The 56947-nt window shown below is 38.8% G+C and overlaps 1 protein-coding gene across 1 annotated transcript; it reads left to right on the top strand.

Annotated features, from left to right (window-relative positions):
• The first annotated feature begins 18546 nt into the window (after positions 1-18546).
• Positions 18547-56714, top strand: LOC140235516 (uncharacterized). Its single transcript, XM_072315540.1, has 4 exons — positions 18547-18723; positions 34814-35852; positions 50910-50985; positions 56531-56714. The coding sequence occupies exons 1-4, from the start codon at positions 18547-18549 to the stop codon at positions 56712-56714; spliced, it is 1476 nt and encodes a 491-aa protein (XP_072171641.1).
• The last annotated feature ends 233 nt before the right edge of the window (positions 56715-56947 follow it).

Raw genomic sequence — 56947 nt, 5'->3', positions numbered from 1 at the left:
CGTTTTCACGAGAGTTTCACTCTATGTTCACTTTGACACCTGCTAAGTAGGCTTAAACGAGGGAGGCTCTTCCACCTCCCTCCCCGTTTACCTTTGGAAGAAGTGATTTAAAAAAAGTTCAAGATATCACATTTGATGCCTATATGTAGGTCTGTTGTATCACAAAACATCCTACCATACAAAATTTTTGCAATAAAACCTAACATGTAAGGGGATATCAGTATGTTTCTTTATAAACCATAACTGTAGACGGTTTAGTCTGGAAACACTTTTTATTATAACTACTGTATTGTTCACATTTTTTGTATTTAACAATACTTAACATTGATTATAGGGATTCAAATTTTACAGTGGTTGTGGCTATCCCTAACTCACATTTTAGAACTATTTAAAAGCACTAATGCTGGGCTTTTGTTTCATCCGCAAATGGTAAATTTAGGGGAAAATAAAGTTTCACTTCTTCACATCTAGAAAAGAATGATATCATGACACCAAAATACACACTATGGAAGCTCTCAAATCACCATGTTACAGAGCCCACGTTGATTCAGATCTTGGTTTCAATTTTGAGTCCAGCTTTTTAATGCCATTGCTAACTCTGCTTGACTATTTTCGACGAATCAATACTCATTTTAAAGAGTATGATTTGTATTCCACATTATTTCATAAGTCTCGAATTCATTGTTAAATGAGGCATAATATCAATTCGTGCCAATACAAAAGGCTTTCAAAGAATGACTCATACAGACAAATATGACCGACGAGGAAAAACCACTCTGCTTGAACGTCAGCAGGATTATAAATAAATACAAGGCCTGATTTAAGGTTGTCATGTGCCATCGCAGTCGTTGCTGTAAATCTTTTTTCACTTCTACATTGCCATGACAACAAAACTTTTGCAAGGAATGATGATGATGATGATGATGGTGGTGGCGGAGATAATAATCATAATGATATGAATATCAATAATAATCATAAAAACAATAACTACACATTGTTACATTGGTCAAAACCAATATGACTCAAAACGAGCACAGTTTCGAAGTCATATTAGATACGCTTTGGTCTGTACCTAATCCATTCAACATACTCCTCCATACATCCTGTGCGCAATTTGTTTTGACGCAGTGAAAACCTAACAACAGCATGTTGTCATCCCATCATAGTTACAAACTTCATATGCAAATTCATGGAAACGAACAAACTGTTTTCAGTAATCATGTTTAGATGGAGACAAATTGTCATACTCTCTTCCGATAATTTGCACAAGCTTTTGACTATCACGGCAGGAGTATCCCTGTCTGGCTATGTATATTATCATCGATTCGCATGTCAAATTTATCATATTGTTTCTTGTACATTCTGTTGAAAAAAGTGAAAATATAGTTTGACTTGAATTGAATTGAATTGTGTAGGAACGCAAACAACAACAACAACAAGAACATCATCATCAACAACAACAACAACAACAACAACAACAACAACAACAACAACAACAACAACAACAACAACAACAACAACAACAACAACCAAACCCTGCAGTTCCATTTACATTTTGTATAATTCAGTTCAGTTTAATTCATTTATTTTCATTCTTCCTTTTTCAACAAAACATATCACAGAATAAATCAGGAATTATATCAAACATAAACATCCAACTTCTAACAACGCATCACTACATGTAAATGCTAGGTTGAAAGCAATGTTCCGTGTTTTGAGTTGCTGCATGATCCTACTTGCTATCAATGTTTATGACATTTTGTAAATACGAAGCTATGATAAGAAAATGCACTGAGAATGACTGTCAAATCCTTCAAAACGTTACGAACAATTAATTTTGGTAGATGATTGGATATATAATACTTCATACTTTTTCCATAATGCGCATTAGTATTATAATAAGCCATTTCCAGAAGCTGTTCACTTGTTTCGTGGAAGATGTGCCAAGATATTTTGAAAGTGACAATTTCTAATTTCTTGTTTGTATGAGTTTTATCATGATTATACATCAGTGAACAAAATTCGAGGACTTTTTTCCTCTTACTTCTTTTTTCAAAATAAACTACTACAAGTTTAAACAATGTCTTAAAGGCACTGGCAAAGTGGACAAGGAATGGATGTAAGACACAACCTTTGACAATATCACTGGCATGACAACTCTTTATTTGACCTTTAAAATACGATCAGTCTCAAAAACACAGAGTTTAAAGCCGACGAAGCCCCTCTCTACGCAGTTTATGGCGTTGAACAACAACAACAACAAAAATGGGAAAAAATATTCCCAAAGTACATTACCTCTCTGGCAGTTACAGCAGAAAATGAAGGAGGAAATATCTCATTCGTATTTTGTACAGGCAGACACAACACAAACAAATCGCTTGAATTGCTTATAATTCATATTGTTAGAAATCACGGGGCGGACGTAGCCTGCTGGAATGACAGCTATTGTAGTGCGACACAGAAATAATATTTTTACATCGAACATTTTGTCCTTGCTATTTATTTTTTCAATAGAGGAACTTGTCACCGGGCTTGAGCCGTGTTGTGCATCTATACGTCAAGCAGTTTGCAAGCTCCTTTGCAGGTTTCACGTTCTGCAGCAGAATAGATAGAATAACAAACTGAGCTCATAAATTGACTTGCTGTGCCTTAGACGAGCGTCAAACAATAAAAATTCCTGCCGAGGTAAAAAGGAATAAAAAGCAGTGGCAAGATGAACTTGTATGTTGGGTAGCAGTTGTCGGTAAACAGCAGAAAGAAGTGATTGATATTCATCGGTCTTCTGTCAGTTTCACTGAGTGCCATCATCTTCATAGTCGACTTCTTCATGGTATGGCAACATAACGAAAGAATAGACATGGTTTTACCAAACGTTACAGCATCAGATTTCCTTTCCTCGCTTGTCCCTTGGCATTTACCTGGCAATTTATTGAATTTCATATTGATTCTTAGTTTTTCTTACAAAAATTCAGCGCATGAATCAAAATCTTACTTGGTCAAAGTCATAATCTTTACAGTATGTTAGGACGACCCTCATTCACCCAGGGTTTTTTTTTCAACAATCAAGACATGGCAATAGACGAGAATCAGAATGATCAACAACATTCTTACATCATTACCAATGATTACAATTATTGTCTTCTTTCATCTTTTTACTAGTAACCTGCACAGCAGACTACATTATATATTTGTACATATATGCATATAAATATACATTTCTAGTTCTCACGAAGAAGTTTGTTTGTGCTGTTTGTGTGTGTAACTGGCCGTCAAAATATCTCTGAATCATTTCAGTGCAATGGCAACCTCGCACCTGTTGGGATTCTCAAATTGGCAACTTGATAAACACCTCATGACATGTAGACAGGGCTGAAGACAAGAATCAGTTTCTTTTGTCTCTGAATTACATCACTCATTACTCTACGAAACACTCAAACACACTTTACTTATTTCCTTTTCGTTAAGCATCGCCGGAAACTCTTTTCAATGTGAGACAAGAATAAGTCTTTGTTCTACTTCGTGCTATACGCGAAATTCTGTTCCTTGTCCACTTTCCGTTTTTGCTCTATTCATAGACAAATCATCTCATTTAAAAGAAGTAGCCAAGTATAAAACTCTGCTTTCTCCACCACTTAAAATGGATGCTGCAGATGACATATGCATGACCAGTTCACGGTGTACACTGAGGAAGCCGCGTCTCGCGAAAAAAGAAGAAGGAAAAAATGTGTTCGTAATCCGAATTTCTGGTAACACATCTGCGTCTCCGTTTCTGATATCCGGACTTCACCCCCGAAGACGGGGTAGAGGCCGGGGAAGGTCGTAGCACTCCTCGAGGGCCACGTGTGACATTCTCCTGCTTCAACCGATGCACCTTTCTCTTGATTATCAGGATTAATGCGTGTGAATTTGAAACATTTTATGAAGTTTGATATTTATATATTTCTTTTGTTTTATCTCAGCTTGTATTCAATTTGCCATTTTGCATATATTCCACTGGAAACGTGAAAAGTTGTAGAAGTCATCTATCAGGGATTACCTTTAAACCTTCCAGAATTTCTGCAGAATTTAGTGTGCTGATGAAAATTATGCCTGAACACGACCAAAAGTGTCAGAATGCCATGACATCTAAACGTTACTTTAAATCATGAATGGGTTAAGTTTGGAGAGCTGATGTCGAAACACTTCAGATCAGATGACAAACGTAATCTTTCTCTAAAGCATGACACACTAACCCATAACGCCTGTTTGTTAGATATTCTCAATGTTTACCGTTAATGTTGGCTATCTTCAGCCACTAAAATGATCTGGGACAATGTGGAAGTATATTTTCGCGTGTTTGCCCTTTGAGAATTTCTACATCATCTAACCGTATAACCGCGTTAACATTTATGGAAGTGTTTATTGGAATTAAGTGGGGATTTTTGGCGAGCGATGTTGAGCAGATGTTTTGGGCCTCGCGGCTGCAATTATTTTCAATAAAAGAAAAAATGGTTAAAGAATCAGAGGGATTTAATCTAAAAGTTGTGTTTCGGATGCTCCTTAGAGCACGTCGTCATGGTCGATGTGATAGAATCAAGCCAACATCCTTGCTACTGAAAAGTGGAGATGAAATGACAGGTTAGTCACCTTCCAGACGACTGCTGAATTCTTCGATCTACAATCGAAACTAATCCACATGGTTCGGTCCAGGTCTCAAACACACTGTTAAAGTATGGACTGTTCCGAGTCTCATCACCTTGTCTTTTCGAAGATATTAAGATTAAATAGTTCAGAAATGCAAGAAAATAATTGTGATTGATGAGGGTGAGTTTCTTTACAAAGCATAATTTTGTAAATTTGGAGGACCGTTTCATTATTATCATATCTTTTTAAGGCAAGGACATGTAATCTTGTTGAGAGCTGAAATCTCAGTCTTACTTTTAGGACCTCAGAGCGGAGTTTGAAAGAAACATCCCTTTGCAAATTCAAGTGTGAATATAATCTTAAAAGCAATTCCTTTATCGAAGACTGTGTGCAGGTGAGATACTTTTAAGAGGTGTGCAATCTTTTCCGTATACTTGATGATGCAAGCTGGTATAGACTTTTCGACATTTTCTATATACATCTGTCTGCTTGTTACAAGTACACCATGACGACTACCGCTAAAGATATTGCTACTTCTTCTACTTATATTTTACTGCTGCTATACTACAACTATTACTGCAACTATAACAATTTTTTTTTTTCTTCTGCTTCTATTGCTACGACTACTCCATGCGACTTCTACAACGATTACTTTATGCTTCTGCTACAGCTATTAGTAGACTAGTACTCTGTTACCATTGATTTTTATACTGCCGGTGTGTCAGCAACTGTAACTACCATTCCCACACATATTGATTTTTATCTTTCTACAACTGCTAACATTGACTTAAGGTCAGGGCACCACCATTACGTATAATGATTAATACATCTACCATGTCTACGATATGTATGTTAAGGTTTATGGGATAGTAAACCATGGAGCTAATGTAGCTCCATGGTTTCTAGGCTCTGTACTCCCTCCTCTGACGTTGTACATTGTATTTACCTGTGTGCTCTGAAAAGGTCACGCGTCTGTTGTCAGAGAAGCGTGGGGGCGCCCTCCCGGCTCGTCCTCACTTGTATCCCGAGATTTCCTTGTTTCTTCCGCTCGGTCGTCCCGCGTTGAAAGAAGAATCTTCTTCGGGGGTTGTCTTGTAAATATTTCTTCTTCTTCTCCTTCGACATTAGACGACACTCCCCATGGCCTCTCGTTATAAGAAGACAGTTTGCATCAAATACATGATTACACTCGATCGGCGATATAATTATGACGTACACCTTTGTCAAACAAACAAACAAACAAACAAACAAACAAACAAACAAACAAACAAGCACAAACACAGACCTATGTGGTATGAAAACCAAAGCAACAAATAGGTCATATACACACAGAACTAGGAAATCAAAGCGAAAGAAAGGAAACATTGCCTTACATGATGTTCTGTGAAATGTGGATAGTAGACTACTTGATAATTTGATTTGGTTTAAAGTTTCATTTCTGAATTTTTCAAGCGCAAACAATATTTCCCTTTCTCCGACTCTTCCTTCCTGTCAGATAGATGTCACTTTGGTTTGATGACAATCCTATAGCAATTTCCCCAATATTCATATTTTTTAGTCTTTTGTGCAATCTTTATGTCCACTTTATAGACCACATATATCAGTATCACGAACTTACAGCAGAAATGTTTAAAAGGTATATAGTTTTGAGTGAGTCCAAAAAGTCAAAATATTCACCATTGACATTTTTTATTTCGATTACAATTTCAGAACCGGACCACTCCTTGCGTTTACTATGTACTTTGCACAAAATGAATTCTTACATGATAAATAAAATTCGATGATAGAGCCTGAAGCAATCCTGATAGTTGACTGCATCATTGTCAGTGTCATGTCATTTCAACACTGCGATTCTGACGATTGGGTGCCTTCAAACTTGAATTAATATTTACTAATTCTTCGGTTCTCAGGAGCAGTTTAAAGATAATAATGATACTACTACTACTACTACTATAACTAATGATGATGATGATAATAATAATGATAATAATAATAATGATAATAATGATAATAATAATAACAATAATAATATTAATAATAATAATAATAATAATGATAATAATAATAATAATAATAATAATAATAATAATAATAATAATAATAATAATAATAATAATAATAATAATAATAATAATGATTGCTTTTATATGGCACTTTATACTGGTGTTTCTACTGGTGCTATTCATACAAAAAGACTAGAAAACACAAGAACATCAGGACAACGAAAAACCAAAATTACACTAACAAAAGAAGAAGAAGAAAAAAAATAATACATGTGATACAATAACTGACTGTGTGCGCCTCCAGAAAAAAAAAAATTAAAAAATACAACTGATTAAACAGATGAGCTTTGAGAAGGATTTTATATGATTCAATAGATGATAGATGATATTAAGTGTAAAATTAGAAAGTGATATCACCTGGCCACTGATACTGAAAAAAAAAATACATATACATGCCTACACCTACATGTATTTATATGCTGATGCTGAAACATTACTCGCGCTATATGTAAAGTGGTTGCGTTTTGCTATACAAGCGATATGTGATGCCCTGATATCTACTGAAGGTAGCCAACATCAGGTCAGTAATCTGATGGCATGCACGTCCTAGATCTCTCAATACAAGCACTTTTGATTAGTCTATCTTTGCGTTAATCAAACAGAATGCTGGGAATAATTTAGGGAAGTGATCTTTAAAGCGTCCGGGGATTAACAAATTTATTCGTCAATTTCTCCACAAATTGACGCGTCTAAGTATCGGAGGGCAACCTTGGTCTCGTCTCTATCAAACGGTGTATCTGGTTGTCTTTTAATCGGTTTACTCACGGAGGAAAAACTGAGGAAAGTATGACCTACTTTGGGCAGCTGAAAATGAAAGCTGACTGCACCTGATAACCGAATTGTGCGGCGGGATCGAGCCCGTCGGCGGAACTTGGGCACAATGCCGTGTGATACTGTCACCGCTTGCGTTGAACATTTCCGACACTTTGTGCTCATTGGAAATGAAAGCCCCTGAGAGTATGTGTGTGTGTGTGTTTGTGTGTGTGTGTGTGAGAGAGTGCGAGTGTGTGTTTGTGTGTGTGTGTGTTTGCCCGTATGTGCTTGATTAATAGCTTTGACTTCCAGTTTTAGTTGATGATCTTATAGAAATCAATCAATCAATCAATCAATCAATCAATCAATATCAATTCAAATTGTGTAGAGATATCGGGCAAAAATTATGACAGTTTCAATGCTAACTGATCTCTAATCTTATCTAATCATGACTTTTAATTGGGCCTGTCCACACTTAAGGCGTTTAATGTATCAAATAAAACATTTCTGACCTCTTGAACTCACATTGATCTTCAGTGGATCGCGCCTTACCTTTCCTATCTTCTCCTTCAACAACACTCGACTACAATAATGTATCTGCTAAACGTCCTGCATTTGAGGCGCTACCCGTCCGGATATTTCATTGTTTGGTTTAAAAGAACAAAACAAAACAAAGCACAACAACAACAACACTTTAAATTATATATATAGAACAGATGGTGTAAGCTGAAGGTGAAACATGGCTCTAATTCAAGCACAATAATATCCGGGACGTACTGTACTGGAGCGAAATGCAACGATGGGCGTTCACCGCCTGGTGTTGATCTGCAGGTGTGCGTTGCTGGAATGTCGCTTACTTGAAGGTACTCCATATTACCAACAGAACTACGCACACAGGTGCGTTCGCACTCACACTAACTACTCTCGACCTTGAGAAAAAAAAACAACCCCGACTTCATGTACCAGTGTTCATTTTGTTCCAGTGTTCCACGTTTTACAAGCGTGGCTTTTTTAGTGGAACACTGTTTTCCATCATTGTGATTATTTACTATTTTTGTTGCCATGACAAAGTGCATTGTTTCTTTTTACGACACCATTCGTGTATAATATACTTTATATTGTATTGAAAAAAAAAATCCTTTATCGGACGAGTGTAAGAGAAATGAAAAAAAAATTGTATCACTTTGGATTATGTCAACTTTTTCTTTTCTTTCTTTGTGATGATGGAAATAAATAAACTATTGAATTGAATTGAATTGAATGTACAATTAATATAATTTAAGCTTCAAGTTTGCCATGTTTTCGCAAATCAGGGATAGAGTTGAGACCACATAATTATTCAATTTGCAATGGTCAGATGGTATAGTAATATCATCGTCTCACGTAATATCCTACATGTCCTACTGAACTGCAAATATTAATCTTCACCAGGTTTCTTTTTTTTTGGGGGGGGGGGGGAGGGTGGGGGATAAAATAAATGAAATCAATGTATCCTTCGCATCAAACTGTTGTGGTCTTGCAATGCCTGTATAAGGACGGCTTTATTGGAAAGAGGTTAAAATAATATTATTGCTAAATCATCGACCAAACCTAAAGTTGGAAAACAAATCAATGTGAGATTAGAATGGTGATGACATCATCACGCTTTTGTGTGTACTCTATTAAAGCATATGGAAGGTTAAACTTAAAGTCCTTTAACTTTTATAAGTTAAGTCCCATAAATCCAATTTTTTGAAACTCCCATAATTTTGTTCGTCTGACGTCACTCTGTTCATTAACATCAATTTGAACATGATGTGGTATTGTACTTTGGGCGACAGAGTATATAAGGAGAAGAAAACTTTTCGTTTCAACTAAAGCCAATACTTAAAAAAAAAATCATTCACCCTTTGTGTTCATATGTGCATTGATGTGTCTCTAATGGGCTATTATGCGGTTTTTGTATTCAATGTGTTGAATATAGGCTGAAATTACCACATTCGGTTTTTTAGTGGCTCATTAAACAATTTCTTTTCCTCGAATTAAAATAAACTGTTAAAAGTACACGGCTGAATAAAGCAAATAGTTTTGTTTGGAATGTTTGTAGCCGTATATGTGCGCGATGAATCGTTTTATGACACTACACCCGTCATGAGTCCGCGCCGAAAGAGCAATGAGTCATTTCTTTATATGTTGAGGTGTATGTACGTCACACCGTTTGTCAAAACGTACGGATGTCTCTTGGATCTTTTATTTTCTGATAGACTAAAATGAAGGAGTTCGTTCCCAATTTCGTCCATGTTTCTTTTCTTTTTCTTTTTTACTTTTACCTTGCGGAAAAGAAAATAGTAAACATTGCTATATATAACATGCAATACTTTAATCTGTCAATATGCATTCAGGTGATGGAAGGATTTAAAATGTTGGAAGGTAGAGGAACAGTTAGTATGGATAGCACACAAATTTGTAGGCACAGGTCAGAGATGAAAGGTCAGAGGTCAGAGGTCAGAGGTTAACTTTCAATAAAATCTGACTTCGTGTTTGTTGTTTTTGTTTACGGAATCAGCAAGGTGAAGATAATAGGAAGAGAGAGAGAGAGAGAGAGAGAGAAGGAAGGAGGGAGAGAGTAGTAGCAGAAGAAGGGAGAAGGGGGGGGGGGGAGCAAATTTCAGATGTGAGCTTTGGTTTTGCAGGTCAGTAATCATGCGCAGGATGCAATACTTGGCCAGAGTATTTCCGGCGCGGAAACCGAGTCAGACGCGCTGAAGCGCAGTGGAAACTAGCAGACGACAAATTGAATCAGATCAACCAGCGGCGGGAAACGAAATACGAATAATCGAGTCTTAAGGTTTCTGGAGCCCACAGCGGTGCTAATTCGAAACAGAGATGAGAGTGTTTCTCGATTCCTGTGTCTCAGTGAAGCAATGAACTCGATACATGAGTAAATCACGCCTGATTTGATTTCCTTCTTTTCCTGACAGAATAGAATACGCGAATTGTGGAGCGCTCGACAAACGTAAAAAAAAGAAAGAAAATAAAACAATATAGCCAGGTAGGTATACTGTACTCAGCGCTCTCCCAAAGATTCTTTACACATTATTTGTGTTGAATTGGCTTATTCAATTGATTACGGGACCCTATTCCAACAAATAAACTTAACAAGTATATACTTATTGCCTCTGAATAAATATTTAAAGGTCAATCTGAAAATATTTAACAAAGTCTGGAGGACAAGAAAGAAATTCAGTTAAAGAAACTACACACACACAAGCAAGCAAGCAAGCGCACACACACATACACACACCAAAAGACATAGAATATTAAATACAATAATGTCAGGTAATCAAGCCATCTCAGATTCTCTGATAAAAAGAGTAGAAAAATGGTAAAGAAAGAATGGTAAAATGGAGTAAATAACAAACGATAACATGAAAAAGCTCATTAAAAATACCAGGGAAAATCCTAATTTGCTTAAAAAAGAAAAAAGTTTATAATGTATACTACTTTTTTTTAATTGCATCAGAGCAATTTAATTTTTATCTTCAGATAACTCATTCTACAATCACCCTTACTGAATGCATCTTGATCAGTGTTAGAAATATTAGGAAGAATGTTGGCATTCAAAAATACATAATGACAAAGAAAGCACAGCAGAATTGTCAAATCGATGAAAACTGTTATTATTATTATTATTATTATTATTATTATTATTATTATCATTATTATTATTATTATTATTATTATTATTATTATTATTAGTATTAGTATTATTATTATCATTATTATTATTGTTATCATTATTATTATTATTATTATTATTACTATTATTATTATTATTATTATTATTATTATTATTATTATTATTACTATTATTATTATTATTATTATTATTATTATTATTATTATTATTATTATTATTATTATTATTATTATTATTATTATTATTGTAAAGCTCCTTAATGACTGAAGACTGGTTGAGTAACTTGATGATCTTACACCATCCTCAATTTTCACTGATCCTTGTCGCTGTGTTGGCATTACAAAAATAACCTTTAGATGTAAAGTTTCCTTAGCTATGAAGTTTTCTTTTGGCTTGCACTGATCTGCAATTTCTGTTTCATAACGTGCCCTGAAATAACGAGTGCACAATAAACCACTGGGCGAGCTCCATTCCTTGTAAATATTACATTAATCAGGGATTATTTTTTCTTGTACACGTATTTCAAAACACCAATGGGTGTCTAATACGGTTTTATAACCCACCAGTGATGTTATCATTCGAAAGAATGGTTACTGTTTGTACTTTGCCCTGTAGTTGAGGAGAATCAAATCACTGGTTTACCTTTACTGGTGTCCGATCAAGTTATGCGACCTTCAAACACGTTTGCTGAGACAAATAAAAGAACAAAAGAGGACGAAACCAAGTAAGGCAGATCCCTTCGAAACGAGATTGTCCTTAACGAGTTTCGAGAATGTTTGAACTCCATTTTGACGTCATCCCGATGAAGTGTTGCACAAATAGATCGAGGTAAAAATGGCTTGTTTGAGAGAGGGGGCGACAGAGAAATCAAGAATACTATTGCTGCTATTTCAGAATGTCTATAAGGAAAAGAAAGTAAATTTTACGGATTTCTTACGTAATGCTAATGCTGATGAGGGTAAATGGAAGGCTAAAGAGTCATGAGAGTGGTGTCCTGGAATATTAACTCATTATATGAAACGAGATTCCGTTTTTATATTTGAAGGGGTCAGTGCAATATAGTGCTAACCCACACTTTTGTCAAAATTGAGTTACATGCATTTTCATGCTAATCCTTATCCTTTACTCTAACCTTTATGAAAATATCATATTTGAATTCAACCAATAAGATGGTAAAAAATGCATGCATTCATGTTTTATTAATGTACGAAGTATGGATTTTCCAAACATTCAACAGCGATTATCTCAAAATGAACATTGTGTGGGTTAGCATTATATTGCACCGACCCCTTCATTTGTGTATCGACAACCAGATGAAACCAATTTGATCAAAGCTCCAAAGACAGCTAAATGTTGAGCTGCAGTTTATATCTGAATCTCTCTCATCATTACAAAATCATTTCATTTCATTTTCACTCCATATTTCATTTCCAACAAAGTATATGTGACGAAATGCAATCCTAATGTGACATTAGTAAGAAAGAAAATTTGTTGAAAGTTTTCGATGTCCTTGTGATATCATTATCATCAACAGCTGTAGATTCCAAGAAATATAGCAATATCATGTATCTTATAGACGTTGTTATCGCTTCCGATACCAATTCCTATTATGTACATTGTATGGCTACATCTACATGGGTCTGTCTCTCCAGTGTGCTGTATTATTTACTCGTAATTTACTGCATGTATGCAACGATTGTACATCCTTTTCTTTATGCATGTTGGCAGATAATGCCATTAAGTGAAAAGTCCATTCAAACATTATTATATATGTATATCGCCATCTCGTAAAGAGCTTATACGCCAGAACGTGACATCTCAATAATGTCTGTCAATATTTCTGCGAAATTATTGCCTACCACATTCTCCATGATTTTAGGATGTTGACTGGCGGACAAACGCTGAAGTATGTAATATTTGATTGGGCGGCTCGAACTTTGCCCGATCCCCTGTCTTTTGTTTTGGCAACGGAAGTTGTCCCTCTAGAATCAGCGGGCATATTGACTTAAACGCTTTTCGTTTCCTTATCATTTCGATGGACAGCATGGACATAAAAAAGGAAAAATACGAAAGATGTGAAGGTCATATTATGAACAGTCCGAAGATCAAACTTCTGTGTGTGCTGGCCAACAAGTCATGTTTGCGTTCAATGAAATGACGACTTAGAGCTATAGGAAGTGCACAACCACAACGCGAATTAATGGACAGACATAAAGAAAGAAACAGCGAAAACATGAAAGACATAGAAAGAACCAGAGAGAGAGAGAGAGAGAGAGAGAGAGAGAGAGAGATAGAGATAGAGAAAGAAGGAGAGGGAGAGATGGGCGGGGTCCAACATTCGTGCGTTATGACGTCACACTAACCTCGACATTTCTTTGTAATGTCTCTCAGTGTTTTGTGGTGTCCTGATAAATGTTTGTAGATTTTAATTCAGTGCCGGTTACTTCGGGTCTCTTTGTGGAATCTCACTAAAGGACAAGAAAGGTTGCTCAGGGTTCAAGTTTGTTAAAGGGGATGGCTAGTAACTGATCAGTGGGAATGCTGGAGGATGATTGTTCCAATCCTTGTGGGATTCATTTAAGAGTACATTATATATCTATTGTTGTGTGAACATTATTTGCTTCAGAATGGTCTCATATTCAAGTAATGTGCAGTTTAATGCTTCCAGGTTAGCGTGCCTGGTCAGTGACAGTGCATTTATCAGCACATTACTTGAATATGAGACCGTTCTGAAGCAAATAATTTTCACACAACAGTAGATATATGACGTACTCTTAAATGGATCCCACAAGGATTGGAACAATCATCCCTCAGCATTCCCACTGATTCCCACTGATCGGTTACTAGCCATCCCCTTTAAATTGAAACAAACAAACAAATGGACCAAATTGATTTCTTGGAAGTCAAACATCATATTCGTTTTCTTTCATTTACTACATAATCACAAAATATAAGTATCTGTGACTAACTTCCTGCTTCAGTGTAATTATGATCTTAATGACTGATAAAAATGAAATCGAAGGAATGTCTTTGGGAGCTGTAAGTGTATTGCCTAACCAACCTCCTGGTCTAACTACCTCTTACTTCATTCTGATTTTGAGGCAACCGTCTATTCTCGTCATTGATATTGGTGACATGCCGAAAACGGCGATTTTTTTTTTTTATACGATCATTCAGGTCGCCATTCTCTTTTTGATTTGCTGCTAGTCAAATGAGCAAAACTTTCATCATCATTAATTTTGCCTGATGTAATTGGCCAACATTCTACTAATTTTCCCCTAACCCACGCACAAATGTAAATCCACATCTATATAGCTGCTTTCTATCAGTATACTACTACTACTACTCCTGCTACTGCTGCTGCTGCTGCTACTACTTCTGCTGCTAGGCCTACTCCTACTACCACAAACACACACACCCTTACACACACACACACTCACACACACACACACGCACACACACACACACACTCACATATATATATATATATATATATATATATATATATATACATATACGTACATATGGAGAGAGAGGGGGAGGGGAGAGAGAAGAAAGAGGGAGTGAAGAGATAAATAGATATGAATGCGGGGGAGGGGAGTGGGGCAGGAGAGAGAAGGAATGTATCGTCTCCCTTGTATTACATTGGGTACGGGGTCGATAGTCCTTTACCACCAGGAGGCAACTGATGAAGGCGATGTATAGGCCTACAAGAGTATCTTCGCCGCCTATCATATAACGTCTTTGTGTGGCTGGGCTCGACCCTGCCCTACACCATACACCACCTGTTGAATAGCTGAACGGGGAATCTCTGGACTGGAAGAAGACGGATACCGATGGAGAGCTGCATGACCACTGTCATGTTCAAGGTAACCGTCTTTCACGAGTCATCCTTGTGATGCCGTCAGATTTCGCGGGATTTGAACAGATGGGAAACGCGCCTGTGCGGTTACACGGTTCCCATGACAACCAAGACCCAAAACACTTGTCCCTCCAATCTCACACTCTCTAGACAACCGTACCTCACTCGCTCTTTCTTCTTCAGTTTTACATGGAAGGAAACGTCGTGTAATGACAAACTCTTGCATGAAAAATCCGGTTGCCCTTCTTTTCTTGCGTTTTACTTGAACCAGTTTTCTGGGGAACAAAGTAAGGCCATGGCTGACTTTGAATATGCTTCAAACGAAAGGAAGAGAAGAAAAGAACAAAGACCAAGTACGACAGTAGATGTGAGGTTGAAAATATCCATCACTTAAAATAAACAATGCATGAAGCAAGTTGACCATCGGAACAATGCAAAGTTAATTGCAGATATTGCAGACTGGCCTGATCTTGAGAATAGTAACTATCATTTCTCAAAACGAGGGTTTCCCGAGGAAAAACAGGTAATTGCAGCTCGAAATGAGAGCCAGTTTCATGGACTTATATCATAAGTAGTATTCAATTTTTGGGCGACAAGCTCATTTCATTCCTGTCCCATCATGTCCCAGGATAACTGAAATTATCGTCTGTTATCATTATATTGCCACCTGTGAAAAACACTGAATATCTTATGTAGGATAAAGGTTAGATGGAACTGATTGCATATAATCAAGAAGAAAATCAGAAAAGTAAGTTAAGCTGAGGAAGAAACAGCAATGATGGTTCCCTTAAAGGTGTTGATAATCAAAAAATCTGTCGTATATTTAGAAAGGTTTAAGAGAGGAAGACTTTACAAACAACATAGAGTAAATCAGAATAATTTCAATACAAAATGTCCAATTGGTTTGAGAGAAAATTAAATAAAGTGAAAGAAGGAAATAAAGGGAGTGTACATTCTAACGTTAAATGCTATCTTTAAGCTCATACTGACAGACCATGACATTTATGTAATGTTGTTTATAACCATTAATGTAATGTTGTTTATAAAAAAATATAACAAATATAACAAAAATTTGAATACAAGGCCTGCTATCTCATACTTCGCGCACACACCACGTAGTTACGCAATGTTTTAGATGCAACTATGTCCACAGTCAATTACCCGTTAGTCTCTATCATAGCATACAGAGAGGAAAATAGAAAGATAGATAGATAGATAGATAAATATATAAACAAATAAATAGAGATATCATATATATCTAGCTTGCTAGATAGATAGATACATACATACATGCATACATTCACATACTTAAGTATACATACAAACATACAAAGAGACCTAAAGGTATAGAAATGATAACTGATGTAGGCAATATATTATTGACACTATGCGAACGAATGCAAAGCACATTGCAAAGGGCGACAGAAATGCAACATCATTGTGTATGACGAATCAGATGCCATTGAGATGTGCAAACATTCAGGGCATAAGGTCATTAGAACAAGCTTGTCTGCGGCCAGTATCATCATGGACTGGTCGAAAGATCAAAATCACTGACACATGTCACTCAGAGGATCATGACCACTGGTCAAATACTGACCGGAAATGTCACCGATGTAGTCCATCAAGGATTACCCATCTTGAGATAGGGCCATCCGAAGATTATGATGAGCACACACACGCACGCACACCATTGCTTCTTGTTTATGGAGGGCGTTCTTCATACCATTCATCATTTTTTTTTTCATTAAGTGTTAGCCCAGGTGTATATGTTATGTGAAGAGGTGTAGTGGATAAGGGTCTTAACTCGCAAAGCGGAGATCATTGGTTCAAAGCCAGTTTCGCACTCATATCAGCAGACGGGATGCTTGAGCCAGTAGCAGTTAACCCCGCTTGACTTTTTAGAGCTTTTTATATGAAGAGTTTAAATGCAAAAACATATGAATCTATTTTTGTCAGTTTGAGATATTTGGATTAAATCTGCTGAAAACAATGTAGATAATTAGAATATTTATGATGATTCTAATAATGTCTTTAAATATAATTTAATGTCTTGTATACGAGTGTAGTATCATAAAAAAGAGTTATTTTTTCTCTATTTGATGATGTCAAAACTTTGAAAATGGTATTTATCTGTTTTTTAATTCAAAGTCTGCATGTGCCAACCATGTGTGTTATGATTGTGATGAAGGTAGGTGGGGGGGGGGGGCATTATTCTAAATAAGACATTTTGGGTTGGATAGGACCACATTACATCATGGAGAATGTTCGCTTCGAGGTAAAGTGAACGGGCAAGTTTTTTTTTTTCATCGTACAGCTTAAATCTTACATAGATTTTACACTAAAAACTTGCAGCAAATCAGGCATTATTAAAAGTTTCTGTTCGAAGATAAGTACCAATGATTCTTTTAGTCTTTTCTTTCTGTGATAAACATTAACTCAGTCTTCTAATCGTCAAAATTTGAGAACTTAGTATATTTTGTCCTGTGTCGTCTTACTTCTGTTACATATTGAATAGACATGATAATGATGGCACACAACTAACGCAAGAAATGTGAAGTTTCAAAATATATCGTCTTTTTTTTTCTGCCCGGGACTTTAAAGATTCAGTTTATTAGATGGATCCCAAATTCGTGCGTAGGCTTTGGTCTTCGGCAGCCATAATCTCTCTATTTGCCGGAGAGCTTTACCGGGCGATTATGCGCAATTGCATTCAGCGTTTGAGGGCTAGACTTTTAGAGGTCCGCATTGTCGTCTTTCCGACTTCTCTAAAAAAGTCTTGTACATACAGGCACACTGCCACCAGACGAAAGAAAAAAAGACCAACACATCGAAGTATTTTAATTGCAAATTAATTCGTGTGATCACACGAGCCTAGATTTCCATTGCAGCGTGACGGCTTGCGAGTATTGTGTTTACATCCGTTACCAGGCTTTTCCTAAAGTTTGACTGAGTGGTTTGACGTCACGACTCCATTCAGCGACGAAACAGAACAAGGAAAAAAAAATTACCTGACATGGACAGAGAAGTCTGTGTTTGTTTATACCTTTTTTTTTTCTGCCAGCCGCAATGCCATTGGCGTACGGCTCGAGCGTTGATTGGCCAATGGCTACTACCAATAATCTGTTCATACTACTGGTATGTGCTGCCCCAAAGTGCACAGTCGCCGAGAAGTGCGGCTTGAGTGGCAGGCAGGCAGGCAGGCAGTAGCTTACCGTGGCCAAGAACTCGCCCGCCCGCCCACGCGCTCGCGCTGAATTCACCTCAGGTACGTCTGCTGGGTGGTTGACTGACTGCGCATGAGACTTCAAGCTCCTCAATGCCTTGAGACTACACGTAGTAGTCCGTCAGTCACTGAGCATGACCTCAGACATCTCCAAGCATTCCAGGAGTTAACTGGCCGATTTAAAAAGTCTTCATTCAAAGAGAAGAGTCTTGAAGTCGCGAAGCGTGTTCGCTCTTGGATTAATGAATGGAAGATCACATATTTGCGGCGTAGAGTTTGTATATTTCAGTAGCATTTTTTTTTTCGTCTCCTCCTCTCACTGTGATCTGCCTCTAGCCTCATGCACCCTCACCAGAACGTGAACATGACCGAAACGGTCGGGATCTTACCAGACTTGTCACTCTTCGGGAACGAGGGACTTTTGAACGAGCTGGAGAAGTCCCCCGCGCCCAGTGACGGGGACTTCGTTCTGCCCGCCAGCCCCTTCATGGAGAGCGGCTGGCAGGAACAACCGGAAGTGAGTACCTAACCTCACCTCTCCTTAGTAATCTCACTTTCTTCTTTCTCATCATCCCTCCTCACACTCACAGCATCAGTGGTAGCCAACAATTAGCGATAGTAATAACAACTATAGCAACAGAAGTGAACAGCTACAACTGTGGGTAACCATGTAGAAATGTACACCTACCGTACGTTTCGCCGTTTGTTATTCGATTTTGCTCCAGCTATTAGAGATGCTAAAAGTGAACCATTAGACAGTATCTAACTTTGTGGATGACGTCACTGCTTGGTCAAGATGGTCAGTGAGATGTTCGGTGATTGCTAAAAGGTTGATTTATTGCTTGCTTAAAATCATCATAACACAGCCTCTCAAAATATTACCTGTCTTCCACCATGCAATCTCTTGAGAAATTTGTCGCAATTTTTCACGAATCCCACATTATCATTGCTTGTATGTTTATTTGTTCTATTCACTAAAGCCGGGCAGCTATAAATGCTTCAGCCTGTCCAAGAAATGTACAATAATTCATTGTACTTATAGGTAAATGAATGTTCAGCCATCTTTGCTTAGCAGGTCTTTGTTTTGGTATATCATTAGCTAAAATATTTTGTTACAGCCGGTAGCAAGTGCAGTTTTTGTATTTCTATTAAATTCCGTTAATATTGCGGGCGAGCCTGCCGATGCAGCTTCGATCACGGTATTTCACAGACACGTACCAGAGAGGTGGCAAAGGGATTTCCCACAGCACATTCTTACATGCACTGTTCGCCCGGAGAAGGTGCGGGTGTGTCGCTTTTCATGTAGACGAACTGAGCGGCTTGTAAGCCAGGTATGCACCCGCCCTTGCTTGAGTGCTGGTTTGCTTGCCTCCACTAAATGGCAACAGGGAGGTGAGACCACCTCCCCGATGGCAACGATGCCTATAAGAAGTTGTATAATCAGGGATGTGGCCACTCCTAGCTCCCTGGAAGATAAGAAAAGCTTTCACAAACGTCGCTGTGGTGCAGAAAAAAAAACAACTTTATGAATTATATTATAATGTACGGAATCCACCACCTATTCAATCAGAGCTCTTGACAGGTCCCATAGCGTTACGTTGTACTCTAATAAGATAGCATCTGTGCATTTTGTCTTCATGTGCTAGATGGGGGGGGGGGGGCAATAAAATGTAGAATGGTCACCTGTTAATGTGGTCTCCTTTGTGCAGACTGTTACTAGCAATTCTATCGCATGTTCATGAATATTGTTGTTGGCAACAATTGGTGTGGGGAAAAACTCTTGTTTGTATGTTTTTCGTCTACAGTCCTTCCCAATATCCACAATATTTTGCGATAAGACACTTTTTGTTGTTGATTGGATGCATGGGGTGTACCTTCTCGACACAGTGTGAATAGACATGGATTCGTGAAGAGAAAACGTCCAATGATTTTTTTTTCTACTTGTATTGAGTGCTTAATACGGCGACCATTGCTTCGCAACAGCAATGACACCATTATTATGTAATGTAGTTTAAGTTGGAACTGACATGGTTAAGTCGTCTTCCACTCGTCTTTGAGTTGCGCACCAGATATGACATGTATAACAACATTGCAGCATGTAACACGATAGAGAGATATATACAATAGTTTTAATTTAAATGCATAGTCCAAGCACTGTCGTTAGTAGGCTGAATTGCAATGTTTTACCAGGGAGGTAGAATTACCTCCCTGGTTTTACAAAACAGGTTAATTCCAAGGTGAATCATAATCGCTCAGACTCATAAATCCACTGATAACAGACCTCTCACTTGGAACTGTGGTAATAATACATGATGCTATGAAGTTATTGACAGCTCTACTGCGTACACTGAACATTATAAAGTTATTTTGCACAAACCGGATATATCTCGTGTCGGTCAAGTAAATAACCATTATGAGTATAATGCCCAAGGTTTTCTTCTTCTTTTTTTTTTTTTTTGTTGAGATGCATGCTCACTGCATAGCGGCATATACAGCAATCATACGTTGTGTTGTCTGTATCTGGCGATTCAGAGCTTACACCCGTGACAGTCGGAGCTCCACTGACCTTTGAAATATATCACCACAGTCATCACCATTATCATTATCCCCACATCATGATCATCGTCATCAGTATCAAAATCAGGAAAATTCGTGATGACATATAGTCATTATCGTGTTATCATTTTATTGTCAATCTGCATCGCGTCTGTGACGTTGTTACCGGTCTTCACACAAGCCCAGCCCGCATGCTCCCCACGTTGTTCCACAAAGCTCTCCCCCCCCCCCATGCCTATCTTTTATACACTCAAAATGGAAAAAAAGGCTTAAAACAGAAACTTGTTCTACCGTATCCTCAGCACTTCTATTGTTTTGATACATAATCTATTTTCTGTTCTAACCTGTCCTTAAAGTACGCCACCCGTGAAGTTTTCAACAATGTAGGCTCGCGTTAAAACCAGCACGTATTATTTACACACTACTCACTAGTATCAATCATTCCTATTGAATTCATACTGCCTCTTTTTTTTTGTTGCCATGGTTATCTATAGTATTTATGTTTACTTTGTAGATGCATACCTTTCAGTGCATTCAGTATTTGACTTGTATGCTTTCAATAAGGCTGAAATCATAACTTACCCGGTCACCACACGGACGGACCTACTAATTCGTCTAATTCTGCAGAATACTCCCTGAAATAATATCCTGAACTATCAGATCAGGTTCGTCCTCAAAAAGTGTTTTCAAATGTCAAGTTTCTCTGTTCAGACGCTGCGCAATAAACTGTCGCCTCCTCCCCCCCCCCCCCCTGCAATGGCAATGAAAAACGTCAGTGAAATTACCCTCACAACTTTCAAAGTTCGCTTACTATTGCACAGTCATCTTAAAGAAAATTAAATGTTGTGGCAAAGCAGACACAAAGGTGATCCCCCTCCCCCACCTTTCCTCTGGCCACATTTCACACAGAAAAAAAGGGGGAAATGTACCTACGGAAGGTCTCGCATGTACACATGTCGGGTTAGAGTTTACAGACGACATGGCCGCCAGCAAATTAATACAAACTGATATGAAACAGCAGCTTCTATTCTTGCCCGCTGCATTTCACTTCTAATAGTCACGCACAACAGGGTCTCGAAGACCGAAAACTTCTTCATCTTCGCATGGACCTACAACGAAAACCCATGATCTTCGTAACGCTGCTATTTCCCACCTCCCTGTTATTAATGTAATTACAGCTACCCTTGTTACTATGATAGTGCCTCTTTGTCAGTTCATGGAGGTGGAAGACCTTTCTTCTACCTCCCTGGCCAACTATTTCCATATATTTAGTGTTCTGTTGAAGAAGAAATGAAAACAAGAAATCAAACTATTCAAAGTGCCCCAAGCATTACTCATTGTTAGCGCCATACGTAACAAAATTCAATATACTGTATATTAACTAATATTATGTTAGTGCTTGAGTAGTCATTTGATAGACGTCATGGTTCAAATTGATTTGTTATTTTGTTTTGACTGATTTATGGAAGGACATGAAACGACCTAATTTATGGCAATGGCAATTTTCGACGTTTGTTCAATTGTTGTCGAGCTTCAAGCTGATGGAAGGATATACGCGACAGAGTGGAAACTATTATGTTCACCTTTGTTGCTGGGTTGTTCGAACTGTTAACTCGATGACTGTATTCAAGGGAAGGTCAACGTGACGCACAGATTTAGTCAAAGCATAGAGCATTTCACTCCCTGACTTTTTTAACGTCAAAGGTATTCATTATTGTTATGAGATAGAATTTGAAAGAATCTTCTTGTCATCCAGACCTCGCTCTTTTGTCGCACAAGCTTTTTAAAAGAGCTCAGGTTGACCTGATTCAGTTCTTCCAACTCACAATCATCAAAACTTTGCCCGCAAGATTGGAATGTGTCGATTATATCTTCGGAGCTAGCTCCATAATTGTACTATGTATGTAGTTCTTTCAGGTTCATAATGGCTTCAGTGCGTTTCCTCGTGATAAAAGTGTATATAAGAAAGTAAATCGCTCTGTGCCATTACTATGTGCCTGGAGGCAGAGGTGATAAACAAATACAATAATTTCTGATTCTTCTGTCTAATAAAAAGTGCAAATAGACATAAAATTTTACAACAATATTCAATTCTCCCTCTCTTTCTCTGTATATGAATATGTAAATATGTATCAGCATGTACGTGTATATTCATTGGTATATATACACACATTATATATCTACTCTTCACGCCGACTGTAAAACAGCAGCTATAGCAAGAACCAATGGGGGCGCTGTAGGAGAGATATATGTCCCAAGAAATACAAAGTGACGTGTAGTCAAATAGACGCATCCCGTCAATCGATTCGTGGAGAGTTCGAAGCGTTCTCTGTCTGCACCAATAGCTTCTCTCTTGGGCTTACTTGCCTCCACCCCGCCACAACCACAAGAAAGCTTCCGAGCTTGAGAGAGAAGGAGGGAGTTTTCATTCTTTTCTCGAGTGGGAGATGGGTTTCTCTGATTTGATGAAGCTCGTGCACGGGAAAGACAAAACCTTGGTAAGCTGACCATCTCAATTAAGAGAAAAGTCTCAAAAGGGAAGGGGAAGAGGATGAAGGAGGAGGTAATAGGAAGAAATGGAGGATAGGAGGATGAGGAGACAAGAGTGAAAATGAGAGAAGAAATGCTTATGCCACGAATATCGAATAAATTTATCATATCGTTTTATAACTTCTGTGTTTAAACTTTTGTGATATGGGCCAAAGCAAATTATTATTAACTCGGGCACCTTATAAGGATTTGAACAGTAAAGTAGTTTGTTATATTACTTATCCTAGATCAGGACGAAAGGAATATTGTTTCAGCCAAAAAATTTGACGCAAAAACTGGAGGAAAACAAACAAAACAGATTCCTTTGACTCAAAAAGAGAAAGAATAGATACCGCGGTGAATGTGTATTCTCGAGAAAAAAAAGAAGAAGTGGTATAAACATACAGAAAACTGCCATGCTATTATTTCAACGAGAACGAAATCTCTCACAAAGAGGTCAGTGAACTTCATTAGACTTCTTGGCTGTTTCAAACAGACATTTCATTTTCATGGAAATTCCCCTCGAACGTTTCTCGCTACTCCACTCGGTCGTAAATCTACCCGTATTTAAAACCGAAAGGAAGAAATCAGTTCACTTCGACAGCTCACAACATAAACATAACCTCGAGACCCACTTGGTGGACAGAATTTAGCCAAACAAACAGAGAGGATACATGGCTTGAAATGATGTGCAGAGAGAACACAGTAGACATACACAGTGTGCCAGGGAGATGGGACTACTACTGACTGTACATACCCTGCATATTGCTCATGTGTTACGTCCATTGTCTGAGGGTACATTTTTCTTTCTCAACCGTCCGAAAATAATCAAGCGGTAATGAATATAATCGCTTGCATCATGTACAATGCGTACGGCTGTTATTTCTTTTTTTTTCACGTCTGGTACACAAGGACAATAGACATTTGTTTTATCCAAAGTGAATGAGGAGGAGACAGGGGGGGGGGGGGTTCCCGTGTTCCCGTGGGGGGGGGGGGCAGTACGCATCTCGCATCTCGAGACGAAATCTCGAAGCAGTCCGACTAGTAAAAAGCAATTGCGTAATTGAAGACTCCGAAATGAGAGTCTGTGGGGAGGAATCCAAACAATCAGAGCTTTACAGCTCGGGTCAATGAATTTATGGAGAATGTGTTTCTCCGAAAGAAACCGATTAGTATATCTCGATTTCCACGGAAGATTAGAAGTAGTGGTGATGGGGAAGGGGTAGGGGATAGGGAGAGGGGGTATTAAGGTTTGATGATGACCGCCGCAAAGGCGCCAAATCTCTTTGTCATGCAGAGTCTCCATGGAAATAGATTATCCCTCCACATCCTGACAAAGAATATCAAAGCCTCCCTAAATTCGACATTAATTTTCCCCAGTTAGATACATGTCACACATATACGTGTTTCCTTTAAGCTCTCTATAATCTCCATAACACTACTGTTTGAATGTTGGCAGCACTGTGATGCCACCACAGATGGCCCTTCAAATATTACAGGGCGTGGATTGCAAGTTTTCCAAGAGGCTTCGGTGTTGTTTCATGCAGACGGACTCTATTTGTGAATACCAGGTTAAATTTGAGGTCAAATGTATTCATCAGAACTGTATTTCAATAATCATCACTGTGATGGCAATGACTTAAGCTGATTGTGATGAGATTATGGTGAAGATGATCTTCAAAATCATTTCCATCTTTGCCCTCATCACCGTAATCACTCGTTTCACAACAGGTCCCCACTTAGCACTACTGCAGGGGAGACTCTTTGATAAACCTAATCGAAGATCATCCCAATTCAATGACAGGGTAAAATGATGATGATGCCGTGTCTAAAGGTGAGACCGTAAAAATGACGAGCAATTTTTTTTTCTCCTGCGTGGTCATCTCAATAAGCTTTCGTAATTTCGAGTGTCTGCAAGGAAGATGATCGAGCATATTTGCTCACTGAAGAGGGCAGACAAATTCGTTACCAAACTGTTATCGGTAATTTTCTCGAGGATAGGGACTTATTGTTGGCGGGAAGAATATTGTAGCGCATTAAAGGAATACGTGCTGCCCGTCATCTTTCTCTCTGGTATTCAGTCCAAACTGCAAAAATTTCCGCCTATATATATCAAGACAAATATTTACCGAGGAGGACAGAGTCGTGACGAACAAAGAGCTGGGGGCAAGAGAGGTGTGAAGTTCTGCGAGATCAGGGTGAACCGATTGACACGCTTGGTGTTGACAGAACTCTACTCGGGACAGAGATAGCAGGGTGACTTCTCGTGTTGACGCTAGCCAGGCAAAACACAACGTGATTGGACAAACCTGGATCGATCTGCAAACGGTATATTCAATAGTGTATTTCATGAACTATGGATAGCCACGAAACTGACCCCCCCCCCTTCTCACCCTGTCACCCTCTCCACAACAAGAAACCAGTTACTTTATACTCGCTATTAATTGTTCCCTTTCCCATCCCCCTTTCCTCCGTCTCCTGTCAGTGAGTGGTTTGAAGGTTTAAAGGTAAAAAAAGGAGTTTTCCATACGCCTGCTGAAACTTTAGATTTTTCTTGCGCTAAAATGAACACATGAATATAGTGGATGTAGTCCTATCACATAAGAAATGTGTGAAATAACGCTGTAATGACAGGGTTTCACTCTGGTAACGAAAAAAACTGCGAAATATTAGCACATAAAGAGGTAAACGAAAGTAAATAACAATCTGAGAATTTATCTACGTGATGTTTCAAAATCGATATATAGATAATCGACAAATCAGGCCAGTATCAGTATCCGCCGATCATCCCGCGAGAGTGAACGCAAATACAGCTTGTTGAAAAATACGATTGCTAGGGCACGATCGATTATAAAGTAACGTTCGTTATTCACCCACTATACTAAAAGGGGAAGGCGCTTCAGGAGCGCGCATAATTATGATCGGAATTATTGTATACTGTGTACTCCAAAACAACTCATTACCATGGCAAACTGCGTCAGCCAGACAAGATTCTCAGTTGAAACTTTTGATATATTGTAAGCAAATTCCAATTATGGAAGATGAATTTTGAGCCCTTCTGAAAACTATGCGCAAGGAGCTCCTTGATTTGCGTTATGATTTGTTTGTCGCAATGTGCTGTTAATATCTGTAGTAAAGAGTTCTTTGCCGGAACAGTAATGAACAGTACTGAACAGTACTGGTTGAGGTGGGGATTCAGGTTTATAACCTTCCTAGTGAGATAATGAGAAACCTCTCATGAAAATATGAAAGAGCATGTAATTTAAAAAAGGATTCAACGTTTATTTGATGAAAATTGGTTTTCAAATGGCCGAGATACCCCCCCCCCCCCAAAAAAAGTGATAATGATAAAAGGCGACAGCCACGCCTTTTATTAGGATCTCATTGTTTACCTTGTTTTTGGATATCTCAGCCATTTCAACCGATTTTCATCCAATAAACTTTTGATGCCCCTTAGAATTGCATGCTCTTTGACATCTCATAGAGTGGTTTCTGAATGTCTCGCAAAACGTTAAGTGAGAATTGCCGGTTGTTGTTGTTGTTGTTGTTTTTTTTTTTACATCAAATAGATTTCCACAACTATGATAATATGTCTATATGATGCTCTTTAATGTCATCCATTTCCTGTACCCACATATTTTAAGTATTGTATACTTCAGAATGCAGATTTGCGAACCTCGTCACTTCCCCAAAACCGTTCACTAGTATCTGCTCCTTTATAGAACTGTTGAGAGACCAATTGTTTATAATTTCTGCAGTCGATTTTCTGCCACAAACTCTTCAAAACTTTGCGTTTCAGAAGAGCCCCGTTGTCACGTCCAACTTTTCACTTTTTTTCGAATTCTCTTACTTTTTATTTTAACCTTACTTTTCCTCTTACTAACAAATATGTGTATATGACTATCACTGACAGACTCGGGGAACGCAATACTTGATTGTCGGAGCTTGCGGCACCTAGCGCTTGTAACGTAAACACAAACTTGATAACTTGAACATCGTCGCCGCGGCAGTAAATAAACACCTACGAAAATTAGTAAACAGTCACAGTGATCATTACACATCATAGTGCGCTTGTTGTACTGCAGAGCGATTTATTGCGAAGGTTACTCTTTCTTCCAGCAAAACAGCAATGCTTCTGATTATACCAAAGTTCAAAGGTTAACAAAGCCTGTTGGAGTGTTTTATTCTGAGGGAGAATAATTTTCTTTCCGTGCTGACTTATGTTCGTGTGAATGTCAATAAAGTTAAGGCAGAAGGGATCAACACTAAAATAGTTTCACGCTCTCGTCAAAATCGAATCAATTCTTATCAAGAATACTGTCGAGCGTCGTTACCACGGTTCGTGCGCACAGGCAATAATGAGAAATGTTTACATCAAGATTTGCGTCTGGAGGGTATACGACAACTGATGTGGCCTGTCAATACTATAGTATAAAGTGTTATTGTTGCAAATCAACTTTTTTATGAGTATCAGTGTCAGCAGCGGAGCATTGTTGGGGACAAATCCCAATATTTACGAGCAGAAGCTATTCTAAACGATTTTTTCTTTTGCTGTCTTCCCTCACCCAAAGGCATGCGTTTAAGGATAAACGTTTCTGTGAAGTCGACTTTGAAAAGACATTGCGATTTTTCAGGGGCACAGTAATGACATAGCAGATTAGCAAGATGTTGGATTCATTTGGCACCACCACCAGCAGCAGGTTGGGGATGTTGAACAGCTAGCAGGACACGCCGAACCCCAAGAGTAACTGCAATATTTGCCCAAATCCACTACCTTGCCTAAGATACAAACATTTTTTTTTTCATGAAATTGTTTCATGAAAGACAGATTATCCTTCTGGGATATCTTTAAAATGGTCCACCAACCCCCTTAAAAGAGGAGGGCAATGGAAGGACGTAAAAACCAATTATCATTTTGCCGGCTTACTCAATAACAACTCCACGAAAGTATGACACTCAAGTACGTGTCCCTTGGATGCCTTCTCCACTTCAGATCGTTAGAAGCAATGCCGCCCTTTTGTGTTTCATGGGCAGCAAGAAATTGTGGAATTCCCTCTTGATTCTGTCTTCTCTTCTAGCGGAAATGCACATATTCCGCCAAGGATATCCTTTGTCTTCCTGCAGATACATTTTGATCTATAAATCGAATTCTTCCTCGTGTAGCATGTACAGATTTGTTTTAAATTCAAAGTTAATAGAAATGAAAGTTAATGCTATGTCAGTCCAATGTACCTTCCGCCTCAAAACACTTATTGAGAGGAGAGGAAAGAATGTCAGATTTATGTAAGCTCACGTAAAAAGAAAAAAAAAAAACGGGGGGGGGGGGATTGGAGTATCGGATGCCGTGTTTCCTCATCTCCATCCAAGCAACCACAGTCCTATACCGCGTCCCGTAATATCCTTTGCGATTATAATTTGACGATTGCTGGCATATTTAATCCTGCGGTCAAAATGTCAGGTCATTTTCTGTCCTTTCATCTTTTTCTTCTTTTGGAAGTGCCAGCTGTTAGGCCTCACGATGAATGAAATCGTTGTTACAAACGATCACTGGTTGTTCTGTCGTGTCAATATAGTAGTAACCTTTTTGCTTCTGTCTGGAATGTACGCGCACTTTACTAACAGCTCGGAAAAAAAAAAGACCGATGGTCATGGTAAATTCTGATGGCTATTCACTCAGAAATACGCAAAATAATTCTGTCACGTGTTTACTCGCAGCCAATCATGACGGGGATGATTAGGATCTACGTCATCATTCATTTATTTTCTTATGTTTTGTACTGTCTGCAGCAAGATTTATACATTTCCATGTGATTTTACAGTTACGTAGAAGGGAAAGATTCATGATCAGTGTAGCATAACCATATCACGTCCAACCAGGGAGGTGAGAGCCTCTCACCTCCCTGGTCCAACCAATATTGGCAGGTTTTCTATAAAAAGGAATGCATTTATTGGTCATCAGAAACAGTCATGGTTTATTGTACATCAAAACTAAAATAGCCAAGTTTATCATCCATGTAAAATGTGTGCATAAGATCGTTTGCAGAAGGGGTTTTCCTCGGGCTGAAAAACATTTTTGAGACACCGAAACAAATTCATATTATGCGACTGTGGCATTGCTTTTGTTCATGTGACCTCCGCCAATTTAATACGATCATGCATGGTGGACCAGTGCACAGGTGACAATAAGTGTAGTTCAATATTTAACCAAGCCGTCTGATGAACGCAACACAGTGTGAACTGCGTGGCGTTTTGTTTTATAGGTCTCACTGTCTTAACTGATTTTCCATAGGGACCATCGTTGCCATGAAACAATGAAAATAAACCAACAGTTGTCGCATTCGTTAAAGATGCAATTTGTGGTTCGTGTAGAAGGGTAAAACGACCTGTTTCACTTCATTCTTCAGCTTTGAGTGTGTGTGTGTGTGTGTGTGTGTGTGTGTGTGTGTGTGTAGGTGTAGGTGTAGGTGCAAGCACAATCTCTGGTAACAGGTATTTATAAACATGCTCACCACAAGAAAAAAAAAATACAGTAGCTATAACATAATGAGTCAATTTTAATACTTATTATGAAACGCGCAGAACGTTACATCTTTCATTCATTTATCGTTTTTAATATCAATTTCCGAGGCGAATTTACCCCCTTACCGGTCACAAAGTGTGCTTTCAATCCTAACCAAAGCCGTCACTCCCGTTTAACAGTTTGGACACTTATGCCAAAGGAGAACAGCCGATACACATGAGTCTTTCTGCTTCAAATGGATGTACGGACATCCCAGTGGGATAACCATGAGAGTTTCTTACTCCAAAATCATTGCGTTGTGATGGCGAGGTTTCATCCCATCCTGTCAGGTAGAAACGTAAGACAATGCTAGATACTCGGTTCGCATAAGGTTAGACTGGAGAGGGAGATACAAGGCGTGGAATGAAGAGAGGGCTAGGATAGGATGTAACTCTAACCAATGGCAATGATTTTGGTATTCATCTGTAACACATCAGGGGTGAATAGGAATGGGAGGGGGTGGAGTCTCCATATTCCCATGGGTGAGAGCTTCACTGGATGATTGATGTGAAAACATTAAGCTTAAAGACCAAAAAGTTCGCCTGCACGTAAAATGTTCACAAACTTTTGGAAATGCGCCTTTTCTTACATCGACGAAAAGTTCACATTTTTGGCTCTCTTTGTAACATATCAAGGGTAGGACCCATCTTCAAATAGTGCTTTTGATGGGGTTAATAATTGCCATTATCGAATGTTTTAAAAGTATTCACATAATATAGAGACACAATAACAAGTATCGATCAGATTGACTTGATATTCTTTTCCCGGTTTCGTACCATAGTTAGCGACCCTATAGCAATCGTTGGAGGTGTGAGGTCCCGTTTCATGAGCCCATGAAGTGACATCTCCATGGTGGGCCTATCCATGTATAGATTAATAATAATAATAATGGAGTCTTGTAATGCGCCATGTCTGTCACATAGTGGCACTCCTAGCGCAGAAAGGTAAGACCTCCTCCCACATTGCTTCATTCAGGAAAAGATCCCAATTGAAAAAAAAAAGCACAGTTACTGAAATAAAAAGGTCTTGAGTTCCCTCTTGAACAGAGGGAAAGAGGTCTCCATTCTCAGTTTCAAAGGCAGTGAATTCCAGAGAGAAGAGCCAGACTGGGTATAAGCACTGTTGCCCCATGAATGATGAGTACGGGGAACTCGAAGGGTGTGAGCAGTGGATGAACGAAGAAATCTAGTTGGTTTGTACTTATGGAATAGTTCCTGAAGGTAACTGGGTGCTGTGCCATGTAAAGAACGGAAAACCAGGATCAAGATCTTGTAGACAATTCGCTTGTCAACTGGAAGCCAGTGTAATTTATGGAGAATGTGAGAGATGTGTGAAGTTTTCTTTGTTAGAGTTACTAGTCCAACAACAGACTTCTGGAGCAGCTGTCTGAACTGCTTTTGTCACTGCTATTGCGACAACAGTAACAAAAATAGTAATAAAGAAAAATCAGCGATCCTAGTTGTGAGTAGTATAGATTGAAAGGAGGCAAACGTGTATGGAGAATTCATAACGGAGTAAACACAATGGCCCGAATTCACGAAGGTGGTACAAACAAAACCATGGTCTAAACCATGGACAAAAACCATGGAGCGCCAAGTGTCAAACAGAATATTTCGTTACGAAATTGGTCATTTCGTCGACAAAATGACTGTTTCGTTAACGAAATTATCATTTCGTGGACGAAATGTTCAGTTAGTTACAAAATGTTGTCATTTCTTTACAAAATAATCATTTCATCGACGAAATGACTGATTTCGTAGCGAAATATCGCATGCGACACTTGGCATTCCATGGTTTTTGTCCATGGTTTAAACCATGGTTTCATTTGTACCACCTTCGTGAATTCGGGCCAATGTGTCGTACTTTTCATACAATGAGTGAACATATTTGATTAAAACTCGTCTTGAAGACAACTCTAGACTTGTATGCATGTCGTATATAATACATGTCTAGTTTTGGGATAAGCTCCGTTTGCTTTTTATCATTTTTCAATTATTATTATCATTATTATTTTTATTATTATTGTTATTATTATTATTAGTAGTAGTAGTACATGTAGTAGTATTTACAATCAGGAATCGTTCGACCGATGGTGCTGCAAGACATAGTCAAACAATAAGAAGAAAAGACTCTCCGACATTCATTTGAACGCGTAAATAAGTGAAGAGAAAGATGGTGGTTCCCCTCAAGTTACTCTTTTTTTCGTTTTTCTTTGAAGAATTTGGAATTAAGAAAAAAGTAATGTTATTATGTCAGGCAACAAAGTCAACTTGTGTCGAGACGGTGCTGTGCGAGAAATTCGCGCTAAGGATAACAGGCTCCCCGCTGTCTCTCCGCCTGAGTCATCTCCAGATGGTCACTTGCTGGTGTTTTTCCCTCCGTTATGGGGGCAAACTATCACGGAATTTACGTGAAAAGTGTTTGGTGGTGGCTCTCCGTACGTAAGATCGCATTGATTCATCTGTGTATGATCATGGACCTACCCATGGTAGGATAAACCATGGAGCTACGTTTGTAGCTCCATGTATAAACTTACATGAAAAGAAGAAATCGACCTTGAATGCAAATTTGTCACCTATACAGCGCCACCGCGAAACAAAGCTAAAGATGGTGATGATGATGATGATGATGATGACTCACATGCATATTTCACCGGCACTATAATCTGTTTAAAAAGAATACAGGTGAAGACCACATGATTGTGTCAATTCAGTAACTCAAAGAAGTAGGCCTATGCTATTATCGCCCCCTCATTACCAATCTTTCTGATCTGATTGATAATACAAGTACATTAATCCATTAGAGGACTGTCATATCACAATGAACATGACGTGAAGATCTTCCAAGATATTTAATGAATTTTAGAGCTAGAGAAAGACAAAGTACTATGAAACAAATCTTAATAACATAGCACATCCTTTCTTAAAGGTGTATCTGATTTTTGTCTGCGAATCAAATTCAGTTTCAATGATTGTGAGGTCAGAATATGCAGCTGCTTCAGCGAAGATGTGTCGCTAGACTGCCATGGCCTCGGCAGTTGAACTTTTAAGTGTTCGGCGAAGCAGTCTTATTTGTGTGTGTGTGTGTGTGTGTGTGTGTGTATGTGTGTGCAGAAATTGAAGCGCCCTCGTGTGACTGTGGCGTCACACAGTGCTCGATTTTAATAAGAGAAAGGCCTTGAAAAAAAAAAGTCTCAACTGACTTGCTGTCATATGGAATGTTGGAAGTAAACATTAATGTCAGCCCGTCCATCTCTCCATTTCATATTCACTTCTCTCATTACTATCCATTAGAAACATTTTATTCGAATGTTACACGCAAGATATTCTTACATCATAGTAAGTCAATTCGATAACTAGTACCTCCATCACGTGACTGTGTTTAGCCAATCACTTACCGGTATTTGACTAACCCATTTAATATAAATGAATATTTGTGTTTGTAATCAAAAGTTCACAAAGTTCACATAGCGCATGAGTTCCTACTGGTCTCCTTATGGAGGGAGGTAGACTGAAAATATTTGTTTTACAACCTTTAATTTCATTGTGTCATCAGACAGACTTTCTTGGAAGCTACCAGTCTCACTAGACCGCAAGTAGAAAATAAAATGAATGGTCTGCTTGTTCCGAAGTCGGTCAGAAGTTTAAGGATAGAAGTCGTGAAGATCACGACCTGTCACGCATGAGATGCAGTCATGAAGCATGCGTTCAATTGCCGAACCATTGTGAATTAAACAGAGTATTTTGTCCAAATGCTTCTCTTCGTAGTGTTTTCCAAATTGACAGTGTACTTGTGCTTTATTTAACAGAAGACATCACGCTGCAAAACTCTGCGCTTTCATTCATTTCATGGTTTAATAGGGGAGTGACTAAGGAGGAGATAAGAATTTATTTATTTATTTATTTATCTATTTATTTATTTATCTATTGGAAGTCTAATTACATCAATAGTGACAGACAGTGTGTTCTTGAGCCATAAGCTGCCTTGACCAGCGGTGCTCTCCAACACAAATGCCTACTGACATGACTGATGCCGTCCCGTGCTATTCAATATTGCTTATAAAAAAACAAAAACAAAAGCCACGTTAGGACCCCTTTGGAAAGCAGCCACCTGACAACCAACCCACCGAATATGGTTATCCTTGGACAGTATCATCGTTATTATTTTGCATGTCTGCCACTATTTTTTTCCATAGGAAGTGAATTAGGCATGAATAAAAAAAGTGTGCAAATACACATGTTTGTGTTTGTGTGGGAAACCATGCCGTTATTTTTGATTCAGCGATGCAAACAAACGCTCATGTGTAGCAGACTTGAACGTTCGTCATCTCTGACGTGTAAACTTGTTTGAAATCTTGATATTTATCATGGAATGTGGCTCATCTAATCAGTGAAATCTCTTTAAATGTTTGCTCTGTTCTCCCAGAGGGCCGCCTATTATCATCACCCTAGTAAAATGTCAGGTATTAGTCCTTACACCTGATGACTAAAGGGAGTAAAATGAGTTGAATATCATGTTCATAAAAACATGCATCGCATAAGATTCGAACTGGAGAGTTCGCTGTTTATAATCCTGGTATTATAGAGTTCACTATATCGCAGTGCTCCCGTAACACGAAGACAAATTCATAATGATTGATTTTCAGCCCAGCCGTACTATGACTCTGATTGCTCTACTTGGATTTCATACTCTGAACAGAAAAGACGTCCATACTACTAATAGACATCTGAGTCAAGACGCCGAAACGTTCCACTGATTTCAACATAAAAATGACAAATAAATTCGACGCATAATAGGAAATATATTACTTATGTCACTTGCTTCTTTTCGTCAAAGTAGGGCAATTTTGTTAACGATACGAAAGCACAACGATAGAGTGGATTATATAAACACTAACCAATACTGTTATGATTGTCAGACTGATACTGATGTTATGGTTTATATTTCATGTCCTAACTTGCAGGGAGAACCCGGATGTGACTCTCTGACGGATATCTTGTTCAAGAAGGAGCCCCTCAGCCCTTCTTCAGACTCCAGCGATATCATCAACGGCAAGAACCGGCGTGAGAGCGCTTCGATGATGGAGGACTTCTTCTACTGCGGCGACTCCAAACTCGTCGTGGGTATCGACAACGGGCACGCCGTGCTCGGCAACGGGACGATCCTGCCGAATGGGCAGCAGTTTGCCCACATCAAGGAGGAGATGGACTGCGACTTCCCAGCGAGCTCGCAGCCGCAGCCGGCCTCAAGGTTGGGGAGTAGCGGACTGAATGCCAATGAGGCGAGAAGGCTCTCCATGAACTTCCAGTACATGGATTCGAACAACAACAGCATTGGGACTTGTGGTCCAAGGATGCCATGTGGGGAAGGGATGGTGTGTCATTCCCAGCCCATTACAGTGGATGGTGTGACTATCAAGCAGGAACCTGCGGACAATTTATCTTCTCCATGCCACATGCATGGTAACGGACTCAATAGCAGTGTGCCCATGGGAATTCCCCCAAACACACCTGATGCCTGTCATCTGGGCATGGACACCAAACCCATCATGCATTCCCCCTCGTTTCAGCACCACAGCCAACAACCACAGGGTCACCATCACCATCAGCAGCAGCACCACCCTCACCAACACCAAACACCAATCACGAACTCTTTCACATTTAACATCAACTTTCCTCCAGTGGACCACCACCATCAACACCACCCCCAGAGCCAACATCACCATCATCACCACCAGCAACAACCCCACCACCAGTCATATAGCGGCTTCCCACCCACCCCGCCCAACTCCCATCCTGGCTCCCCCGCCGACCTTCCCATTGGTCTGGAAGGCTCCGCCCTATCGTTCAGACCACCGCCGCCTCCCTACCCGATGGCGATGGCTGGAAAGTGTGGTACGATGTCGGGCGTTTCGACAACATCGATCACGTCACAGGTCAAGTACAACCGGAAGAACAACCCTGACTTGGAGAGGCGAAGAATTCATCACTGTAACTATCCAGGTAAATCTTGATTTACAAGTAACACGGGTAAAACGTGATTCATTTATTCATTGTGTATATAATATTCGATATTTTAGAAAAATCGCAATCATGGCTGGAAACTAACCACTGTTCTCAAAATCCGTCATGAAAGATGTGTGAAACAATGTCTGAAAAGAATGTGGTAAGGTTTACAGCAGAAGGGTCACATCTTTTATCCCTTTAAGATGTCATTCTCGAAGTAAAACATGTGATTACTCGAATACCAAACTCGAAACTCTGACTCCGCGGATTGTCGTTGGTACACCGTGTATTTTCAACTGTCAGACTCTCATTACACAAACTCTAACCTACGTAAAGTGTAAGGCAAAATTATCTACAGGTGCGAGACCTTTAAGGCTCTCTTTGCGTGGGCGAGATAGAATGGCTGGATAGTCATGGCTGCTACCGACACTAAGAGCTTCAGAGGTCAAAGAATAATCACAACGATGACATCTTTATTCATAGTTGTATCAGAACCATCTGTAGGATAACGTCAATGATCTTCACTGTAATTATGAAAAGCACCGAATGTACTCTGCATAACAATAATGTATATTTATTTAGGGAATGCGTGTGTGCAAGGGGGGGGGGGGTGATATGTCGTATTTATAGCCATATACATACAGACAAAATTTGAATCGTGCTGATCGTGACCGAGTAATGCAAACGCGCACGTACGACGAACAAAATTGTTTTGTATCTAAATGCGATTCTAGTCATGGCGTCTGCTTCTTGTGTGTTTTTATGTGTGTATGTTAGTGTGTGCGGGTGTGTGTGTGTGGGGGGGGGGGGTAGGGAAAGACAAGTTTGTGTATAGTTCTCATAGCTGTAAATGGTGTTCCGTAAATACACTGCACAAAATCAAGATATTATAATCATATAGTACACGAAAAATTCAGCGTTTTACATGTTTCATATCTACAATATGTGACCACCTTAGTTTACTCCATTCCTCAAATCTGCAAAGAGGGAGGGGGAGGTGTCTGCTCAAACTCCACTTAGCGGTCCTTCAAGAAAGACTAGGTTTGATTCACTTCACTCAAAAATTTCACACTTTTTCCGAATCTATGCCAAAACAAACTGTTGTCCCCCGAAATATAACAGAACGTGTGCCACACCTCCAAAGTTGGTGTATTTTGTAGGGGGATTCACCACCATCAACCACGCCCAATTCGTTATAAACAAGCTGGTAGCGGTCATTTTTTCATTTTTCCCCAGATTTATTTAGTATCTTTGGTATGACAAGGGGATGGGACTCATGATTGTCCTTTATTAATAGGAGTGAGGCATTTTAGTGCTCGCCACGCAGTGTGGGACAGTATCATAGAGGAACAATCACGAACAACAAGTGCAACATAGACAATAAGAACAACAACAACAACAATGCAAGTGTTACAAACAGAACAATATCATTAATAACAGTGACCCGTGCATCTCCATCGTTGCCATTGGCAACCATGCTGAATATGATACCTGAAGCAATATAAAGGAAGAGGTCCTTAAGATTTTCTCTAGCTCGGAGGGTGTACACAGGCCGTCACCTGAGGCGCGACATTCGAGAGGGGAAAGTCTTTGAGCGTGAGTGTTTGGGCGATAACCCCGTGAAGCGTGCTGGAGTAGGGTCAATCGAGGGAGTTTTTTAGGGGGAGTCGATAACCTTACTCCGTTCCCTCCCTGTGCTGGAGGTAGCGAAGAGGTAAAACCTGGGTCCCACCTCCCGATGGGTTTAGTTGAGGTCAAGGCTCGAAGTGATCAATTCTCAGCCCGACAGCCCCGCAATGCCCTATGGGAGATGAGAGACGAAGGAGAGGGGAAACGGGGTGGCCCGGGGGAGGAGGAGGGGTGAGGAGGATGAGGAGGGGTGAGGTGGGGGAGGAGGAAAGAATGAGGACTTGAAAGTGAAGTGAAAGTGAAGGGGATAGAATTAGGAAGAAATGGATGTTCGAAGAGGAAGGATGGAGAGGGAAATATCAATAGGAGGGAATAGATTGAGAGACACTTCAGGAGAAGAAAATTCAACGCCAACGTCTTAAAGCCACCTAGCATGGTGTGAAGAATGATAATACACTTTAAACACAAGTTTTCAATCTTGCTAAGACGCATCCAACAAAGATTATTATTCGGCATTGTTGCAATTATGGTAATTTGCACAGCGATTAAAATGTGATACACTATTAGTTGAATTTTTGCCTCTTATTTTGCTTCATTAATTTTTATTATATAAACTGTTGTCCTGAAAATCACGTTTTCTGCAGTCAAGGGTATGGTTAGCGGTTCATGTAAGCGTGACTGAAATAGCGCAGTGAGATTCCAGTAACACTACATGTAGTAGGAAACAAAAAAACAAAAAACAAAAAACAAAAAAACAAAAAAAAAACCAGAGGCGCTAGAATCAAGGAGAAGCTCCTTGCTTAAATCCAAGTGCAATTAGATGGAGACAACTTTTTAACGAACCTTATTCCTACTGTCCTCAGCTGTCCGAATGACCTGCCTACGAAACGTGACGTAAAAACATAGGTCATTATTAAAGTATATGCTGTGATTTCGGGTTCACAGTTTGTAATACATATACCCCTTTTGTACTGCGCATGACTTTAGCTCGCTTCTGAAGCGAGGTAGCTTTAGCTCGGACTAGAGACAAACAAACTTAAAAGGAGCAAGTTTCATCCACGAAATGATATGTGTCTATGTATATCATATTTTCACCAAAGAGCAATGTTTGTCACAAGCAAATATACAAATCAGATTAAATGATAGTATCTTGACTTCTAAACTTTCTCTTCTTATGTTGTAAAATGAAAATAATACAGTTATGCTTTGGGTCGACAATTTAAGACAATAATGAAACCTCCTTTCCTTTGATTTATTACAAAAGCTTAGTACAATTCTACTATACCTGTAATTTGATTCCAGGTACAAAGCTGAAGAACAGTTTGTAAAAAGGATATATAGAGAGATTCGTGTCCAGGGCCATATGAGACTTTAAATTGATATTAAATTCATCCTAATAATATCTCTATCAGGCCGTATTGTTGAACTTACTATAGCTATCAAGGTAAGTATTGAACAAGGGATGTTAATTTACCTAGAAATCCTCTTTGGCAATCAATTATATTGGAAGTTAACACAAAATATGTTTGTGCTTTTGTCTGACCTTGATTTCCAAAAGTGAGATCAAAATAATCTGCAGCAAAAGTAGGTCTTTCTGTTAGTCATTTCTTTTAAAAGAATTATTCAAAGGATTTCCTCTTGCTCGGTTGAATGCTCCTGTGGTGGTGAAATAAAGAATCAAGACGCCTTCAAATGGTAACAGGATGCACGGTGAACAGTTCGTCAAAAAAATACACCTCAAAATCATCGCTCCGAAACGTGTCGACTCAAATGGGGTAGCCAAATGGAAAATTTGAACTTGTTTTCCCCGACTGTCCTTTTCTCCCCCCCCCCCCCCCCAACATCTGTGCAGTTTTGGGGTTTACAAACATGCGCCGGATTATCTCGATTATTGTTTATCATGGCCACGCGAGGTCGAACACCAAAATCAGTAATTGTAAAATTGAAAGAGCAAAGAATAAGTGGAAGCAAATCAGTCTTTCAACAACCCAATACAGTAACGCATTGATTAAGATTAGAAGTAACACCTGATGGGTCACCATTACTTTAGTAGTATCACTAATTACATGGGAGCATGTAGGCATTGTGGGCAAATCATACGAGGAATTAAAAAGAAAGAACAATATTAGTTCGTCGTTATAACAGAATCAACATGTATTAATGTGATGAACAATAATTGGCACGAACAATCTCAATGTAAATGTCCTCCATTCACTCGGGATTGGATCCTTCGAAGGTTGCGGGTTCCAGTTGGCGACATTAACTTTGTTGATGAGAATGATGGCAACTCCCCAAGCACAACAAGTCGGGAAACTATTTGAATGGTTAAAGTCACAAAATTAATTGTGTATTATGATAATTTGGTTTGCTATAGGACATACGTGATGTTGCTAAACTTCAGAGACGGTCGTATTGACGAGCTGTATATGCGAACTATAATTGATGTGCTCTCTGTATATTTCTATTCATTGTGCTCATTCCCCTCTTCAGCGCTTCATATCCATAGCGTGCAATCTGTATAACCTGTGCAGCTGTCTTCCTTTGATTACTCTTTCTTTCCTTCTTTCTTTCGTTCTTCCTTCTGTCACTTTCAATTTGATAATCACTTCGACGTTCCAGTCTCTTGGTGTCTGATGAATTCCTTTTCAAATACACCTGTTGCCAGCAGCGATTAAAGGAGATATCGATCACCGACTGCGGCGAAACCCAACACGTCTGGAAACATACAGTATTACAGCAAAGTAAAGATCAGTCTCAATTCGCGATCGCAAACCAAAACCGAGTGGAAGAGAATCATTGATCGATCGCTTTATGAGTGTGTATATAATTCTGTAGTGATGGTAATGGAGTGTGCGTGTATTTGTGTTCTTGTATAACATCTCCGATAATAAACAGAGCCGCAGGCATCGAGTGGCCTGTATCATGCATCGTGTAATCGACACTTAACAGCAGTTGATGCGACTGAAGATCATATAGTTGATGAACGACAGCAACCATGAAGGACACGCATGAGACATGCTTTGATATACAATTATTGACTTCTCTCTCTCTCATGCTCTCTTTCTCCCCTACTCTTCCTGTCTCATTGTACAGGTTTTGAAGATTAGACTCACGCGATCCTGAAATGTTATCTCATACATCAAGGTTTGAGTGTGAATTTGATTGAGGTGGTAAGAACTTTTATACTTCAATTAAGATTGTCATCTTTTACAGTATGGATAGCTGTTGTAGTGAGGAGAATAATTTACAGTGAGATCAAAACGATTAAAATCTTGATACTGAGCATGCCAGGATCATCTCTACATACAGAGGAAGAGGACATGTAGTCTTATCAAAAGTCATTGCCCAAATTAACATCGATTTTTGTCTTTTTGTTTGTATTACGAGACATTTGAAGAACCGTGATCCTTTCACAAGATATCACTCTACAAGTAACTTCTGTCTCTGCTCACAGTGCATACCATGATCAACGAATAAAGTTCATTGTCCTCATCACGCGTTCCCTCATCCTCTCATGTCGCACCTTGAAGATTACCAGTACTCCGTGATAGCAGGGAGGTGGGAAGATCGAGGTCTCTTCCAAGCTCCCTGGTGATAGCAAGGAGGTACCTCTTTGGTGATGGTAGATGTGTGCTGTGTGTGTGTGGGGGGGGGGGAGGGGTGTGATTGAAGGGGTTGGGGAGGGGTGGGAGAGAGGAGGAGGAGGAGGGATACCATGGAAAGATGTAAAGAAGAAGGAAGAGGAGGAGGAGGAGGAGAGATTGATGACTTCTGTCAAAAGTGGCTGGTCTTTGATAGATGAGGGAGGGGAGGGATGGTGTGGGATCTCCCTGCACTTTTTTTTCTTCTTTTCTTTGTTAGTGTTTGTTTGCTTACTCGAAATCACAAATGTGTGGATGAACAGAATGAAAGAAAAAAAAAGCAAAGAGGGAAAGATAGATAGAGAAAGAGAAATGGATATAGAGAGGAATTATGTCAGTTCTAAAAGACATACATATAGCTTCCAAGGACATCATCATTCCTTCATCACCTAGGATGACAGTGCAGCTTTACCTTTTTGACCTTATATTCGAGTGGTTCTTACATTTATTTGATTTGAGTTGGATGAGAAAACGTTCATTCTTGATTTCGACACAACCATGATAACCGTATCTAATTGAAGTTTCACTTCATATCATTAGCTTTTACCGGGCACACAATGAAGAAGCAATGTCATGACCCTATAATTTAAAAAGTTCATACATGTCTTAAATTGTTCTGTAATGTAATACATGCATGCAATTATGACAAGTTTTGAAGTGATTTTTCCCTGCTCGAATTTTTTCCATTAAAGGTAACGATCGACTTGGTCGCAATTATAGTTTATTTCCGTTCTACAAATGTATAAACCATATAGGCCTTTCATTTCACAAAACATTATGTTGTTTTAACAATGTGTTAGAAATACGTTTAGTTCTTAGAATTATGTGAAAATGAATTGAATGATAGGGGGACTTTGCAAGATTGACAAGAAAGTATTAAGCATGATGTTTGAAAAGAGCGATCCACTGAGAAGCAGAACTTGTAATTCTAGATACACTTAATGGTGAATGTGTAAATATCATCCAAAATCTGTGTGCACCTTGACTAAAACTATAGAAATTAATGCAGCTAGTATAAAACATATTGTAAGCAGTAATTATCTCAAAGTCCAGAAAAAAATATTAATTTAGGAGTAAGATATTCTAGTCACTTCTGCACATAGCACGTCTGTACTTATTATTACGTCAGAGAACAATCATCATACTGTCTATAAGAAATTAATACCTCATATTGCTGTGAGTATACGCCAATGGCTTCAAACGACAGTAACGACGTATATACATCCAGATGTATGGAAACGTAGTCAAATCACAACTGTATAGACGTATATAGATAAATTGATGTATGAATCGATACATCTATCGATAGACGATTGATAATACAGCATTAATTAGATTGGAAGACAGGCAAATAGACAGAAGAGGTATTGTGATTGATAGTGTGTGTGTGTGTGTGTGTGTGTGTGTGTGTATGATACAGACAGACAGAGAGAGACAGAGACAGATGGAAAGGGAGGGGCGGAAGAGGTATTAAAAAGGGAAAGAAGAAGAGAAACACTTGATAAAAAAAAAACACTTCAAACTTCAGTAATGATTTACAAAAAGTTGACACAGCTGCCCTTCTCTTCACCCTCATCTTGAACACTTTGCTGTCTTGTTGATGATGAATATTTGTGTGTGTGTGTGTGTGTGTGTGTGTGTGTGTGTGTGTGTGTGTGTGTGTGATAGCATTTTCTTTCAGATTGTCGAACAAGACTAGTGTTTTCATTCTCCCGTCCAGAAAACTTCGTTTGAAGAATATCTAAATTCTGTGTCGTAGATGAATAGTTACCTTTGTTTTAAGAGTCATCTTTGGTTACACAGTAAACTGTGTGCATTTGATCATGGTTCCATAACACGGACAGAGTGACCAAGTTGCACTTGTTTGTTTACCGCAGGAGAGCAGATGCCTTCATGCTATTCGATACGCAGAAAAAGCTGTTCTTCATATTTATTTCGTTCGAGTTGAATCAATATGTGCTTTGCGTGTATTGCCTTGCCCAGAGGGCATTGTAATAGTAGCATGGCATATGTCGTGTGACAAGGAAATTAATTTCGTTTCCAAGAAGTCTATAGGCATCAATACAGTGCAGCATAATAATGGCCCGGAATATTCTCGCCACTTTTTGCGGGAGCGATTTTGATAGGATCATTACCATGTATATACTTGGACTGACCGAAAAGAAACATTCCAAGAATAATTTCCTCCACACACTGCAAATATTTGTTGAATAAGACAAAAGCTGAAGCAAAACGGATGGACTTTGATAGAGTTCCCTTTTCCGAGGAATTTCGCGAGCAGCCGACAACTGACACTCGTACGCGTGTACGCACGCACACAGTCACACACAGGCACACTCCAACACATCACAAAATCAATGAAAATAATGCGCTTATACTACGTAAAATACATGTATTTATCACGTTCTAAGATAGACAACTCAATCCATTAAATGATTCTTTGAGTCTGTGATTTTTCTCTCAAGACAATGTCATGGAGCAGAAGGTATATTATGGCGCAAATAGATTGAATGATTATTTCTGCACGAATAACTCACATGATCAATGCACTGTGTTGACTTTTACCAATGTACAGTTCTGACACAGCAAAGTTAACGTACAGCTAACTCTCTCCTTAATTTTCATGATACTCCAAGTTCTAGTGATATTTCATAAATCCATGGTTCACATGATCTCACATTCCAGAGAGTCCCTTCTCCTGGCGTACTCCGTTCTTCCAAATTCTCCCCTTCAAGCTAATATTTACGCCCTCGATTACACTGTCACATCCTCCACTGCAATGAAATTAACTCCCTTTCTATATGAGAAACAATCTGCCATCACTAGGTACTCACTTTCCGAAGAAATGTTTATAACTTTACTGATACTCACTGCGTAGCCTGTGAGATAAAGAGTTTAATTTTTGTTTGATTCATTCTAGACCTTACAAAACAAACAACTAAGCGTATAAAATAGTTGAGAAGTATATGCAGTCTTTAAAGTGAGCTAACTAAGCTTTCATCTTAGGTGGTAAAACATGACCCGGATGAAGCCGACTGGTCCTCGTATCCCCCGCCGCACAATCCCCGGACTAGAGCCGTTAGAATCCCGTGGTGATCCCTCCGGCCAAAACAGGTTAATCCCCGCGGCAATAACGTTCATGACCAAATTTCATTCCCCCTCTACCTTCTCTCCCTCTTAGGAAGTATCCCGCTAGGAGAATTAATGTTTCTTCCTCCGGTTTTTGTTTTCTCCCGTTTGTAAGAAGTTGAATTGAGACGATCACTTAGGGGTCCCTAGAAAGAGAAGTAGGAAATCCCGCTTCGCTCACAATTGCCAATCCCATTAATTGGAGTACCTTCTTTAGTTCCATAAATACCAGGAAAACGGGTAGAAAGTTGGATAAACTTTGGAAAACCGAGCAGTATACTGTTGAGGAAGAGTCCAAAAGTTATGCCTGTCTTAAAAGTGTATTTACGTTCATAGAAGTGTGTTGAAGAGATGTCTACTTCTTCTTGGAAAGTACAGTCCACCATCGGGTGTAATAGGTATAAATAACGCACGCACACACACACACACACACACACACATAAATTGTGTGATACGTGTTCGGTATCCAAGCGAATCATTCACCCCTCATTCATTAAGATGAGACATAAAAATGCGTTCTGGAGTCACGTTTTTCTATTATTTACACGAGTGAAAAGACTTCGTCGATTAAAACGATGACATTGTAGAATACCATTTGATCAAGCTTAAAACAACAACAGCAAAAAAGAGTCTCACGAACATTAATGACGTATTTGTACTTGCTTGGGGTATATCGATGGGTTGAACTTGAACACCATGGACAGTGATGGATATGAAACAATCGTCAGCCTTGATCTGAGCCTATAAGCGTCTCCGCCCACGCCTCATGTACACCGTGCATCGAACATGAAAAAGTGGACCCTGAGAGGGCATACGCAGGTAGCGAAACAGAAACAAATATTTTGTTTCCATGGAAATTTTGAATTGGCTATTCTGGGAGGAAAGAAGTCAGTGAAGTGAATAAATTTGAATTTGGAAAACAAGAGACGTGTAAGAAAGTCAGCCCAACTCGTGGCGAACATTAGTCAGTCGTGAGCAGGCTCCACACTCTTCTCCAAAAAAAAGTTTTTGCTTTAACATTCAAGACTCATGAGGCTTATGCACTTAAATTTGATTAACAGTCACGCCTGTCTCATTACATTCCATTGTATTGCATTAAATGGTCCAAAGCAAGCAGGGAATGAACACAACTCTCAGGTGGAATGTTTAAATACCATTAACCCGCAGAGACAAACGCCTTAACGGCTAGCCGACCAGATCTGATTTAAAAGGTGACTAATGTTTTGTGTTGTTATTATCTCCGTTTCATAAAAGAAGGTTTGACCCGATTCATAAGGAAGTTGCGTACTTCTATTCTATATTTGTCTACTAAGTATATCTAAGGATTCGACGTCCTCATTACCGCCTGATTGATTTAATGAGCTAGACGCAAATATGTGTACATAAATATCAAAAGTTAAAGAGCAGAGGCACATTGGAAATACCCATTGGCGCATGGAGAACGAACTTGACCCAAATGACACTAGATTCTACATTGAAAAGAGTCAACGAGGTGGGAACAATTGGAAATCTTCATAGAGATGGTACTTTGATTCCAAAGCAGCAATTCTATGAGACGTTTTGTGTGTATGCCATGCAGTGATGACAGGCACAGGGATTAGATGATATCTCAGCTGTATTCTTCTGTCTTTTTTTTTTTTTGCCAGGTGTACTAGATATTTTGTTTATTCAACGCCAGTTGCTCCAATTTAAAACCAGACGCAGTCACCCTACAGGTCTGAAATGAAATCTTGAACAAATGAGGGCAATCGCTCCTCTGTCGCCTCACAGCCGCAGTAATGGTTGTGGTGACAGTTTTTCATGGGCCAACAAGTAACGTATTTTGTGATGTCTTATCTCGCGGCAGTATCTTGAGAAAAGAAAATAATGATTTAGATACATTGCTGCATGGCCATCCTATATGGGGATATTCTCACAATAATGCTCAACAACCAGAGGGTTTTATTAGTGACGCGTAAATCATTTAATTTGCTTAACAATTAATTTTATTTTGAGGTGGAATGATTACATTTGCGAGAAGTTACAAAATAGGATCTACTTATCGAACTCAAGTAGGAATTTTGATCATGAAATGCCATAAAGATCTAGTATTTTATGTGTGCTTTTTTTTAAAGTAGATCTTACTGACGTGTTATTGCAATTTACCGTTATCATAGGCCCCGTGGTCCGTCATGCCCCTGTTGTTTTCAATTTTTTTCTGCTTCATCAATTTGAACAACATTATACAGCTCAATCACAGTTTAACAATCCTTTCGATTGAACCACCACGATGCTAGGTAAACTAAGTAAAAGTAAAAAAGTTATTGTCATAAATGGTAGAACCGTGTTTAATTAGTAACAAAATCGACAGGAGGTAGCAGTGGAATATAATGACTCGAATGCACATTGTACTGAGTATAGGATGAGATGTCTTCTTCAATAGACTCTTCACGTCATTATCCACTGATGGTTTTTGTAGATAGGCGACATTGCATGTCATTGTAGAACATCGCTGACTAGAGCTGACTGAAGTCAAGGAATGTGTGTGGGAGCAAACAATGGCCCGAAAAATGCACCACATTTTGTTCAGTCTTACAACAACAACAACAACAACAGAAGAAACAAAAATAATAAAATCGCGGCAGTTCTCATATATATATATATATATATATATATATATATATATATATATATATATATGGGAACTATGTAGAATTCACTTGTTAGACTATTAGAAAACTTCCGTACAGTGAATACAACACCAAGGAGGTATACCACTTCGTAAATATCGAAGTGAATTCATGTCAGGCACGTATGAAATCCATCATCCCCAACGTCTCTGTCTCTACCCCCTTCACCCACCCCATCCCCACCCCGCTGTCTCTGTGCTGTGTTCTGTTTCCGTTCTCTGTTGGGACAACAATCGACCAGAGAGCCATGCAACTTTTGGTCGAGTTCTCTGCCATCTTCATGATCGATGTTTGTCGGAAAACAATTTCCCCAATCTTTATCCAAAATTAAGCTTGAATTCACTATCGCATACTTTCAGTGAACGTCGTAAATTAGAGATGGGAGAGAGAGAGAGCAGGGTAATGATGCAAGTGAGCACATCTACGCGTTGGGGGGGGGGATAAATAGAGCGATACCTCTATTGTACATACATAATAATGAAACTGTATAGTTAGAAGAATATTTATGCGATGATTTCGAAAGGGTCGTGTATAATCGATCCCCTCTGGCGGTTGCTTGGCATCTCTGTCAAAAGAGTGTCAACATTCTTTTTTCCCCATCATTCCTCCACAATGCACGTCCACATTCCTCTCTTTTTTTACATAAGAGCTTATATGAGGCCGCCTCGAGCACTAATGAGTACTGATGGAGATCACGCAAATTATAGTTTATACCCTGGAACATTTTATTCGCGAATTCAGCCGGTGGACGCCACACTTAAAGGGATTGTATTGTATTAGTTGAGATGAGGATTCAGCTTTTTTTTTTTTTTTTTTTTTTTTTTTGCGAGATACTTAAAAACCACTTTATGAAATGTTAAAGAGCATGTGTATAATCTACCCATGCCTTTTTTTTTTGTGCTGCTTCCTTGACCCCCAACTAATGCATTTTAATGGTGACCCTGCCATGTCATCATCCTTGTTCATTGCAATTTGTTATAACTTTCGAAAATATTTTTATTTTAAATGTTCTTATTCTTAAGAGCATGATAATGTCAAATTTTACGTGATGAAAATCCGGTTTGAAATGACCGAGATATCCAAAAACAAAGTAAAGCAAAGCGATCCTAATAAAAGGCGAGTCCCACTTTTCATTAGGATCACTACGTTTTGGATATCTCAGCTATTTCAAAACCAATTTTCATCAAATAAACTTTGAATTCTCCTTACAGTTATTATGCTCTTTCATGATTTTATTTAATAGGAAGTTTTCTCATTATCTAAAAAAAGAAAAGCGATCTTAAAAAATTCTCATCCTATCCGAAACTATACCATCCCTTTAAGACTGGATTTAATTCATTATTCATCCTCCTTGCATCATTACCACCCCGTCCCCATTTGAAATGATCAAACTGTGCGTGCTCTGGCTGCTAAGATCAATGAGGGCAACATTGTAATTTAACCAAAGGAAAAAAGAAATGAGAGTATTCCAAACAGAGAAATACATCATTTGAGATCACGGTACAAATTAGACGAAAGAGCCATTTATCACATCGAGGTACGCCGCTTTTGGTTGACTAAAAGTTTTGTTCCTAACGAATTGAGAGGCAAGCATCATTGTTGTGGAAAAAAGGATAAATGATAATCACATGTTAAGATAAGCGATTTTGGTTGATGATGAGTTATAATTAATTTTGTAGAAGCTTTATGTTGTTGACGGTTGTGTAAGGAAAACAACGAGTCGTGTAAAAATGGGTACCAGCCAACGCTAGGGTGATGAAAATGGCAGGGCCCCTTGGTAGAGCAATGGCAACACTGAAGAAGCTACCCTGGGTGAATAAGACTAAGTTATTATCATTCGTGAAAGTAGCATGAAAATGTCTTTTGAGGTGTCCATATTCCGTATTATCTTTCTGCTTTTGAAGGTTGTTGTTTTTTTTTAATTCTATAATCGGCACAGTCTTGCTGCTGTGACACTGAAATTTTGCTGCTTCATAACGATCTTGACATTTGAACTGTAGTAGCAAGCTTGTATGTCGTAGGTATGCCCTTCACGTGTCATTGTGAAGTCCCAACTTCATGTAAACGCACAGTGATCTCAAAACTAAATTCAAAACTAGCCTGTCATGAATTTCCACTTTTACCAAGCCTTGTACCAATTTAAATTATCTTGGATCTCAAGAGTTAAGAGGAGATTTTGTATCAATGAAGATATTTAAGTCCTCGGCTATTGAAACAATCTGAATCTCATATGCATTAATCTTTGATGGTCTTCAGTAGGATCCTACGTCACCATCACCATGCAGTTTGTCTGTTTTAGTTGAATTGAGTTTAAATGCCACTACGTATTTTTTTTTTCTTTTCAAATGAAACATTTAATCAATGAAACAAAATGTCAAGGATGCAAATATAACGCAAAACACAAGCTTTCAGCATGAAATAATGTGGAAACAGTTGGTAAGATCTGCTCCGCATAGTTTTCTGAGGATATGAGTTTTAGGACACTAGTAAAGCAAGCACACACTAAAACGCACACACAGACAATTGACACACACACACACACATACTCACAGACAGACACACACATACACACACAGATAGACACAGACAGACGCACATACATAAAGATACATACATGCACAAGGAGAGAAGAAGGTGATAAAAACCCATGCCTCCTTCGTGTCGAAAATAGCTCAAAAGGGGTGGCCAGGCCAATGGAGATAAATCGGACCGAGATAACGTCTGGCAGGTATCGCGATAATGGCATCTAAATTTCAGTCGTCGTTTCTTGTGCTCGTATCTTCACTTTTTTGTGTGTGTCTCTCCTCTCTCACTCTTCGCACTTTGTCGAAAATACTTGTACGTCGAAAGAAAAGGTGTTGCCAGCAATCGTACCTGTACATGAAGGTGTGTTTGTAACTTGCAGTGAATTACATCGACGTACCTGGGCGCCGATAATGCTCCGGGTTTGACAGTTCATCGAGATATCACACATGTATGTTCGATATAGATGCCCCGATTGAGACCGATATATCGCTGCTATATCAGCGTTATATCAGGGAGGGCCTAGCCAAAACGTGTCGTCTGCTTGAAATTCAGTGAACGCCTTGATGTTGTACTATAAGAGTTTACAGTCGATTGTACTAGATTTAGGCACAGCCCTCACAGCCTGTCTTCAAGGCATTGGATGATTTTTTTTCCTCTCTTCACTCACTCTCTATCTTGTTCTCATTCCTTACAATTATTTTCGGAGAGCACACATTAATATAGAGTGCAGTATGATAATGGAGTGCAGTAGTTATATGTGTCATGACACGTCATGACATGCCGTCTGTATACAGACTGTACATTTCACTGTCTTTTAGAATAACTTGTCTGACACGTATCAACCATGACTTGATCTTGGTTATCTTGAGGCCAGTCAAAGGATAAATGTAGTAACCAATGCAATGGCGCCTTTGGGCTATTGCATAAAGCATACTCAAGTACAGGAAAATTACGGAAGCCGTTGTCAGTAAACCATAGGGTCAGTTTAATCATTATCAGAGTCCTGTACAAGCTGAAAGCATTCTTTCAAAATCTTGCCCGTTCATGTGATTTCATTCCTACTTTTTTTTTTCCACAAGTCCTGTACCAGGGTCCCTCTCCAACATTTAGATTTCTTTACTTTGGATCTCCTTATGGTCACCTTTATTCGTGAATGCACTCTTGGCGGATGTATTTATTTATTTATTCATGTTCTTTGTGTTTGTAAGCATGCGCGAATTTTGTTTCGTCTGGCCGTCCCTTTTCCCCTCAGGTGGATCTGTACTCGCATAAGCGCCCACGGTAGCCCAGCCTTTTTAACTCTTTCTCTTTTTTGTGTGTTTGTTTGTTGCGTGTGTGTGTATGTATGTATGTGTATATGTGAAGTGTTGTAACTTGTGCTATGTTATTTAGTTGAACATGTTGACAGATATCCGTGCATGGCGGTAATGCTTTCTTCTCCCTTTTTATTATCTTGGCAGGTTGCACAAAGGTGTACACGAAGAGTTCACACCTCAAAGCTCACCAGAGAATACACACAGGCGAGAAACCATACAGGTAAAAAAAAAGAACATGTTTTGTGAACAAAAATTGAGTGTTTTTCGTAAATAGATCGAGACGTCGAAAAGGCGGCGATAAACATGTAGTATGTCATCTCTGAGTAGCAAGGTCACACGGATTTACTTACCGGTAGATATTTTTTTTTTTTTTGACTGATATGTGCTCGGATGAACAAACGAGTTATTTACTGATGAATGAATGAAAAGGAGATGAATGGGTGGAATGCTGAAAGTATAATTGTGAACACAGCAGAACCAATTTGTGAATTGATAAGTGACGGTATGATTAGATTATTAAATGAATACCGGTTATTAAGGGAGACTACTCGAACTTCTTCAGCATTTTTACCTTTCACGCAGACGACGATAACTTTAAATATTTTCTCCAGCTCGACTGTGGCTTAATCGTGCGAATGTATTAAACCTTACACCAAATTATAACAGCTAGATGACTCATAAGTTCACATTGGTCCGCCTTCCTTAACACGACGCCAGCAAAAATCATCCATATATCACCCGCCTTGATTGATTGATTGATTGATTGATTGATTGATTGATTGATTGATTCCAATCCAGGCCATTTATTCGGCAAAATAAAACACAAAACTGTATATTAGTGGCGTTTACAATGAGAGCCAGGCAGCCTTGAAAGCATCTTGTGCTTGTATTAGGTTGCCTACACGTGAAAATACTATATACTTTACAACGGCAACATATTTTACAAATAATTCTGTGGGAAGTCAAGTAGATAAATAAGACAGATTACATACACTCACACACACAATATACACATAAACATGCAGTATACACAGGGATTGAGACAGGATAGATAAAAAGAACATTGTCTACTCAGTCATGGCTAACTGTTCAAAAAAGAGCGCTTCAGTAAGTACTTAAATCTAGAAAGAGTTGTGCTGTATTTCAAAGCAGTACAGCCTTCTCTGGCATAAGCTCTCGGTGCACGATTTAGTTGTGTTTCCATCCATAAGTATGGCATGGTATACACGTCTGACAGACCAGGAATAATATGAGAGGAAGACCGTGACATTCTAGGTTCAGTCGAGTTTCTGCACAATATAATAGCTTTCTGCGAAAGAAGGACAAACAATACCTCTTGGCATACTTTTCTATTTATAGACCCAAGTACACCAGCACATAATGGGATAAATGTCTCCCTTCTCTCTCTCTCTCTCTCTCTCCAAATATTGTTGTCTGTCTATCTCTATCTATCTATCTATCTGTATGTCTATCTATCTATCTATCTATCTATCTATTTATCTATCTATCTGTCTGTCTACCTATCTAAGTATATATACGTATATATATATATATATCGGTGTCAGATGTATATGTATATATATATATATATATATATAATATATATAATCAATATCTTTCTGTCTGTCTACGTATCTATCTATGTATCTGAATATATAACATATATATATATACCATATCTATCTATCTATCTATCTATGTAGCTATCCATTTATATATCTATCTACCTGTCTTTCTATGTATACATGTATGTATCTATCTATCTCTTGAACAGAGAACAGAAAGCAATGTGGAAACACTGAGCGCATATTGCTTATTGGATGTGTGTCCATTCTGATCTCCTCCCCCAGCGCAACACTCATCTTCCTATCTCACTCCATGCATCTCCCTCCACCAATGTTTTCATCTCTCTTTCTCCTCACCTGCGTGTGTGTGTGTGCGTGTGTGTGTGAGGGAGAGAGAGGGAAGCCGGTATGTTGTCTGAAGGTTTTCCTTTATACGTGACCTCATTATCAGGTCGTCTTTGTAACACGTCTTTTTGTCTGTTCCGTCTGATGTTGAGCGGTCCAATAGCACGAAAACAAAGCCGCGGACAACATTCAGACACGTTTTTATGTTTGCCTGCACGCACGAAATGAAACATTGTTAAAGTTCAAAAAAGCCACCTCAATGCCTCAGATTACGAAAGGATGTGTAATCATAAACAGCTGGTTATTACAATCCATGAAGTAGACCGAAATAATTACTCCATGAAATAATCCGATATTTTTGAATCGTCTCGCTGTGTCTTTCATTGGTATTTTTAGACATCCCTCCACGATCATTGCGCATATAACAAGCTTAAAGCTCGTGACAAAACACAGTCCGGGATATTTACTTACCAAAACATGATGACTTCACGAAAAGTGAGCTACTCTTTGACGTTGTTTCCTAGAGAAACATTCAAAAATAATTACTAAGATAATGTTTGACCGAGTCTAACAATCATTCATAGTAATGGAAACGCAGAGAGATTTGAATAACCATTTCATAAAACAAATATGGCACGATGTTTTAGCCATTTACCCGCTTTTCATGTGCAGCAGAGCGGACCGATAAATCAAGTTCAAAACGTGCATGAAACATGTCAAACAAAGGTCAAATTTATGTTTGGATATAAATAAACTCTTCGTCCGCGTATTGATTGTCTCCTCCCAGATCCGTTGAGACAAATACCACGTGTCCGATGCACCATCTTGTATTGAGGAAATGTAGTGAAAAAGATGCTAGAAATCTACATCACGAGCTGACACAAATAATCTTTAAAACGGTTCCAACGTCTGAGTCTTGGTACATGGTAGTTTTTTCCTACAAAATATTCCGATGGAGTTTTGACTGGAAGCGGTTCGTCTCGATTAAAGGGATCGTACAGTTTTGGTTGAGACCTAATTTCCGGTTTCTAACATTTTTTGGTGAGATAATGAGAAACCTCTTATGAAATGTGAAAGATCATGTAATTCTATGAGGAATTCAACGTTTATTTGATGAAAATTGGTTTTGAAATGGCTGAGATATCCCAAAGAGAGCGATCTTAATAAAGTGTTGGACCCGATCGCTTTGTTTTACTTTGTTTTTGGATGTTTCAGTCATTCCAAACCCGAATTTTATCAAATAAACTTTGAATTCCTGGTAAAACGGTATGCTCTGTACTATATCATAAGTGTTTTCTTGGTAACTTGCAAAAAGTTAAAAGCCCAATTCTCATCTCCACCAATACTGTACATCCCTTTAAGTCCTCGTTAGAACGGTCTTCGTTAATCTTCAATAAGATGATGTTCATTTAGCGCCTTACCATATCCGTGTAGGTCATCACCTGGAAGTGACGTCACTCATTCGTATTGACTGTCAAAATCAACAATAAGAAAGAGTTGTGATTAAACCTGGAATATAGATTTCAGGAAGTAGTTCATCTGCGGGAGAAAGCGTAATGTTGGAGATTTTTCATTCATGAGAATAAGTAATGTCTTACGTAATGAGATGGTCACAAGTCACGCCACAACAATGTGACCAAGACTCCCATTTTTAAAAGCCCACAAGTCAAGAAGCTAGGTACTTCCAATCATATCATTTTCATATTGTTACTATCAGTTGTAGTAATGGTAATGAACTAGTGACCGATAAAAAACGATTGTTAGTCATATTTTTCTTCGATGTATGTGTTTTCATATATCACTACATTATTGTCCTTAACCTGGAAATAATTGCCTGCTTATACCGCTATCCGTGTCTACTTATTACCGAGGATTATCAAACCACATAGTGCGAGCTCGGTGCCTGGGAATAGGGGAAAATGGTGTATTATTTGCATGGTACAATTTCCACGCTTCGACAATTTACGCACAATTCTCATGATAGGCCGGTTATCGCTCATTCTCGTAAATGGACGCGTAGTGTTCGATCACTGTCGTTGTCGTAGTTAGTTCGCATTATCGATGATTCTTCTACCTTTATTAGAGAAAATGAATTAAAAATAGTGACAATAAACAGCAGATGGAGAGGGTTCATACACAACGTCTATTTCATTGTAAACACTCCGCATCGTGTACTGACAATATTTAGTCCCTTCAAGCACTGCCGGTACACTCTTTAAGGTCATTTTTGTGTATTCTGAAACCAGTCTTATAATAGTCTGCATAAGGAGTAGAATAGCACTTTATTCCGAACAGTAGTTGATTGGTGAAACGTATGAGAAACAATTCATCTTTGTTTAAATAACTCATCCGTAACACTTGCCAAAACGGCCCTCATTCTTTTTAACAAAAGCATCGATCGTACGTGAGAACAAACTCTTAATAGCCTTGTACAAAGTGACATGATCGAAATATTATGTCAAGATAATCGTCACGGCTTCCATGTTTTGGCATCATTGAAATGCAATGTAGGCCCTACATGCGGATGATCTAGCGCCTTATCCTTTGATTGTATAATATACTCACGTTTACATCCCGTACCTTTGGGTTTCTTTAATTCTTTTTTTTTTTCACTTGGATTAAAGTGGCACTAAGATTACATGATTTCATTCGTCTTAACGTGTTCCAAAGCTGACGTTCAAGAGGCGATCTTCGTCTATTTGCAAAGTTTGCAGATCTAATGTATTATATAAACACTGCCGTGTCACGATGGAATTTTTCTCTTCTCCCACGCATTGGCATTTAAAGCTGAGTGCGTATGTGTGTGTTTGTTTGTGTGTGTTTCTGTATGTTTGTACGTTTGTTTGACAAGATTAGTGATAGTTATGAATAAAGTGATAATCTAGAGTGATAATTACTGAAGTGATGAAAGTAACTGTAGCGGGGGAACGTAACGGGAAAAAGCGAGTGTGTGTTATAGTGTGTACCCTATCCATACGCAATGGAAGCAAAATCATTCATGGTAAGAATGTTATACATACATGATGAAAGGTCTGTACAACTTATGTCTGTACATATGAGAATTAATGTGATCAAGCAGCATTGATGGAATACTAGCTGCTATAGCGTTACTATGTGTGTGTGTGTGTGTGTGTGTGTGTGTGTTACGTTCTTTTTCGTCTTTAGTATTTGATTTTTGATAAAAGCATAAGGAGTAAAATTATAGCAATTGAGCAAGACCATAGTTACCTGAGAAGATGTTGATTACGGTTCTTTGTACATGGTATCACATGCATTTCTCTCTAAACAAGTTTGGTCATTAATAAAACACACAAACACACACACACACATACACACACACAGCGCAAACTGTGAAATATCTGACATTGTAAGAATAAAGGTTTTTGATTGATATTGGGTATGCGATGCAGTCATTTTGAATTGAATGCCGTAAAAGCAATCAATCTTTTAGCCGATCAATTGATTGATCATACCCTGCATTGTAACCATCATGTGTAACATGGTAGGCTTTAGTATCAAAATCATTACAGCGTCTACATATAAGTATCAGGAAAGTAATAAACTATAAGCTATCATTAACATTTGATGTCAAGTAAGATGACATTAGACATTTTTCATATAAAGCTCCCAGATTATTTTCATAAAGATAGTTCTGACGAAATTGTACCATTTCAAGTTTTCACCTTTTAGTTTGATAGAACACCTGGCGCATGAAATTCTGAATTAATGTTCAGCGCATCCATTCATTTATCTATGCATCTATTCGATTCTGTCCGTATTGTAGTAGAGTGAAAGCTGAATGGATAGTATTCACAATTTTCTCTCTTTTCTCCGTCTCTTTGCTTTCCTTTGCAGGTGTACATGGAACGCTTGTCAGTGGCGGTTCGCGCGGTCTGACGAGCTAACGAGACACTACCGCAAACACACGGGGGCCAAGCCGTTCAAATGCAAGGTGTGCGAGCGCTGCTTCTCCCGCTCTGACCATCTCTCGTTGCACATGAAGCGCCACCAAGACAAACTGAACCACCACCGACAGTAACTGCGGCGCCAAAGTCGGGGGCCAGGAGCGAAGGCCATAGCTGGCCAGCAATGAACTACATAGAACCGGACAGAAATTCACGTAGCGGGGCTGGTATTGATCAAAAAGACTCACGATAGATTGGTATGTCGACGAATAGTTCGCTGGAACACTATTTGTCAGCTCAAGCACAAGCTGAGGAACTTACAACGCTCGGAGTAGACAACTCGGACAAGACCCTCTCGTGATTCTAG

The sequence above is a fragment of the Diadema setosum genome, chromosome 11 (genome assembly GCF_964275005.1).
Source record: "Diadema setosum chromosome 11, eeDiaSeto1, whole genome shotgun sequence".
In the NCBI taxonomy this organism is placed as follows: Eukaryota; Metazoa; Echinodermata; class Echinoidea; order Diadematoida; family Diadematidae; genus Diadema; species Diadema setosum.
Note: the sequence above shows the minus strand (reverse complement) of the source record. Positions and strands in the feature narration are given on the sequence as shown.

Bases quoted from the DNA above. Each gene is read 5' to 3' on its own strand.
- LOC140235516 (XM_072315540.1), top strand. From the start codon at position 18,547: ATGCACCCTCACCAGAACGTGAACATGACCGAAACGGTCGGGATCTTA. The intron at 18,724-34,813 runs GTGAGTACCTAA...CCTAACTTGCAG, and splicing joins GCTGGCAGGAACAACCGGAA to GGAGAACCCGGATGTGACTC. The intron at 35,853-50,909 runs GTAAATCTTGAT...TTATCTTGGCAG, and splicing joins TCATCACTGTAACTATCCAG to GTTGCACAAAGGTGTACACG.